The sequence below is a fragment of the Rhinichthys klamathensis genome, unplaced genomic scaffold (genome assembly GCF_029890125.1).
Source record: "Rhinichthys klamathensis goyatoka isolate OS25496 unplaced genomic scaffold, OSU_Roscu_1.1 h1tg000325l_1, whole genome shotgun sequence".
In the NCBI taxonomy this organism is placed as follows: Eukaryota; Metazoa; Chordata; class Actinopteri; order Cypriniformes; family Leuciscidae; genus Rhinichthys; species Rhinichthys klamathensis.
Genome location: NW_026606840.1, coordinates 1939509 through 2011597, shown reverse-complemented (window position 1 = coordinate 2011597; position 72089 = coordinate 1939509). Strand labels below are relative to the sequence as shown.

General features: G+C 38.5%; 3 protein-coding genes across 3 annotated transcripts; 2 read left to right on the top strand and 1 right to left on the bottom strand.

Annotated features, from left to right (window-relative positions):
• Positions 1-44873: 44873 nt before the first annotated feature.
• sparcl1 (SPARC-like 1) lies at positions 44874-55743 on the bottom strand. The gene is made up of 11 exons (XM_056271779.1): positions 55577-55743; positions 54692-54747; positions 53688-53750; positions 52400-53362; positions 51345-51435; positions 50921-51042; positions 50612-50732; positions 47640-47776; positions 47259-47407; positions 45418-45566; positions 44874-45086 (listed from the first exon to the last, which is right to left on the bottom strand). Exons 2-11 carry the CDS (start codon positions 54743-54745, stop codon positions 45058-45060), a joined length of 1878 nt encoding a protein of 625 aa, XP_056127754.1. The 5' UTR covers positions 54746-54747; positions 55577-55743; the 3' UTR covers positions 44874-45057.
• A 3151-nt stretch (positions 55744-58894) lies between these two features.
• Positions 58895-61614, top strand: scpp1 (secretory calcium-binding phosphoprotein 1). Its single transcript, XM_056271781.1, is given in 10 exon segments — positions 58895-59251; positions 59335-59389; positions 59487-59534; positions 59621-59683; positions 59995-60024; positions 60127-60162; positions 60272-60310; positions 60423-60488; positions 60569-60664; positions 60666-61614. Coding segments are annotated over 9 exon segments (777 nt in total). The 5' UTR covers positions 58895-59251; position 59335; the 3' UTR covers positions 61011-61614.
• A 5341-nt stretch (positions 61615-66955) lies between these two features.
• Positions 66956-71426, top strand: tnip2 (TNFAIP3 interacting protein 2). The gene is made up of 6 exons (XM_056271780.1): positions 66956-67639; positions 68051-68344; positions 68446-68535; positions 68681-68959; positions 69096-69212; positions 69996-71426. The coding sequence occupies exons 1-6, from the start codon at positions 67319-67321 to the stop codon at positions 70233-70235; spliced, it is 1341 nt and encodes a 446-aa protein (XP_056127755.1). The 5' UTR covers positions 66956-67318; the 3' UTR covers positions 70236-71426.
• Positions 71427-72089: the final 663 nt, after the last annotated feature.

Sequence of the window (72089 nt, the reverse complement as noted above, 5' to 3'; positions counted from 1 at the left end):
GAATCTATCTGCTGCTGTAGCTCATCTGCTTCAAGGCTCGACGTGTTGTAAGTTCAGAGATGCTCTTCTGCAGACCTCAGTTGTAACGAGTTGTAAAGGTTATTTGAGTTACTGTTGCTGTGCAAAAGGCCATGGTCATGTTGAATTTGACTCGTAGTTGTGGTTGTATAGTGCTCTGTTCAAGTGTTGTGTCTGCTGTGTAGGCAGAGTTTATTTGGAAGTCTCGCGAGTTCAGTGAAGTGAGGCGAGATCATATTTGGAAGTCTCGCGAGTTCGGTAGTGAGGTGAGATCAGATATGAGGCAATAGAAAAGAAAGAAGAAATGTAGTACATGTTATATCATGAGTCAATAAGGTGAGGTGGATGAAGATTATAAAGCGATCGATCGACAATATAGCACGTAGGTGGTGACCAGTTTGCATTTCAGATGTGATGGGCGGTCGAAATTGTGTGATCATTTACAGAGGTCGTTGGTATTATCTGGCGAATATCATCGTGTGCGTCATTGCAGATTGTAAGTGTTTATCCGACATTATTTAATCTAATAATCATTGTTTGATATTCTGTTGAATGCATCGCTAAGATATTTCCTCAGTTATAAGAGAATTGCTGACATATTATGCTATTATTATATATTTGCGATGTCTCTCGTTCAGTCACGTGAAGTGATATAACACAGTTTTGTTGTACAAATTGTCACAGAAAACTAATTGAGCATGTTTGTTTATTGTAGAACCACACATTTACACAACGACATACAAGTTATCCACGATTATCCAGCTGAACCCTATCACACGAACCCATCGTACACTGAGCCTTGCAGCGCGCGAAGCTACGGGCCGGTTGGAGTTTCATCACGTTAACTCTATCCGGACTAGACCGGGATTCTTGCCGACATGTAACTGCCTGTTCGACTTTCACTGGGATTGTACCGAATCGGATGATCGACGTCTGAGGACATCTGTACCCTTTTTTGCCATCGAGTGAACTTCCTTTGAAATACTTGGGACTTCCTAAGACTGAGTACTTTTATTAACATCATTTTTCATTGCCTTTATATATTATTTTGAATCAAGACACATTGTTTTTATTGTTTGGTTATTTTACGTATGCCTACGTTGTTTTATTGTGACATATTTACATTTTGTTGATATTGTGGAAAATAATTCATTCTTTCATTTAACTAACTAATACACGGAGTGAATTGGATCCATGACTCTGGCTTCTTTACTCCTCTCTTAGTTACTGGACATTAATTGGTAAATAATCCTCTAAAGGTGATTTAGAACCGTAATAGCAATCAGTGCATACTACAGCATTCAATACAGTTGCCATTTTCCTCTGACATCAACAAGGCATTTTCACCCACAGAACTGCCACTCACTGAATACTTTTTCAGACCATTATCTGTAAACTCTAGAGATGGTTGTGCATGAAAATAGTGTATTTTTTAATTATTTGTTTTCCTTAAGACCACTCATGTTATTTATTTATTTTTAAATATACTTAATTTATCCTCTTTTTCCAGGAGAGATATGCATGCAATGGTTAATTAGGGTATCTGAAGCAAAATTATGAGCTCTTCATGGAACCACAAGATGGCAATTTTCATATTTTTCTCCTCAAAACAAATGTAACCACAGATCCCTTACCATTACAGCATAAAAGAAACCACCCACGCAAGGTGGGAACAATTGATGATGACAACGTTCTTTAAATGTCTCACGTATGTAGGGCAATAGTTTACTGTTCCTGCCAGAGAGTAAATGTAAGTCAGCAAGCTAAAGGGGTTTTTATTGATCGGGTTGAATTTAAACTGTGTTAATAATGTTAAGACTTTCTGTATGCATCACATGCCCATAGCCTCTGACAAGAAATGGCCTTGATGATGCTTTTTAAACATCACATAATGGTGTGTGAGAGGGCTTGTTAACATAATGTTAACAAAACCCTTTGATTGTGTGATTAAATGTGCATTTTGATGGGTCGTAAAAAGAAACTCTTACCTCACCCCTGCATCTTCATTAATGCATCTCTCACAGTCAATGATTCACACTGGTAATTTACAGTTTAACCACTGAATATATTGAGACACTTTGTTTAGTGTTAATTAAATCAGATATCCATGTGATATTGCTTGGTCACTGGCTGAAATGTAAGGTAATCTACATATATTATATACACAAGTACAGTTAAACACTTCGAAACATTGTATCAGATAATCATACACTGTAATTAAAAAGAGAATTAAAGAGACAGGTCCATTAAAACACTAAAACAAAAAGACAAAGTTCTTAATTCTAATTTTCATAATTCTCGCCAATTTATTTCAACGCCTAGCCTATACGTCTCACATTCACAGCTTTATTCGAATGTATTAAACTCCTCAGACTGAATTAAAGGACAGATTAGAATTCAATATATCTTTAACAGGCACATCATCTGTTCATCAGCCGTATACTACTCACTGCTCTGATGCTGCTCCTTAATTAACAGCAGTTATTAATAAAATAAATATGAATAATCTTTTTGCAGGTAATACAATCACGTTTGACAGTAAGTGGTCAAGAAATTGAACTGAATTGCTTTCCATAATTATGCCTGCACTGCAAAAACTCTTGTCTATAGCAAACTGATTACATGCTCCAAGAACTGTGCTTTAGTACACATGTTTCTTATTGACCTCTCCATGAGTGATTAATACAATGTATTTTCTCTTGTATTCCATCTACATTCTCTGTAATCATTAGTATACCAAGCTGCCTCAAATTTGACTCCAAAAGAAGGAAGTGTGAAGCATTAATACTAAACAATAACATGTGGGCGTTCTGGAAAGATCAAGAATTGTTTTTGAATGCAATTCATGTTCTGCTACAATTTTAAAGGGCTGTTGGTGGCCTGTGTGGGCGTTCCCTCTGAGTAATTATGAACATAGGAAAATGTTGTTTTCTTGTACTATAACCACGAACTGAACATGAACTCTATATAGAGTCTCTATATATCATTGTTACAATACTGTGCATTATGTTAAATAATGTAGATACAGGCTAGATATTTATTACCATTTGTTAAGGCAAACACTCTACTGGAAAAAAAAAACATGTCTGATTAAACTGCAACAGCTTGCACAGTGCAAATAACTGATGCTCTGTGTTTGGTGGAGGTGATATAAAAGCCTTGTGTGTTTGTCTACCTGCTGTTATCAATAAAAAAGACTGCTCACTGTCCCACAGACACATCGCCACGTCACCTTATGAGGGAAGCATAGTAATGGCCGCCAGGTGATGGGCCTGATGTGGGCTGTTTATTTATGTGCTGTGTAAGAGCCTGTAGTTCTCAGCGTGGGATATGTAACACTGCTTACAGGCAGCATATGAATAAATGTCTCAGCATGGTTCGCACCTGCTGCTACTACACTTTTGAAGAATTACCATAGGATTTTTAAAATAATGATGAGGAATAAAAAATCCAGTAGAAGAATTAATAAATATGTCATCAACAGTGGGGATTCTCTACAATGGGGGCCTCTGTGATGCAGAATTCATTGCATGATCATCCATCATTTTTGTTTTAAACAAAGGTGAAGTAGAAGACGGCGACGAAGACAAAAAAGATGAAGACAATGAGGAAAAAGAAGGAAACGAAGAACAATAACAAGACAAAGATGATGAAGATGACAATAAAGAAAAAGATGAAGAAAATGTAGACAAAGAAGACGATGAAGACAAGAAAGAAGAAAATGAAGATGACAACGACAATGAAGAAGAAAATTAAGAGCAAGAAGACTTAGTAAGAGTAAGATGAAGAATAAGATGACGATGATGAAGACGACGACAAAAACAACTAAGACAAAGATGATGAAGACAACAACGAAGAAGACCAGCATAATTAAGATGAAGACGAAGATTACGAGAAAGATGAAGAAGAAGACCACAACAACTAAGAAAATAATGAAGAAGAATAAGAATAAGATCAGGGCTTGACATTAACATGCAGGTGGATTTCAGCAGTGGTGCGTAACGCAGTCACTTCTACTAGCCACTTTGGTGGGTTGAATTTTATATATAATATATACATTTTTCAATTGTAGTCTTTTAAAAAGGCATATGAAATAATAAACTAAGTGCAATGTAGTGTTGATTTTTCGATACATCATTACTGAAATATTTGAAATGTTTCCAATAGTCATTTTTGCACAGAATAGATACACGAAACCAGCTTTTTTTTATCTCTCAGAAAGCGAGTTGACACAAAACCATCTTCCCTCACTCACTCGTTTCATTTGATCCGGATGAATATTGTTGCTGTTACAAGGCTTGAATTTCGGCATTGCATTTCGGAATTGTGCATAATTTTACTAAATCCTGCAGATTTTCTGCTCACAATCCAAGAGCACACACATACATTTCTAAATTCTCATAAACTTAATTCTTTTTCGCTGCATATTGCGCTTAAACAGTCAAATACACTAGCCTGGTAATAGCAGACTCTGCTACTTCACTTTGCTTCATAGACAGAGTCTGGAATGGCATAATAGAGAAGTGTTTTCTCTCTCGCTAGGGGGCGCTTGTCTGAAGTTTAAAATCATTGGTTACCCGTAAGCCAATCAGATAAGTTTATATATGACGTATGTTATGCACCGACACAGCCGCATCGAACCACAGACATCATGCATCGAACTCAAATCTATGATCGAACTTCCACTGTAAACCTGCTGTAAACACTTGATGATGCGAGCGAAATACCGGAGTGAACATGGCTGTAAACGACTTTTGCAGATTATGTGAAGTTAATCTACGCATCCACGGTACAATCAGGGCCTCTAAACTGATATTTGACAGTAGAGAGAAACAAAAAAATATTTGCAGCCAACTGTCAAAGTTAGGATTAGTTCTGTTAAACACAGCTCTTTGTTCATCTCGAGTCTGTCGGAAATGCTGCAACTTAATTGCAAGATTACAGCATGTCATGGCAATATTTGAGACCTGGAAAAGAAAGGAGACACTGACCTGTCAAAAGGCTCCCCAGTTTCTCGCTGACGATCGGTAATTGTTGATAAATTAAACTTTTCCCAAAGGGAGTAGGGCCACAACATCACCTCCATTCAAAATGTTTAATACACACTCTTCTTGTTCGGGCTTCAGTTTGCTAATGCCGGGAATATTCTCCACAACAGAGCGAATTGCAATTCGTTTTCGATTTCCCTAACCTGCGCTTAGCGACTACGTCACGGCTTTCAGCCCGCCCTCTGTTCGTTGATTGGCCCGGCTGTTTTCAGGCCGGAGGAAAACAGATAGATAGGCCGCTGTCTCAGACTGAGTACAGAAGCGAAACGAAATTGAGCGGAAGTACGAAGTATGACGTAGTCAGGCTACAAATACACGCAAAATAATGTCAAAATGCAGGTCTTGGCGAGTATTCACGTAAACAGAGTCAGTTATGTTTTAAGTGAACGTAAACAGTTGAGAAAAAAAAGAATGTGTAACAGCATAATGGATCCATGTGTCCGATCTTAAAGTGACAGCAGCCTAATAGGTATACCTGCTGCCAGATTATGAGATAACATTAAAAATATCTATGGCAGTTTTTCCCCCATGGTATTGATGTAAAACTTGTGGCCAGTGAAAATGCTGAGTGGCTAGTAACTTTGGAAAACCACTAGCCACGGTGGCTGGTGAGCAAAAAAGTTAATGTCAAGCCCTGAATAAGATGAAGAATAAGATGACTGTGACGAATATGAAGAAGAATAAGATGACGAAGACGATGACAAAGAATAAGACCAAGATAAGGAATAAGACCTGACTGTGCAGAGCTCATTAACTACATTCAACAATTTGGAATCACTATAAAAGGTAACGTCGGAAGAAACTGACACTTTGAATCACCTAGAAGGTTTTAAATGAATTCTAGTAGTCAGTTTAAGAAGATATTCAGAAGTTTCATCCCATGCACCTCCCATTGATGTGACTGGCTTGTAGGATGCTTCTCAAGGACCTTCTGTTCCCACAACAGCTCAACACCTGAAACTTACATTCATCCATCCTTTATCCTCTTAATCAACCTAATCGTTTCCAGTCCAATCTTTATGTTCTCTTGTACATCCAATGTCACATGATCCTTCAGAAATTGTTGTAAAATGATGATTTGGTGCTCAATAAACATGTATTATTAGTATTATCAATGTTGAAAGCAGTTACTGCTTAATAGTTTTGTGGGAACCAAGACATTTTTCAGGATTCTTTGATGAATAGAAAATGTTTGAACAATTCATTTTAAAAATACAAATCTCTTTCTAAATTTCTTTACAGTCACTTTTGATCAATTTAGTGCATCCTTGATAATTCTTTAAAAAAATATTAGTGACTCCAGAGCTTTGAATGGTTTAGTGTATTGTTATGTAAAATGTACAATATCCAAATATTCCCATTTTGATTGTCTGCTTGATTAAATACTACATTGGTAAACAGAAGCTTCAAATCCAAAAACAAAGTCTTCCAGACTTTTGAACAGTAGTGTAATCTTTAAAATCTTTAGAAATTCAGCAAATATTAATACAGAATGATGAATCTTTATCTTATAGTTGCCCACGGGCAACAATGACCCTTTGCCCTATTCTATGGCCCATCACATTCCACATTATCACATGACTTGATCTAAAACATGAGCAAAATATATGTAGCTGTTTCATATTCTCATGTATGAGAGGCAAAAAAATCCTCCTCCTCAGTTCAAGCATTTCAAATAGCCTCCAGAAAACCACCCATATACACAATGGCATGGTTCAGTTGGACATATGACATTATCTGGCTATTACTATGCAAATAGTTGCCTCTTCTTCTCCTGAGCTGTATAACATATTGTAGAATTATCTGACAGGGCAGACGGAGCTGCAACCCTGTTTTAAATGCGGGAAGAATTCATTTACACCACCAGTGATTCATGAGCACATCTCTCTGATTCACTTTAAATGTGCATTATCAAACATAGGCTCTATTCACATCTGTTAGTAAATGCCTACAGTACTTCCCAGCAGATGCGAATGTAGTCCATGTGTGATGAACACTATTGCTGTGACTCTCAATTTGCCCTTTTTACAGGTGTGCCTTAAATACATTCCGTATGAACTAATAACCTAAGTCAAGCGCCTTTTGTCCCATTAGCCATGGATATGCATGTAACCATAGCGACAGTGACAAAAGTAAATATCAAAGATGCCGACCTCCAAAATTCCAGTCCAACTGAAGCACAGGTTTATCTGTCTAATTGGATAATTAACTGACAGCGACATCAAATAAGTATTAACGCAACATTTAGATCACACACACATCAGAAAGAAACTGGACTGAAAAGCTTCAGATAACATACAGCTCATATCACCATGTCTTTGAGCAGAACCCTATATGAAAAAAAAAAAAAACATCACATGATACAAGTTAGGACAGGAGGGCAAAAAGTGTTTTGTTACCAGATTTTGTTACCAAGTTCCCTTTCGATACAGTTCACTGGTACTGCGTCGCTAGACGCAATGGGAAAAACTATGGGGGGGGGGGGGGGGGGGGGGAATTATTTTACAACCCATCCGTTTAAATTACATTAAGCCTTAAAGATCTGCATAATTAACACTAACGGCCATGACGGTCATTTTGACCGTTTTGAATTGTATATCTGCAATAACTGTTGAAAAAATAAATAAAATCCTGCTAGTACCTGACTTTTCCTAAAAGTGTCTGTATTTTCATTTTAAATATCTTTTATATAAATTACACATAAGGCAAAAAACCATATGGATATGAATGGATATGGAATATATAGGCTAGCCTATCTGTTGTGAATATGTGATAATTACGGGCTACTAATGATATTATTATTTATAAATGTATAATTAAACTTGTTTAAATGTACAGTTTGGTGTTGTTTTGTTTTTAAAAGATATCCTAATACAATAAATGCATTAATCTCTCAATTGCATTAATCTCTCAATATTTATCATTATAAGATATAGAGTTTGCAATTTAACGGTCAAAATGACCGCTTGTGGCAGTTATGGAAGTTATGGAATTCTTTTAGTGTTAAGGGCGTGGCCACTTGAGTGACAGGTGGATTGCGGCTGCTGTTACTACTAGCCGTTAATCTGCTGTCTGTTAGCGCCACGTCACCGCAGCTAATTCCAGCTGCTGAACTTGCCATCTCTGCCGTGTTTGTGCTTTTTTCGGAATATTTCATACATTTTAATACACACATTATACCTTCGCCCACACCGTTGGATTCCATCGTCGTCGAGTATCGAGAGAACAACCAGAGCTGTTTTCCAGTTGTTTTCCTCTGTGAACATGCACTAATGGATGTCTGACAATTTCGTTGCTTTTTGGAGTTCAGATTTAAAAACTTCTATAAATATATAGACTACACTCACCGTTGCTCTCTCAGAACAGATATACTATATATGCTTATTTAACTTATTTAACTTTTTAGTGTTAAATAAAAAGTACCGTCAGATGAAATCCTTCAGGTGTCAGTGCTTTCTCTCCGTCCATGCAATAGATGCACACCCTTGAATGAGCGTGGATTTCTAGTACATTTACTTGAACTTCTAAGGTAATATCTTTGGTTTAACCCATTTCAGAAATTGAGAGGCGGCCAAAGTCAGAATTTAAAATGGACTGAATAAAGCGCTCAACGAACTTGACGTGCGATGCCGCGCTGACTGACATGTATGCGCATGAATCACTGTCACACGCACAAGCTCAGAGCAATATTGGCTAGGTACTGCCAGTAGCATATAGCATTAGCGTCATTACCCTGAGCAAACTTGATCGCACCTCAGATCCACCCATCGCACCTCTTTGCCCATTTTCTGTTATCCAGGAGTGACGAGCGGTGACGCGCTGCCAAGATGGCGACGGCCGCCCCCGCACACTTTAGTCTTAAAGAACGCTCTTCAGAAACCTACGGCAAGTGGATTGACTCACTGCACGCAGTTTCTTTCAACGTTGAAAGATAGCCCCCCATTACAGACCGTTCTTGAGATTCGCGTTCAAGAGGGTGGCTTAGTAGCCTGGTAATACCAGACTGTGCTACTTCACTTTGCTTCGTACACAGAGTCTGGGATAGCATAATAGAGAAGTGTTTTCTCTCTCGCTAGGGGGCGCGTACTGAAGTTTAAAATCATTGGTTTCCCGTAAGCCAATCAGATAAGTTTGTTTATGACATATGTTATGCGCCGACACAGCCATCGAACCACAGACATCATGCATCGAACTCAAATCTATGATCGAACTTCCACTGTAAACACTTGATGATGCGAGCGAAATACCCGAGTGAACATGGCTGTAAACGACTTTTTTGATCTGTGAGTGATGTAATAGAATGACTGCTGCGCTTGACAGGGCACAAACGAGCAGAGAGAGAGAGAGAGAGAGAGAGAGAGAGAGAGAGAGAGAGAGAGAGAGAGAGAGAGAGAGAGAGAGAGAGAGAGAGAGAGAGAGAGAGAGAGAGAGAGAGAGAGAGAGAGAGAGAGAGAGAGAGAGAGAGAGAGAGAGCCCCGGCCGCGCGCGCGCACTCCCACGTCTACAAACAACACGAGCGCTGTCTTGCTCTCTCTCCCTCGCGCATATTCATAAAAATCAATCGACAAGATAGTAAGAGGTCGGAAGACCGCGGTTTCACGTGGAGCATTTGGAGATTTTTAGAGATTATAGACTCTAGGAACAACATCTCAATGAACAACATCTCAACTATAAAGGCCTGTCTCATATAAGTTAGACGCCTATCTCAAGTACAAGCCGGTGCAGTTCGACGATTTGGGCAAATAAAAGCCCGGGCTATTATTTGAAGTTTTACGGTATTTAAGACCTGGAAAAGAAAAGAGACACTGACCTGTCAAAAGGCTCCCCAGTTTCTCGCTGACGATCGGTAATAGTTGATAAATTAAACTTTTCCCAAAGGGAGTAGGGCCACAACATCACCTCCATTCAAAATGTTTAATACACACTCTTCGTGTTCGGGCTTCAGTTTGCTAATGCCGGGAATATTCTCCACAACAGAGCTAATTGCATCCGCGTCTCCATATCAGCGGTCGTTTTCGATTTCCCTGACCTAATCTTAAACACGGCGCTTACCGACTACGTCACGGCTTTCAGCCCGCCCTCTGTTCGTTGATTGGCCAGGCTGTTTTCAGGCCGGTGGAAAACAGAAAGATAGGCTGCTATCTCAGACTGACTACAGGAGCGAAATGAAATTAGCGGAAGTAGGAAGTCTGACGTAGTCAGGCTAGTGGCTTAGTATAAACGGTCCTTCCATTTGGACTGTCTCTAGCTGTCTGAGACAGAAGGGAGTACGCATCCTGAATTACCTCGATGACTGGCTCATTCTAGCCCTGTTGGAGGCCGAGCTAGACGCTCACAGATCCGTGCTCTTCAGCCATCTGGAAAGCCTGGGACTCAGGATCAATACAGCCAAGAGCTCACTGTCTTCCAACTAGTGAATCTCGTTCCTGGGAGCAGTTCTCGATTCAGCCCAAATGGAGGCCACGCTCATGCCAGAACGAGCCTCGGCTTGCGGCATCTTTCAAGGTTGCGTTCTCACCCCCCACCACCCCCCCCACCCCCCCACCCTCATGAATTTTTAGAGGATGCTGAGCCTCATGGCCTCTGCGTCACCAGTACTTCAGCTGGGCCTGCTTCACATGCGGCCCCTACAGTACTGGCTGAAACCCCAAGTTCCAGGCCACGCTTGGCGTCTCAGACGCCTCCGCATGAGGGTGGATCAAGCCTGCATCATGGCCCTGACCCATTGGAAGGACCCTTGTTGGTTCCAATCGGGTGTGGATCTGGGAATGGTCTCCAGAAGGAAGGTGGTCTCGACAGACGCTTCCAACGCGGGTTGGGGAGCTCTATGCAAAGGCAGGCTGACTTCCGGCTCCAGGTTAAGCGCAGAAAAAAGGCTTCATATCAACTGTCTGGAAATGCTGGCAACCTTCCTGCCAGATCTGAACACCATGTCTTAGTCGTAGGGCTGTCGCAGTGAAGGAATTTCCCTTGCGGTAATTTTGAGTGGCTCAAGTGTTCAGTAATGAAACTGAAACTAAACAGAGCGTTGAAGTGGAGTAAACAGAAGAGAAAGTCAAAATAAGAACATAAATCTGACAATAAGCATGTTAGGCTATTGTTATATGTATAACAGTTCGTTCTAATCCTCAAATCTCACTTTACGAGAGGCTGATATTTCACCAGTATCGGCATTCTAGACAGGCTGTCACTCAGCCCAGTTACACTGTTACACCACTAGGACTGGGACACAAGGGACTGTCTTTGAGTGAGTCATTAAACCGTTCATTCAACGAAATTGTAAAAAAATGCGGCTTCATTCAAAGATAGATGTAATGAAACAAGGTGTTAATTATTTTAATATTTAATTTTAACTGAGCTCCACTTTAACAAGGCTCAGCTGAGCAGCAATGCAGCACATCTTTACAAGGCTCAGTATGGGCAATGCTAAAGCTGATGCGTCACTTCATACATATCAATGGCATTGATTCATTGTATTGACCAGCGCTGATGCCATTCATTGGAAATATCCTTAAATGTTAAAAGGATGATACGACAAAGATTTTGCTTTCCTTGGACACGCTAACCTTTTCATTAATATGACTTGATCTGAAGGACAGCCGCAGGTAATCGCACGCGCTCAGTCGATCTCTCTCTCATTCACTGATTAGGCTTGTTAAGTGCAAATCCACGGAGCATCTGTACAAATGACTATGACACTATGTATCTTATTGTCATTATTAACTTATTTAACATTCTATACACAAAACAAGAAGGGCATAGCCTTATGAAAAATAGAAAACACGCGAATATCGTGGTTGCTGCGGTTGCTTGCATTCCTTTGCAATTGGCTTGTCAGTATAGCGGTACTACAATATTGTGGTTATCACGACAGCCCTACTTAGTTGGTCAGACAACAAGAAAATCCCCCTAAGGAAGGACTTAGGACTTACTCAAGCGAAAGTAACAATGTCACCCCAACCAGAGTTGTGGGCCCTTCAGTAAAGACCACTCTCCTGCTAGCCTTAGCATCGGTCAAGCGAGTGGGTGACTTACAAGCGCTCTCTGTGAGTGCGTCTTGCCTTGAGTTTGGGCCTAACGACTGTAAGGTCGTCCTCAAACCAAGACACAGCTATCGAAGGTGCTCAGCGAAGGTGCTCTCGACCCTGTTCTGGCCTAAAGATTATATTAGGGATGCACAATATATCGACCACATATCGATATCGGCCGATAAATGGTCATTTTTAATGTTATCGTTATCGATCCGATTAGAAAATTAGGCCGATATATTAAAGCCGACAGATAATGAATTATTTACTTCAGCTGAGAAACTTCAGATGCTGTTCAACATGATGGAATCACTTCGAAAAGGAAGATAAAGTTAAGTGCAACATGTGCAGCACAAATCTGTCTGAAGACTAAAATGTTACTTTTTAATGTTCTTTTTTTGTATTATTTTTCTTTATTCATTTTCATAATAATTTCATAATGTATTTTATGAGCCAGAGTATGTTTGTACATGTGTGCTGATGAGAGATATTGGATGAGCTATATTTTGCATACAATTATGTGTGCAATGTAACATGTTCAGTGAGCAGAGTTGTTCCACTGATGATGATACATCAAATGTGTACAGTTGGCATGTTCTTAACAAGGAAAGGAATGTTTTTCAACTGATGCAAATGTACCACGAATGTATACACCAAGGGCTAGTTTCTTAATATGGAAAGTGGATTGTACCATGTGTAAGAATGAGGTATACGTTCCATTTTTAAACATAAGCAACATGTTTTTCTACCTTACAAGGAAGTTGAAAGTCGCTCACTGGTGTATATAAGCTCAATCCTTACTGTACCACTCCAGAGAAACAGAGGCATGACGGGGTGAGAGGAAGGAGAAACTGAGGCATGAGGGGTGAGGGAGGAGAAACCCAGCGAAACCATAACAGCTGGCATGATGGGGAGAGGGGATAGAGAAATGGGGAACAGAGAAATCTGGAATGAAGACCACCTCTCATGTAGCCTTATTCTTCAATGCCTGTTTCTCTCCTATGCTGACACATGTATAAAAATACTAAATAAGAGATATCTTGGTGAAGTAACTGGTGTATCTTCCATGATTCAACAATAATGGGGAAAAGCATGATTTTTAAATCTACACTGTTATATAGGCTAGGCTTAATAACATTATAATGAGAACACGACTGTAAAATAATGCTGTGAATTCTTGTTCACCAGTGTTTTAGCGTGTTGTGGAGAAAGCGCGCGTCTACGGAGTCAAGCCTATGACAAGCACAGTCAAGTTTGCTTGAGCATTTGCAGCATTTTGTGCCATTGTAAGTTGTAATTTTATGTTTATTTTGTATATATATATGATTAATCACATATAGGATGCGTTTGGTTGAGTTAATGCATGAATGATGCAGTAGGCTAAAGCGCTTCACTGTACCGGTGATCAACTTTAGCTCCAGCACACGCAGCTCAAACAGCAATACACATTAATATGATTGGGACTGTCATATACATGCCATTAACATGTTTGTAATAACACTATTGTAATAAAACACATTCTGACCAGCACAGTTAAGTTCGCTTGTGCATTCGCGTCATTTTGTGCAATATAAATATCGGATTAATCTCATATAGGATGCATTTCGTTTAGTTAAATAACCCGCAAGAAAAGTTCTTTAGTTTACCAGTGCTCATTCTCTTCAGCTTCAGCCCGCGCACTCAAACAGCAATGCAAAACATTAAAAGCTATGATTGGGATTGCATATTATAATTATTTTTGTAATAAAATAGCTATAGTTGCATTCTTCAGCAACCGTTGAGTTCATTAACCTTCTAGCAAAGCGGTTCAGTTTACGGGTGTTCATTCTCTTCAGCTTCAGTGTGCACAGCTCAAACAGCAATGATGTCATTTGAAACAGTAGGCCTATAGTATTAAAGATGTTTACTATTATTGTAATATAAAAAATGTTGAAAAAAACAAAAAAACATTGATGCGTTATTAACAACTAGCACTTATTGTTCTCGTATATTTTCATCAACAATATTGTTTGATTAATTTCCTTATTGTCCGTGAATAGGCTATTTCATTTTATTTTATTTTTTTTGCCATTTAATTTGTTGTTAAACTCTTTCTCTGTTAGGTTGTTGTTTTAGGAAGGTTTGGAAGGTTCAAGTGTTGTGTAGTTTTTTTTTTATATTATTTGATTGTTACAAACGTTTTAGTTTGTACATGTGGTTGGTATGCTCTATAGGTGGGGCTTCAGCCTATAAATAGGCTTACTGGCTGAAAGGATTTCAGTTCTGATTGTGGACTCAGAGAAATCTTATACTGAGCAGTGTTGTGAACTTGAGCCATTTGGTTTAGCCAAAATTAGCACATTGTTGCCGTTTTCTTTTCTTTTTACAGTTTTTATTTATTTTTGTTTTCTCCTGCACTGTAAATATGTTAGCACCTTCCAACACAATGTTTGGATTTTGCATCAACTTTTTGTACAACACGTCATTTCCCTTTTCCTCTCCAACTGGTTGGCCTCCCTACAGCCGAAGTGTCCTGTTCATATCTAATTCCCACCTCTTATATCCTTCCCACAGACGGGCTGTGACACACAGAGTACACTTTTTTTTTTTTTCTAGGTTATGCACAATAGAAGATCTAACGGCTGGAGTGTGTCATTAAATGTTTTAGATATTCAAAGACTTTTTTTGTTGAATGCCGAAGGGATATGAAAAAAGTGCCTCAATTATTAGACAGAGCTATTAAAAAAAAAACAGTTTAAGGAAGATGGAGAATGGGCACTCATGTGCATCTGTGCTCAGGCAATAGTCCAGCTTCTTACACTTACACACTAGCTGATGCTGAAAATTTAAAAAATGCCAAATATTAGCTGATATATTGTACATGGTAATATATATCAATCTCGATTCCGAGAGATAAAAAAAAAAAAAAAAAAAGACTAATAAGAGGATCAACATAAAACATGTAACTGTCAATAACTCCAGTTACTAGCCCAGTCACCATAGCACACTACATTTCCCATCATCCCTCACATTCCTCACCTGCCCTCACTCAGCCATTACCGACACATGATCCACATCTTCTCTGCTAATCACCACCTTATAAAAGCACACACCTAAGGCTGCGTTTACACTTGGCATTAACATGCGATCACCGTGATCCGATCAAGCAGATCGGATCATTAGCCAATCAGGACATGGAGCGTTTACATTTGTTCACATTAAGTAGCCTCTGTATCTGGATAACCGATCGGATTTCTGTTTCCTGCATTATATTTAAATTAGGTCTGTGGCACGACACCAGATTAAGAGTAAAGATGATACAAATTAAACAATGTTCCTATGCAATCTCCAGTCTCAGTTTAATTTCTTGTTTAAACTGCATCTGGCCATTGTTTTCTGACAGCCACGCGGGGAGACTGGGAGGGGATTTAGCCTATATGACGTCCACCTGTGAATGCAGACACGATGGCTGGATTGCGTTTACATTACACTGAGATCCGATCACAATGCATCCTCGACTACTTCCGAACCTGGACACGCTGACAAGTGCGTTTACATTTGTCTTTTCAATGTGTATGTGGACAACAACCGGATACAGGTCGCATGTTAATGACAAGTGTAAACGCAGCCCAAGTTCACTCAGCATCTGGCCTTGAACAAGGAATACAGAACCATCTCTTGATTCTCCCGTGCCTTATGATCTACCGCGCACTTACCTGTGATTCTCCCTCTTGTTTCTCCTAATGTGTTATTCTCCTCAGCATTACCAACCTGCTGACCATACTCCATTATACTGAGGTGTGTGCTCCACTGGACTGCTAAACATTACCATCTGTAAGACAAAGACTTTCATTAAGATCATTCTACCCTCTGTCATACAGCCAACTGTCATAACCATACATCTACTCACCTGTTTCTTTCCTGCACCCACTGTGTGTCCAATAAAGTTTGTTTGGATTAACTTTCCCCTTAGTAACCTGTTATGTCACAGCTGACATTTTTGGTAACACTTTATTTTACAGTGTCCTTATTACACGTGTTACATGTAGTTACTATAGTAATAATAACTACAAATTATGCATAATTACATGCAACTAACCCTAAACCAAGCCCTCATCCTAACCCTTACCCTAGAGTAAGTACATATAGTTAATTATTATAACTCAGTACTTAAATGTATAATTACAGTGAATGAAAATGAAAATTCTGTCAGTAATTACTCACCCTCATGTTGTTCAAACCCCGTAAGACTTTCGTTCATCTTCGGAACACAAATTAAGATATTTTTGATTAAATCTGAGAGCTGGATCACTCCTCCATAAGCTCCTAAGGGATCAAAACTGGCCGGCCCAGAAAAGTTAAAGACATCGTTAAAGTAGTCCAAGTGACTACAGTGGGTCAATCTTTAAGTTTATCAAGCGACGAGAATACTTTTTCGTACAACCTAGAAGCGCTCCGCAGTTACACTGTGTGAAATCTCGAGGCCCACAGAGAAGGAAATGAATAATAGTTGAATAAAGTCGTTATTTTTGTTTGTTTTTTGCGCACAGTATTATCGTCGCTTGATAAACTTAAGATTGAGCCACTGTCACTTGGACTATTTTAACGATGTCTTTAACTTTTCTGGGCCGGCAAGTTTCGATCCCTTAGAAGCCTATGGAGGAGTGATCCAGCTCTCAGATTTAAAGGGGTCATATAATGCCATTTTTGTACAAGCTAGTATGATTCTTTAGGGTCTAAATTAAAAGTTTGTAATATAGCCTACTTTAATTAAAAATTCTCATTAGTATTGTAAGAAAACACTTATTTTACTTGGTAAAAAACAGCTCTGTTTTCAGCACGCCGTTTCAGTGCATATGACTTTAAATGATAATGAGCTTTGCTCACCCCGCCTCTCTGTTCTGTGCGTACACCGTTTGTAACACAATAACACAATAACCATAACGCGTTGTTCAGTATAAACGTGGGATTATGAATTATATTGAGAACATCATACATAGAAAACATGTCATTGTGAAGCGTGCAGCTAGCGATTTGCAAAGATTAATATAAATATTAATATAAAGTTTAATAAAACGTTACACTCACTTCAGTTGTTCTAGAGGTTCAGCAGGAACACGAATAGCTGGTACCGATCCTTTTTTCATGAGCAGCTTCTTAGCAAAACCAGCTTTATACTGACCCTCGTTTATAAAGCAGTCTGGTGAGAAATGATTCGCGCAAACATGAAAGCATTGACGTTGCTCGTGGGGAATATTCCCTTCGAAAACAAACTCAGCCACTGCGTCTTCAGCGGCTCGGATTTAGGAACATTAAAATGACTGCTGTGTTCGTTATTACACCCAAGAACAGAACACCACAATCGCTTAGACGCCATTCTGCTCATAGACAGTGCTCCAGCATATCAACAATGAAAGCGCCGGTCCGCGCAGACTATGATTGACAGCTGGCTCACGAGCGAGGGCGGGTCTGTGTTGAAACGCTGCTGTCAATCAACAATTGTGGGAGGGGCTTCCGACCGTGTGACGTCACACGGTCGAACGGCTCGATTTGAGACAGGGGAAAACATATAAGGAGAATACAACAAAAACACTGGATGGATTTTTATCATTTTATGATGGTTGTGTACAGGCACTGCCAACACACATTTCAGTACAATCAACTTGTAAAAGTGCATGTACCATTATATGACCCCTTTAATCAAAAATATCTTAATTTGTGTTCCGAAGATGAACGAAAGTCTTAAGGGGTTGGAACAACATGAGGGTGAGTAATTACTGACAGAATTTTCATTTTGGGGTGAACTAACCCTTTAAAATAAAGTGTAACCCTTTTTTTTCTGATTGTACATATTTGTACATTTTATATGGATTATGCTAGAATCCTGCTTTCAATGTTACAGTTGGACACCCAACAGAATAAGCTTATGTTACAGTGCACAAAAGGATAACCTATTTATTTAGTGAAAAGTTTCTGTAGGTGTCCTGTGGGTAGATCACAAGGCCAAATTTAGCTCCTGTTCGCTGGCTCACAGTCGCTGAATTCAGCTTACGGTTCTCTCTTCCAAATTTCCTTTCAGCCCATTTAGAACAGCAGAGAATGAAAGCCACACTGAAGGTCTGGGGACACAGAGCACTGGGGAGAGGTTACTTTTATCAGCTCTGAGGAAACACACAAAATGTAATTGCATTAATAGTGAATCCGTTGTAAAGGAGTGATGCTTAGAGCATAGACCACCAGAACAGTAGCTGCTTCTCTAATAAATATATTAGGTAACCAAAACATGCACAGACAAACAGGACTGGTTAATGGCCGAGATTGTCCTATTTTTGCCCCCTTCCAAACGTAGTATGATGGTGCGTTCTATTATTTATCCGTCTCGGAGATCCGAATCGGAAGACAGACGTTGCCTAGCAACACGCCCCCTTTCCTCGGATTTCTCCTCTCGGACGTCGGACAACCGTGAGGACACCGAGCAAGAATTCCGTTTCGGAATTCAAGATGGCTGCGCCCTGTGTGAATTGTAAGTGAATTGTTTTCATTGTTTTTGAACCGCTTTGGTATTTTAAATGACGAATATAATCACTCGTATTACTGCGTCCCCTGTAGGTATGGGAATTGGTTGTTGTGAGTGCAATTACTAACGTTGCTAACAGAAGATTAACATGAAAAACATTAAATAAAGTGAACACCTGAACACATTTTCATTATTAAATAAAGTGAACACCTGAACATTGCAGGTGAAGCACATACTTATTTTGGAGCGCCTGGTACTCGGCCAGTGCTCCCATTACAACAGCTTTCCGGGTGGCGTCCATTTTTTTCTCCGACTCGGACACGCAAAACACAATAGAACGCTTGAAGTGTGGACATGACGTCATATCGAGGTCCGAGTCGGTTCGTTGGCTATAATAGAACGCACCATTAGCCTCTGAGAAGACAGTTGGCGGTTACAGTTAGAATACACATTAGCAGCAAAAAATCATTTAACAAGTTCAGCAATGAGCATTTACAACTCTACACCTGCTCAACATGGCAGAAAACATGAGAAAAGGTCATCTGAATTAACCACGGACGGTGGCTGCCAATGCGTCATTATGCTCAACCCTGCAGCGAACCTGTCTCCATAAGGAGCTCCAACCAGTTTGGGAAAAAAAGGCTACAGTGAAAAAGGCTACAAACATCTCTATTTTTCCAAGAACTCACCTTCAAAGTTATATTATATCTAGCCTACAACAGTATTATGGGTTGTTGTGTAGCAATCGAAATTGATATTTGTGGTTTTTGAGGGTACCCAAAAGCTAGTGTACCCTTTCATGTAGGCTATATGCAGTAAATATTGTAATAGTGATATACTATACAGTAGGCCTAGTAAATATCTCCGAAAAATGCACTAGTCAAGCAATTTCATGAGGTCTTTAATCTTGCAGACTACATGTCACGCTATGTCTGCTGTATTCATTCTCAAAGTCCCGTTGTGAGCCATGGCGAGTCAATTTTAATTGAATTAAGTATTGCAATTATTCTAATCTAGAATGGCGTGTAGGCTGCATGACTGCCTCAGTTACAGTAACGCGAGCGAGCGATCAATTGTGTCCTTTGTTTGCAGAGTCATGTTGTCTTCCAGGATTGGTGTATTAGATTATTAACTTTCACCACAGAAATGCATTTAACTGCAAATATTTAATCATATGATCCTGGCTAGTGTCCATACGCAATTGTCACTGGCCTCATTGTATGTTTTTCACCCAGCTATCCAGCCAAACACCTGCACCAAATTTTGCTGAAAAAAAATAAAGCTGTTTACAGTAGCTTAAAGTAAGAATAAGTATTTGTTTATAGCAGAGCTGTCGCTAGAGGGGAGAAAGGTTGTGATGATCCTCGAGGCCGCCGCAATTTCAACTGAGGGGGAAGAACGCAATTTCAACCATGGAGGGCCCACAGCAACACCTGCACCGAAGCCCTTGGTATACAGTATACATCTAATATCAAAGCAAACTAAATCTTATAATAACGAATATTTGCAGTTGATTGCACAGTTGAGTCTCAAACCTCAATTACTTTTAGTTTAAATTGGTTATTGAAAGAAAATGATATATTTAAATAAACTGTCATATCTAGTGAAACTGAAATATCTTCATTACACACATCATTGTGAAAGATGAAAAGAAACCCCCTTAAAATCTGAAGGTCAAAATAGTAGTAAAAGTTAAATGTCCAGCACAATAATATTCTCTGGTCATATGCAATTAATTCTCACTCCCAAAAGACTAATGAAGAATTTAATGCAAAAAATAAAACACCTCAAAGATTCTCTAAAAAATTCAATGTTAGGGTAAGGATATACTGAATAGTACAAAGTTCTGTGATCTTTGCTGTTGAACACACACACACACACACACACACACACAAGGATGCCAGTCCAGATATGAAATAAAGTATCAAATGCTTACAAATGCACAATTTATAGTATTATGTCATGTCACAACAGCATAAAAAACAGCAAATAACAACACAAAATTGACCTACTGTTTCATAATCCCTCAGAAGGAAGCCATTCAGTCACAATAATGACTGTATGAATAGCATGATGATGATAAGTGAGCTCTTGCTGACAGAATATTAAAATTATTCTTTCCCCCGATAAATATCAATTTCTGAGGGTTTTTAAGATATGTTCTCCCAGTTCACCATATCAGTCTTGAAGTGATTAAAAGTCTGTTTTGCTACACTTCCTATTTTAAATTAATCAGGCCCTGTGGGCTTTTGGATTCCTGCGGATATATTTCCAGCTTCAGAGACGAGGCCAATAGCTCCATCTACAGAAACTCAAGACAAGCTAGCAAGGATTTCTGCATCTTTTTTACGTGCATGTTGAGCCCAAGAAATATGCTGTCTTCATGCAACACTTATCAAACCAAACAATGCAACATAAAAGGCTAGAGTCTAAACACGTTCTCAAGTTGTAATTTGTCCACGGCTTCTCCATTTCCTCACATATCAGTCACCATTCGTTACGGCAAGTAGAGATCCTAGCGAACATTGCTATTGTACAAGATAGATAGAAACGAATTTCTTCCGAATTAAAAACACGTTGCTTTGAAACGCACCTATGGTACTGCTTCATGTTGTGCAAAGCATTCAGCTTGTGGTTTGCAGCCAAATCCAGTGGCATCAGAGAGATAGAGAGAGTACATCAGACTCTAGAGACTCAATTAGATTCTGCATGTCAGACAGATTTCTCTGTCTCATCAAAGCACCATTGCTAAATTGTGGCTATTTGTTTCCACGCCTACATACACCAGTCTCCACATAATAAAGGCTACAGAAAGCTGACGGTTTTCTGCTTGGGGTGTTTCAGGGGTTAGAAATAGGATTTAGCTTGGGGAATAAGTTATTGATTTCTCAGACTGGTCCAGCGAGGCTGGGCTGAGCAAAAGCAGTGATAAGGGTGAAAGTTAACAAGCACCCAAAAGTCTGCTGAAAATGCTACAGTGCCTCTCAGCATTCGGGCTAGTTTCATCTAACACACCATTACCGTTATGGATATCAAGATAAATCTCAGTGCTGGGTGTGTTTATAATGTGCAACTGCACTGCAGAGCGTGAAAGAGAGGATGAGCAAATGTGCAGTGGGTTACTGAGTTTGTAATATATTATGACTTGCACATCAGGGCCATGAGGAAAACATAAGACTCATAAGTAAAATGAGTGATTCGTATATAGCTTGAATACAAAAATGGTTTCAAGATCTTAAAGACAATGCAATGAGTCACCGATCAATTACCCACAAACAGTGAATATTTTCTGTCCAAGACAGCATTTTAAATGTGAATCGTATGTGTAACGGGGTTCAGTTGTTATGGGAAAGAGGAGGCGGGAACCGGCGAATGTTCAACAAGTTTAATAATAAATAAACAAATACAAAATTAAAGTATAAGCCAGCAGTTGTCCGTGAGGGGACACACAAAACGCTGTCGTCGCTCCTCCTTTATGCTTCCGCTCCTCCGTGAGAGATGCGAGACCGGTGCGTCTCACAGGTGTCGTTCATTATCACTCACGCCACCGGCTTCACCCCGCTCTCATGTCCCTCTGCCTCGTCCTGCTCGCCACAGCATGAAATCTTTCAGTGTAAAATTGAGGAGTTGCCCTGAAGAGCACGTTGTGACATGATAGCTTTTTAAATACTTGATGCAAGCAGTCTAAACGAAGCTCTTACACAGAGCTTGTGTTGCTGTGTGCATGGATTTGCATTCAAATCATGCATTAGTGTGTCAGACTAATTACCTGAAGGATGATTATTTATATGGAGACAGCTTACAAAAAAAAGGTCAGACTTCCCGGAATTCTGAAGTACACTTAAAAGAAAAGGTAATATAACCTTAGAGGGTTCTGTCAGGTGATTCAGTCCTTTTAAAGGTGTTTGTTTTAATTCATTTTAATTACATTTTATGAATTGAACCCTATTGTCTTTGGGGTCCGTTCGGACCTAAATCTAAAATGAATTGAAAACAATTGACACAGAAATGAAAGGCCTGGTACGTGAAAGGCCTGGTACACACACACACAGGTGTGACTGCAATAGACAGCATTTTTATAGAATTTCGCAAATGAAATCAGGTACAAATTGAGAACACTCATATGAAGGGGTGAGACCTAACACACATACAGTACATGAACTCTCACACACACACGCATGCACAGGTGTGAACGCAACAGACAGCATTTTTATAAAATTTGGTGAATAAAGTCAACAATTAAAGCAGAATACAGATTTTACGGGGTGAGACGTAGCACTGACACACATGCATACATATATAGCCTATTCTCAAAAAATACCAACTGTAAAATGAATACGCTATCTATTCAATAAAATTGTGGCAACAGATTACAAGCAATATTATTAATTAAATTGAACAAATTAGAATTGAGTAATAATTAATCAAATTAATTCCTTAAAAGTTAACCATTTAAAATGAGTAAAATTTACAAAAAAAAATTTAAACAAAAATATCTTAATAACAGACAGACGTCAAAGATGATTTAAGAAGTCTTTATTTTTTATTGCCAACATTGACCAACAGTGTTTGTTTTAGTTGGGCTCTTGACCCTTAAATGTTTAACTTTAGATTTTGTTTGACTGCTATTCCTGAGTTATAACAGCCAGATGAACAAATAGAAAAGGTGATCTGATGGTGTTGGTTATGTTTTAACAATCTAGGGATGTCAACGATTAATCGATGATCGATTAATTGTCGATAACACGTTTAATCGATAAACCTTATCGATCATCGATTAAGCAGGTTCATGCGCGTGTGTGCTGCTCAACCGCGAAACATGTAAGCGAGCGCACCGGAGTTATGTTTGGGACTATTTTACACCTTCATCATGACTATAAGTTTGCGTGTGCATTCGCTGCCTTTTGTTTTGTGCAAATGTAAGTTGTAATAGTTTATTTTTTGTGCGCCTATCTATATCTGATTTATCTTATTGGATGCATTTGGTTAAGAATTGACGCAGCGTGATCTTTAGCGCGCGCAGCTCAAATGGCAATGCACGACTAATAACGACTATTGGGACTGTCATATTATATAACATTATAAAGAGAACAATATTGTAATAAAACATTGTGAATTATTTCGGTTTAGTTGCCGTGTCGCGTTGTTCCAGGAAGAGCGCGTCCACAACAGGAGTCATTCTGAATGGCACGTAACTTAGGGTGTACTCACACTAGGCACGGTTGCCATGAACCGGGCCCGAGTACGATTGTCCCCCCTCCCCACTCCCCCCTCTGGCCTGCACTCACATAGGGTTTCAGCATTCGTGCCGGAGCACGCTTACGTCATTATGGTGCGTGCGACGGTTTCCGGATAAACAAGAAGAGCGGCGCTCTCTGAACACAATGGAGTCCATCGCTCTGTTTTCTTTGTGGATAATTTTGTGTCGTTTGGTCCACGGTGGTCCACAGCCTGTTGTTAAACAGATGCGTCGCCTTAGTGGCGCGAAAATTTTCACGTAATCGTGCTGCTCGTATGAGGAGGTTTGCAAGGTACCAGCTGAAGTGCAGCAAGGACTTTGCAGCTTTGATTACGGACTGTGTTGGTTTTGGAGCGTCGCAAAACCATGACGCCACGCGTCCTGTTCCGTGCTCCAGCACGGTTAGCGCTCACACTGCATGCGAACCGCGCCCGAGTCCAACCGAACCGTGCTCTGGCCCACCTCTTCCAAGCGGGCCAGGGCCGGCTAATCGAGCCGCGGCCGGGCACGGTTCGCAGCACTCACACTAGTCAAACGAACCGCGCTTTGGTGGTCAAACGCACTCGGGCACGGTTCAAACTGGCTAGTGTGAGTACACCCTTACGTTAGTTCAAGTTCACTTGTGCATTCACGTCATTTTGTGCAGATATAATTTGTAATATTATGTTTATTTTGTATATATCTGATTAATCTCATAGGATGCGTTTCTTTGAGTTAAATAACGTGCTAGCAAAGTGCTCAACGGTTAAGTTATTCATTCAGCGCGAGCCGCTCAAGCAGAATGCACGACTAATAACGAGGATTAATTTGGGACTGTCATATTACATAACATGAGAACACTATTTTATTAAATCGGTGTGAATTCATTGGGTTTAGTTGCCGTTTTAAGTGCGTTGTTCCAGGAAGAGCACGCGTCCACAAGTCACACATTCTGACAAGAGCATCTGAGGCGGCGTTGGTGACACGTTGTATTAGTCGTTATATTTGATTATTAAATATTTTATTTTATTCAGGGCCTGAATTTCGTTTTGGAAAATGGGGGGGAAATCCCCCCTTAGATGATTTTTTTTGAAGGGGGAGAAGGGCGGGGGGGGCATTTTTTCCAAAACAAAAATTACATTTATCTTGCCTAAATGTTTGCGCTCATTGCATTTTTACAATGGGGTAATATTGTTGTTAAGAGTTTACACAACACAAGGAAGCTTGATTTAAATTGTTTAATTAAATTGAAAAAAGTAGCACAAATAAATACAATAGACTAAAGATACAAATAAAGACAAATAAAGAGAAAAGTTTTTCAATGGGTCTAACTTCATATAGGCCTACAGAAACTCAATAAAGTAATCAAATGGAAAATAACACTGGGTAGTATTTTAGTTTATTTTCCTGAATAAATTAAATATATATAGGCTATTAATCCTGATTCCTTTAACTTAAAGCTATATTTTGTTGTTTTGACAACTAAATTAATGAGCTAGTGCACGGATCCTGTGTTCATTATACTGGCATGCGTTTTATGCTTATTAAAAGACAAAACCGACTATGTTTAGAGTATACTCACGAAGACCGAAATTGACACAATTTTGCGTGTTAAAGCAATATAATCCGCGAAAAATAATTTTTGTTACTGGCCAGCTGTTTTTGAGGCGGATTCTCTATGAATGTGCGCATAGAAAATCATCTCAGAGAGCGCACGAGCACTGATTAGTTTAAAATCGCTTGAATGTTTAAACTGGTAAGACTTAAAGGATAATTCCGGTATTTAACACTTTGAGTCTATTTTTTAGTTTGTTTTGGATGAACTAGAGTGGTGGACTTAGAAATTTTGACGATGGGTCCTGTCTCGACTTTTTTAATATTTTAGAATCGCCTCTGAGCGCTTCAGAGTGGATGTCTATGGGCATGCTCAAACATGTCCTTAAAACAACCCTTAACGTTCGTTTTCAAAACTGTGCAACTCACCGAGTGATTAGTGGTGTTCGTTGATGATTAAAAACAAATATATCAGCGCAATGTATGCTTTCAATCCGTGTTATTTGCTATAGTGGAACTATTTTTTCAGATACCTCACAACCGCGTATAAACTTCCGCTCGATATTTGAGTCTGAAGCATTAGCACACTCCCGGCCACTTGATGGCGACAACCACTTTGCCGCAGTTGCTTAGCTCACGCTAGCCTTCTGAGAGACGGAGAACCGAGTGAAAAGACTACAACCAAATGTAAACAGACCCCTTTCCTTTCCGGTAGCGCAGTAATATCAACGAGCACTGAGTCCTCCAGCAGACATCAATGCGATTTTAAAAAATGGCAAATAAAACACGACAGAAACTGTATTTCGCTACGCTACTTGTTTTGGAACATCAACGAACACCACTAACCACTCGGTGAGTTGCACAGTTTTGAAAACGAACGTTAAGGGTTGTTTTAAGGACATGTTTGAGCATGCCCATAGACATCCACTCTGAAGCGCTCAGAGGCGATTCTAAAATATTAAAAAAGTCGAGACAGGACCCATCGTCAACATTTCTGTGTCCACCACTCTAGTTCATCCAAAACAAACTAGAAAATAGACTCAAGGTGTTAAATACCGGAATTATCCTTTAAAAAGACGTGCAAATGGTAAACTTCAGTCACGATGCACTGCTGGCCCGATTGTGCGAGTGAATATTCCGTCATGTCCCGACTCCAAAACGCGAGAGTGTCGCCGCAGCGCTTGATGCTTGCCTTGCACAACACATTTTGAGAGAAGAGAGAGAAGACGCGGCACCGCTGAACACCCACGCTGTTTGTGAAATTGCGTCTGGCAGAGAGTTGTTAAAAGAATGATTTGATTTTATAATCTGTGTGGATTACGATTGCGGGGATTTCCTGCTTTATAAAAAATGGGAGACCTGTGGGAATTATTAGAATTATGCGGAAACCCCGCGCCGAAATTCGAGCCCTGTAATTTAATTATCAATCACATCGAAACATTTTACAATCCTACTAGCCCTTTATTTAGATTAAAACCATTCTCATTAATTTGGTGAGGAACATAGCGGTTTGAGCAGCATTTGCAGACGCTGTCATGCTGTTGGCCATATGCACTGCAGCAGACGCATATTGCAGTATTAAGGCTAACGATTAATCGATTAATTGATCGTTAATTTAAACGACGATCGATCATGGGAATTTGTGAAAATTTAATTTAGTTATCCCTATAACATACTCATCATTTTATAATCATTTGACCTGAATCACTGAACTCATATAGAGCCCAATTTCAGAGTTAGGTTTACTTTATTAATTATAGCAGCACTGTCCTTATATACAGCATAATATTTGTAACTTTTACAATGTAATCCAAATAATTTCTAAAAAGTTTCTAATACAAAAAAAAGTCTCTTTTTTTTTTAAATACACAGACATCAAGATTCAGCCTGTGAATCTCAACAATGGTGACAATTATAAAGCATGTTGCTGTGCATTCTGGGTGCCACCAATAAAAAATCATTCATGGCTCCCATCATGCATTGCTGCATGAATAAATAATGAGCTTATGATCAGAGGTGATCTGTTTGTCACCATTGCTGAGATTCATACGCTAAATCTTGATGTCTGTGTGTGCCTATATAATATACACTCACCGGCCACTTTATTAGGTACACCTGTCCAACTGCTCGTTAACACTTAATTTCTAAGCAGCCAATCACATGGCGGCAACTCAGTGCATTTAGGCATGTAGACATGGTCAAGACAATCTCCTGCAGTTCAAACCGAGCATCAGTATGGGGAAGAAAGGTGATTTGAGTGACTTTGAACGTGGCATGATTGTTGGTGCCAGAAGGGCTGGTCTGAGTATTTCAGAAACTGCTAATCTACTGGGATTTTCACGCACAACCATCTCTAGGGTTTACAGAGAATGGTCCGAAAAAGAAAAAACATCCAGTGAGCGGCAGTTCTGTGGGCGGAAATGCCTTGTTGATGCCGGAGGTCAGAGGAGAATGGCCAGACTGGTTCGAGCTGATAGAAGGGCAACAGTGACTGAAATAACCACTCGTTACAACCGAGGTATGCAGCAATGCATTTGTGAAGCCACAACACGCACAACCTTGAGGCGGATGGGCTACAACAGCAGAAGACTCCACCGGGTACCACTCATCTCCACTACAAATAGGAAAAAGAGGCTACAATTTGCAAGAGCTCACCAAAATTGAACAGTTGAAGACTGGAAAAATGTTGCCTGGTCTGATGAGTCTCGATTTCTGTTGAGACATTCAGATGTTAGAGTCAGAATTTGGCGTAAACAGAATGAGAACATGGAACCATCATGCCTTGTTACCACTGTGCAGGCTGGTGGTGGTGGTGTAATGGTGTGGGGGATGTTTTCCTGGCACACTTTAGGCCCCTTAGTGCCAATTGGGCATCGTTTAAATGCCACGGCCTACCTGAGCATTGTTTCTGACCATGTCCATCCCTTTATGGCCACCATGTAACCATCCTCTGATGGCTACTTCCACCATGTCACAAAGCTCTAATCATTTCAAATTGGTTTCTTGAACATGACAATGAGTTCACTGTACTAAAATGGCCTCCACAGTCACCAGATCTCAACCCAATAGAGCATCTTTGGGATGTGGTGGAACGGGAGATTCGCATCATGGATGTGCAGCCGACAAATCTGCGGCAACTGTGTGATGCCATCATGTCAATATGGACCAAACTCCCTGAGGAATGCTTCCAGCACCTTGTTGAATCTATGCCACGAAGAATTGAGGCAGTTCTGAAGGCAAAAGGGGGTCCGACCCGTTACTAGCATGGGGTACCTAATAAAGTGGCCGGTGAGTGTATATATATATATATATGTATATGTATATGTGTGTATGTATGTATATATGTATGTATGTATATGTGTATGTATATGTATATTAGGGGTGTAACGGTACATGTATTCGTATTGAACCGTTTCGGTTCGAGGCTTCCGGTTTGGTACGCATGCAAACCGAACGATTCCTTGGACCATTTTTCCTGCCGACAAAATTCGCGCTGGCGCGATCACCACAACGTTGCGCAACATCAAATGGCAAGCGTAATGAAACCGGAACGAAACTGCGCTATTGTGCTTCACAGATCGTTTATCAGTTCGGAGCAGAGCAGCAACATCTGTGCAGCGGGAGCCGATCTCGATCAAGCGACACTGTTACAACCGTTACAACACAGCGCTAAGAGATCCAGTAAAGAAAACATTTGAGTTCGCCACTGAAGTAATAACATCGCTGCGAGATCTAGTGAGAAGCATTCAAATTTCTCCGTTATTAACCGTAGATCTCTATTAGATCAAACAGCGCTGACGTGGACACCAGGAGAAATATTGTGCCGTGAATGAACTAGTAATACTTTACGTCCACAGACCAGCAACATTCACCATGGATTTAATATAGTAACACTAACTGTAACCAGTTTGGCTGGAATAGTGAAATGCTTTCAAGTACTTCACACATCTTTTTCCAGCACTTCAAAACTCAAATATTATATAAATAAATAGCCTATATGAAGAGTTCAGATGCAAAAGCCTCTATAAGTGCCATTTGAAATTTTCTTCTAGAAATTAGAATGATCATTTTTATGAAGCTTGTACATTTAAGTTCAGTAATTTCACTCAAATGACAATTAATAGGCAATCTTCATTGCCATTTAAGTGAAATTACTAAACTTAAATATACAAGCTTGATAAAAATGATCATTCTAAGTAAATTTCAAATGGCTTTTGCATCTAAACTCTTCATATATTTAAATGTTATTTTTAATGTGATGACCAAAACATTATTTGTTCATCCTTCAAAGATGACCCCCATTTATAAACCTGAAAGTTTCAAGATGTAGGAAAACTCACTTATTTAAAAAAATATTTTTTCTTTTAACAAATAGGAAATTTCTCTGGCATTTCTTACTTTTTGCTGTATCGAAAACGTACCGAACCGTGACTTTAAAACCGAGGTACGTACCGAACCGTGATTTTTGTGTACCGTTACACCCCTAATGTATATGTATATGTATCTATGTATGTATGTTTTATTGATTTGATCATTTGGATTTCATTGAAAAGGCTAAAAATATTATGCTGTACAAGACCAGTGCTGCTATAATTAACCCTTTCACGCGTACGATCACACCGGTGTGATCAGTCTTGGCTGGTCCCTGGAGCGTACGATCACACCGATGTGATTAGAACGGTCAGTGCATCACGTGATCAACTGCCACATTCAAACGTGCTTTCGCGCGTTGGCTGGCGCTGATCCAGAGACAGACGCACTCAGTGCTGTCATATATCACAACTATTGAGTATTTTAAACCACATAATGTTTATTTTAGGTTTCAGACATAATACACATAAGTACTAGCAAAACAATGATTTTGAGTTTGTAAAATACACACTGATGTCTATGGAAGCGGCAATAATAATCCTTTCCATTATAATAAGACGACACGTTTTATTCATATCAGATACACATTGTGTAAGTAGCTTTACATTTGACCCTATTCTTCTCCCAGTTCACCGGCCACTTACTTTCATGTATTTCGTGAGAAGTTGAGGAATTGACGTGTTGTAAATCCAACAGATCCGATCAGGGTTCGAAATTACTTATGACTCTTGGGGGGTCCCCTAAAATGTATGCAATTATAAAATTATAAAAAATTCTGAAGACTATACCTTGCTACACTATGTAGCCTACTGTATGCAAAATTATATGGACCAATGTCAGGGTTTTTCCTGTCTCAAAATGAGGCAGAGGTGGCAAAATCGTAACATTAGGGGGGTCAGGGGGCATGACCCCCCGGGAGATTTTTTTTACATTTTTAAGATAAATTCATTAATCTGGTGCACTTTGAGTCACTCGAATCTGTTGTTAAAACTAAATAATAATCCACCCGCCAACCACCCATATTCTTTGATTTAGATATCTGCAACTGATCATCACATTACAATTATTCAATTAAGCATGATAATATGGTAAGATATCACACTGAAGTAGGCTGATTTAAAATTAACATTTGTTTAAATCAAAAGTTCTTCTTTGGGCAAAATTACATTTCCTTTATAGCCTAAACAGAGGCTTTACTCCCTTTAAACTTAAATTGTCAATGTTTCATTTTTGAAAACACTCTTATCTGAATAATTTTTTGTACCTTTATAAAGGGCACTTTTCCCCTAATTTTATTTCATGTATGCTCTAAATTTCATTTCAAATTCTTACATTTTATTAATAGGCTACATTCAATTAAAATAATAAGACAGCCTAGCCTAGTGGCTGCTACCAATCAAATTAAATAATTTACATTGAAAAATTATAACTGTATTAAATGAGATTATGAGATTGTTTTAAATATTTTTTGAATATACAAATAAGGAATGTTGAAAAGAATGATACTTTGAAACTAAACCGCCAGTAGGAGGCGGCAGGCGGCCGTCTTAATGAGCGAGTCAATGAGTCGTTCATTTAAACGATTCGTTCAAACGGCTGATTTATTCAGAATGAGGCGGTTTAGTAATGGGTAATTGAATCTTTGACTCGAACGATTAGTTCAAAACGCTGAATTATTCAGTAATGAATCATGTATGAGTGTTGCTCTGAGATGCGCTGTGGTTCTGTTGTTTGAAACTATTTTCGCTGCTGAAACAGAACAAAAACAGTCATTGCGTCTAAAAATGTAAGTAACTCAATTTTAACTGTTTTAACTATTTGTTTATTGAACTGTTATGAAATCAATATCTGGGTTTCAATCGTGATGGCATTCAGGAAACCAGCACTCTGGTCGTGTGTAGCCTATATATTGTTTCTTAACTATAAATGAATATGTTATAAATAACTGCGCAAGCCTCAACAACGCAACTTTGTTACAGTCCGTAGCCTACATTAGCAGGAGCCACACAAGGGGGTAATCCATCGACCGGAAGTTGAAGCCGGCCGGGTGCCGCCATGTTGTAGCAGAACTTCACTTGCGTTAGCATTTCCATTGACTCCCATTCATTTTGGAGTCACTTTGACAGTGAATAACTTTACATCTGAGGCGTTTAAAGACTCCATTTGTCCATTATTTATTTCTAAAGAAACACGACAATGTATAAAGGGCTCCATTACCTTCTATGTTACATTATGGCCCCGTAGAAACAGATTTAGTAAAAATAGGCTAACGATTGCGCCATAACCACTCGACTCTCTGTCGCGCTGTACAGAAATTACCGTACAGACAGGAGGAGAAGCTCGCAGGCAATCGGGGGGACGTCCCGTCAAGAGAGAAGCCAATAGATAATGAGTCCATAAAAGCAACGGAATACTTACTCCTGCTCACTCACGCCAAAGAACTCTTTGCTCAAGTTCCCCGTCTCTGCAAGATTAACGTTGGCAATTTTCACGCACAGCTACTAGAAGATTAACGTCTGTCAGACAGGTCATCAAGCTTAGTTTGAGTCGGTTTGAGTCTGCGCGTCAGGAACGGAAGTGCTCAAAAATCGCTAAAAATGGGCTTCAACTGTCTCAACTGAGTTCCAATGAGATGGCTCTGTCCATTTCTTATACTGTCTATGGAGCCACAACAACAACTCACTCGGCTAATAGCTGCCCTGATTGCCGCCTCGCGCTAGGAAATAAATAAAGTACTGTTATAAATATAAAACGCCACTAAAGAAAGACCTATAATTTTCACAATCATTTTTAATGTTAAAATATATTTGTCGGGGACCCCCCAAAATCCAAAAATAAATTCTGGGGGGTCCCTATTGACTTGTGGAGGGTCCGGGACCCCCCCAGACCCCCCTCATTTCGAACCCTGGATCCGATTCTCTGACCTGTAAAACAAACTAAAATGGCGCCGCCCATTGTGCATACAGCTTAACTAACGCGATCGTTATAAAGATGTTAAAACAACAAAACCCATCCACTTGCACATATTTGACAATCGGAATATCAGTGTTTCATGCTATTGCTAATACATTTGTGAATATTTTTAATAAAAAAGGAAAAATTACATAAAAGCAGACCATCATTCATTCAGCGCTGTGTCAAGTGACAAGCAATGACGCGTCACCATGGAAACATTAAAGTGACAGGTTCTAAATAGCGGTCGCCTTGAAAAACTCACGCTGGGGGGTCAGTTAGAATATTTTAAACTTACGTGTGAAAGGGTTAATAAAGTAAACCTAACTCTGAAATTGGGCTCTATATGAGTTCAGTGATTCAGGTCAAATGATTGTGAAATAATGATTATGTTAAAACATAACCAACACCATCAGATCACCTTTTCTATTTGTTCATCTGGCTGTTATAACTCAGGAACAGCTGTCAAACAAAACTTAAAGTTAATGACTTAAGGGTCAAGAGCCCAACTAAAACAAACACTGATCACCATTATGGTGACATTATGGTAAAATTACGTTTTTCTCCTTCAGTGATTCTGCTTGTTACCATCAGGTGTCTTCAATGTTGGCAATATAAAATACAGAGTTCTTAATTCATCTTTGACGTCTGTCTGTTATTCAGATATTTTTGTTTAATTTATTTTTGTGTAAATTGTACTCATTTTAAATGGTTAACTTTTAAGGAATTAGTTAGATTAATTATTACTCAATTCTAATTTGTTAAATTTAATTAATAATATTGCTTTTAATCTGTTGCCACAATTTTATTGAGTAGATATAGCGTATTCATTTTTACAGTGTAGGCACAGAACATTTGGCCGCTTCCAGAAACATCAATGGATGTCTATGGGTCTCTGCTAGAGATGGTCATTAAGTTTTTTTTTTTTTCTATAGCTACAATTCCTAAAAATAAATATCTAACCAGCACATGGCAGGATTCTGTTCCTAACACCAAGATCAATATACATAAACAACTTATATTTAGTTTAGATCATTGTTGAAGTTTTTTTTTTTTCATAAAAATGTATAATTTAATATGCAAGGTAATGGTGTAGTTGAGTAATTATGTGGTAAATATGTAAAGAAAATGTACCACACATTCCCCAAAACACAGCATAACCGTACAGTTGTGAAGGAAACAAAAATAAATTATATATAATTTGTATTTTTAAAAATGTATATTTTTTAATAGTTCTGTAAAAATCAGAACGGACCCCAAAGACAAAGAGTATAAACTGAAAATGATGAGAATATGATCTCATGAATATATAAAAAAAAAAAATTACCATTTAAGACCAAAACCAAACCAGTATCGCCTCTGATACGATAAGCTGCATATTTTAGCACTGCTTTCATGCAGCATTGAGTCATATAACAAATAAACTACCACAAAAAACTCAAAACGCATCTTCTAGGCTATATCAGGGGTGGCCAATCCTGCTCCTGCCGATCGACTGTCCTCCTGCACAGTTCATCTCCAACCCTAATCAAACACACCTGCCTTTAATTTAATTTTCAAGTGATCCTGAAGACCTTAATTGGTTGCTTCATGTATGATTAGGGTTGGAGATGAACTGTGCAGGACAGTCGATCGGCAGGAGCAGGATTGGGCACCCCTGCTCTATATCTAAGGACTAGCATAACAGCCACAGTCCAGACTGTTTAGAATGGGAAGGGGCAGTTATAAAAAAAAAAAAATAATTATAGGCACAATATATTGTGTGCGGGAAGGAGCGGACAGCGGTGATGTCATATTGACTATTGTAATAATTAAAGCTGCAGTCCATAGCTTTTTTGGGGTTAAAAATGATCCAAAATACATTTTTGAGAAAATACATAACCAGCCAGTGTTCAAAACTATCTGCTTGCCTTAGCTCGATTCAAAGCGGTAAGCTTGTAATAATGTTTTTAATTCCAGTGGTACTGGTGGATTTCTGCGGGAGATTCAAGCATGTCTTTGCGTCATTACGTCACATCTGTACACATAAAGGAGTCTCGGCTAGTAGGCTATGAGTGTGAGGATGTTGGAGGTGGAGATTTATAGCCTTTTCTCACAGCACTTGATATAATTAACTTATCAATTTGATGGCGGATCCAGAAAGGTTCAAACGACAATCACCAGTGACAACTGGACATTCACCTGTTGTAAATGCCAAAGACTTTCGTTCGGACTTCGGAGTGGCTACAGAAAATAAGAGACTGCAACCGGACCCATGCGAAAACAAGGATACATATCGGAAGGACATTACATGTAGTCACGCAATGCTGATGTTGTTAACATTAACAGTTTGAGAACAAAGTATAATTTGCACGGTTGTACGTGATATGATAAACGATTGTTAGATTTAATCAGCGCGATTTACTGCAATGTCAGAACCAGAACAAAAGTGGATGTTACTTGTTCAGATGACATTATCCGGTGAAAATTATTATGTTGGTCATACTTCCAAAAAGAATAATCTGTCATTCTGAATGACAGTATTCACACCGGCGCGGTGACTGACAACTTCATGGGAACAATAACATGACAAACATGGTTCCCTTATATAATACTATATATTACAAATCAGCCCAATCTTGTTTGCCGATAATAGAAAACAGGATCTATTATTTGGCAAAGTCCACCCAGGTTTTCCTCCACCACACACAACCAGTGTCACACCAGCCGACTCTTCTGTTAGAGGTCTGTCCCAGTCACCTATTAAGAATTTATTAAACGACTGCCTCTGACGTGCATGAGAGAATAAGAGTGAAATGTCAATGCGCAAATCAATTCGAAGCCTGCCAGAATAAGAACAGGAGTACCTCATGAACAAACTATATTAAACTGAATTTAGATGCTGTTTTTGGAGTAACTTTACCCTGTGATTGTGTCTTTGTCCCTTCAGGCCCTGCTGTAAAAAGAATGTCCAAGTGCAGCTTTAGGAAGGAAACGAATGGAACTCGAGCACAGACTGTTCTGTCGACTAAACCTAACACCATAAAAATGCTAACTCGCAATCTCCATGGATAGCAATCACCATTTTGCGATATGTCAATTTGCATTTGCTGAAGAAAAAACAGATTCAAGCAAGACAATTGCTGGTCAGTGAGATACAGTCTGTAGGTTGGTTGCAAGACCTTTCAGAACAAAAGACCTAAAGAAAAGAGAGGATGTACCTCAGCAACACATTGTGTGTCCTCATTATCCACAAGGTCAACACTACAAATCACAATATAATCTAGAGACAAACTGTTCTCCACATTTGTTGTAGCTCTGTTAACCATGCATCAAATAAACTAAACACCAAAACACTCTAAAAGCATGTGAAGGAAATAAGTCAATCTTTTCAAGACGCAACCTTAACGACACACTGTGCTTCTGTCTATGCGTTTAGTATTGATTTTGCCACTGTGACATGGATCATTCATCGATCTCACCAAGCTGGCAAGAGGGATGGAAAGGAGTCCGTGTTAATAGAGACGCTGATGTGGCTCTCCTCTGAAAATAAATTTAGAGTAAACTAGTGGTTTCCACCCCAGTGGATCTGCATTGGACTTCTTACAACAGCTATGAATTAGAGTTATGTCACACAATCTCAAACACAGATGATTGAAAAGTGGTTTGATGTTCTCTCTGAAGGAGAAACAGGGTTCCATTTACAGTTCACATACTGAATTGTGATTATAAACATCAGAATTTATAAAACTGTTTCACTGACTATATTTTTTATTTATTAAGTTGCTTTGTAACTGCAAAAAATGGCAGCATGCAGTATAATGAACTTGAGTTGTTTGTTGTTGTTGAAATTGATGGATGTCTTTTATTGTCAGAGAGCACGGATTCCCAGTTATTGACCTTGAAACTCTATAACATATATTAACATATACTAAAACAACATATAACATACTAAAACATATATTATTTTACATTATATCAGTGTTATTTCTAATTTCATATTTATTATATTAACATTTTTCAATTTAACTGTATTAATTGTATTTATTAATCTCTGCATTTATTGATTCTTTTTTCAAATCAACTTTACATTCATTGATTTTTGATTTACCAGTAGCTTGACTATGTAATCACAAAGGGCTTCATACTAAGTCTAACTGAAACTGTGACTGTGGAGTATCACAGGACACAAGCTCATTACTGTGACAAAACAGAAAACAAACACAAAGGTAAAAGTGCATACTTTGCAAGCATGGCAATGAATTGTGATGCAAACTATATCCAATACTGTGTTAACATCCCACAGAGTAATTGAATGTTTTTTGTTTTTTTTAAACGAATTGCCTCATTAGGATTATGAACAAGCTTTCCACGATCCACAGAAATCATTTAGGCTATAAGTTATCCTCCTACTAAATGAAATCCAATTAACATCTGTTTATCTGGCTGAATCAACAGCCATAAGTTTAGCTGCAATGACTGAGACAAACAATTATCTCTAATTGCAATATATGCAGCAGGGAAGTACAGTTTGTGTGAGCATTCTGAAAGACAACAATGATAACTCCATTACACTGATCCTCACCCTATGTGGCCTAAAGATGAGCCCCAGAAACTTTTCATTACACCTCTTAGTGACCTGGAATAAACTACAATAAAGGTTTTCAATATGTTCTTGTTTCTTAGGGGAACCATGTAAACATTGTTTGGGTGAAGAGAGCCAGAAACTCATTAGTAAACTTCCAGTATGTTACCAGAGATGCCCTTCTCACTATTACTTCCACATAGAGTGAATTCTGAGGCAGATGACGGATTTGATATGAGCATTGTAGTTCCTCATTTTTTTTTTACTTCATTATGGTTTGTCTAGTTCAACAATCAAAACTTATGAATGTCCACTGATTAAAAAAGCAGGCAGAACTTTGTTTGCCAAACTTGGATGTGACCATTGTTATCCTTTATATACTAATCTTGTTTTTATTAGTATTTTAGCTTTTAGTAAATTAGTAAAATAGCTTTTATATTATAATATTTTTTTAGTCTTAAAATGTTTCTAAATAATTATATGTTTTAGTTTTATTTCAGTTAGTAATTTAGGCCTAGTACTTCAACTTCAAGGTGCAGTAAGTGATTTCTGAGAAACGCTGTTGAAAGTGAATCAGACCGAGCACCACAACACACTTGTAGCCAATCAGCAGTAGGGGGCGTGTTCACTCGTGATGTGGGAGGAGAGAGAGTGAGCAAGAGAGAGATTTGAAGAAAGACTGTAGAAAGAGATGGCTGAGAGACATTACAAAAGAGAAAAGGATTATCATTGGAAAAAGAAGGGTTATGATAAGGCACACGCTTTAGAACCTGCGTTAATAGACTATTAGAAAAGCTTTCCAGCGCTGGAGAGACCTAAGCGGGAAGGCCTGAAAATGGACGCCAAGGTTGATTTGTTTCTGCTCCATAAAGGAGTAACATTGGTTTTGCTAAGTTTCACAGAACTAGGGCTGCAACAAACGATTATTTTGATAATCGATTAATCTAACGATTATTAGAACGATTAATCGACTAATCGTCGATTATTTCGCAGACTAATCAGTAAGTTTGGAACGATTATTCAGCTTTTCCAATTAGTTAAAACATTGAGTTATACATATTCTAACTATAATATAAAAAAAGAAAATCACTTCAGCTTTTGAAATAGTTGTTTTAATGAACTTTGAGCCAACTAAACAGGTCATTCTCTTTAAGTTTTCAGATTTCGGTCCAACTCAAATCACACACAAATGCTCTCTAAGCATAGGCCCACTGCTTTTCTTAGAACTGAAACAGAAAAAGGGACATTTACTTCAGGACACAAAGAATGGTAAAATATTAATCTGCAAACAATTATTATAATTATAAAATTACAATCTTTTTTTACATGACAGTTGAGCTGACAGAGACGTTCTCATTCCCTTTTAATTTATAGTATGATAAAGTGACTGCCGTGATATTCTTCCTATATCATAGGAAGGATATAACATCTCGTTTTGTAAGTCTTCATGATTATTGAACAAAATACAGGCAAGTGATAAGACTATAATAATACCTAATATACTAATAGTGTTACAATAATAAAAACAGCCCTGACTCCTAAGCTCGATCAAGCTTTATTCTATACAAAATAAGTCATCACATTACTGTAATTATATTACTATTGATAATATTATTACTATTATTAGTAGTATTGCATTCTCTAATAAAGAGAGATTTGCCGCTGGTGGTTAGTTAGCTCCAGCTGGAGAACACTCACTTCTCACCGGCTCCTCTTTTGCCGGGATGTTTCCTCTTGCACCCCAACATTGCACACGACAGCATTCTTGATTTGAAGTTTTGTGAAACTTTCCCAAACCTAAACCTTGCTAGTTCGGATTCGTTTGCACTGTCATAATTCGCGCTGTTTTCTCTTCTACCGCAATAGCATTTGTAAGGGCTGCACTACACTCTAGCGCTACAGCGCCGTAGCGTTCAAATCGCGGGATTGCAGGCCCTTACATTAGGTCACGTGAGATCAAACGACTACTCGACAACAAAGATATTTGTCGACAAATTTTTATTGTCGACGTTGTCGACAACGTCGACTAATCGTTGCAGCCCTACACAGAACCAATATATGCTGCTGTTGTAATGTTAGCTCTAGTAACAGGTCAGTTTTGAGTGTCATTGTTTGTCTGGAGCTGGTGTGCAGCTGACGACCAACAACAAACGCTTGCTTGTATACTCTTGTGTGCTGTGTTATTTTTTTTGTTCTTCCTAGGGCTGTCGCGATAACCGCAATACCGCGCTACTGACAGGCCAACCGCAGAGGAATGCAAGTAACCGCAGCAACCGCAAACCGCGTTTTCTTTTTTCATAAGGCCACCCTTCGTAGTTCGTACCATGTATTGAATGTTAAATAAGTTAATATGATAACAAGACTGTTTATCATGATGATTTGTACAGAGGCTTCGTAGATTTGGACTTAAGCCTAACAGACAGTGAATGTGTACGACTGAGCGCGTGCGATTACCTGCGTCTGTCTTTGAAGTCAAATCATGTATATTTGTGAAAAGGTTGCCATTTCCAAGTAAAGCTAAATATTTGTCATATCATCCTTTTAAGGGTATTTACCATGAATGGCGTCAGCGCTGGTCAGCATTACACAGCACGAGGAAGCCGTGTGGGGGGAAAGCAGCGAGTCTCGCATTGAATCAATGCCATTAGTCTCTATTAAGTGAAGCATTGCTTCAGCTTTGCCCAAAAGTGAAGCATTGCTGGCCAGCTGAGCCTTGAAAAGTGGAGCTCAAAGTTAAAAAATAATTAACACCTTGTTTCATTACATCTATAATTTAAGGCATCAGCTTTTTTGAACGTTTTCGTTGAATGAACGGTTTAATGACTCACTCAAAGAGAGTCCGTTGGCGTAACAATTTAACTGTGCGCTGAGTGACAGTCTTTCAATGCGCAGAGAACCTGTTTAGTTTCGGTTACATTGGTTACATTGTTTTTGTGTATGCTGACCACATCATAACACGTATTTATATAGCAACAAATGAATATAAATAAATAAATAAATAAATAAATGGCGGTAATACCGCATATCGCGCTATTGAGCCACTCAAAATACCGCAAGGGAAATTCCTTCACCGCGACAGCCCTAGTTCTTCCTTGTCATTTGTTCGCTATCTTCGCTTTATTATATAAAAAGACATTCACTCTTGCATTGTCTGTTTGTGCATTTTGGGGGTGGAGCAATTAGCTATATACTTGCTATAGAGTTACGGTTAGGGTTAGTAACTTGTAATTATGCATAATTTATAGATATATAGAAAGTACACGTAGCGTGTAACTATATCAATTAATGTGTTACCTGTGTTTGTTTGGGTTAATTTCAAATATCAACAGTGTTTCTCAGAAATTGCTTATTTTTTCATCTTATATTTATATTGCACTTTTTTCAGCTCTATTTCCACGAGTAAATATGGTTTTAAATAGTTTTAGTTAATGATAACACTCACTGTGATGACATACGGAATGTGAAAAAAACTGAATAGGTTCAGATATTACTCAAATATAACAGTCAAATACTACTTCTACATATTAACACTATAGTAACAGATGTTAAATTTCATAACATTTAGCCTATTTATAGACTCAGCATATCGGCAATGCTAACCACACAACTTTTTAAAAAATACAATAAAATAAAATACTAGAATAAAACTACAGCCTCATTTAAAACAGAGGTGTCCAAAAACAAGCTAGAGGGGTGAGGGTAAATTGGATGAACAGCTTTTAGTACAACTGCATTTGATTGAATTGAATTTTAATTCCATTAGAAGGACATTTCATCCCAACCTTGAACCTTGTGCGACTCAAAAAAAATCAATTTACAAGCTGCATGTAAGCCAGTTACATGGACCAACTGCAGCAGCCTGGCTTAGATGTGCAGGAACACTCATTATCCTTTTCCTTGGTCAAATTAAACAATGTTTCAAAAGGGTAGTCAGAACTGAGATGGTTTTGTAGAATGGTATTTTAGCGAACAAGTAAATACGCTCGTTGATTGCGCTGATAAAGTGGCATGAATATTTAATGAGGTCTTCTTTGCGGAGTAAAATTCATCTGAATATTCAGAGCTAGAAAGGGCAGGAAGGTTGTGAGCTTAATGTGAAATCAATAAACTGACAATCTCTGGCAAAACAACTAGGTATGACCTGAGGAGACTGGGCTTCTAATATTGAGGCTTTTCATCTATCTATAGGCTATAAATAATTCATTAATCAAAGTTAAAAGGAAAAAGAAAAAAGAAATGTACCAGATTTAAGCTCAGACCAACACACACACACACACACACAAAAACCCATGCATACCTTTATGATCTTACACAAAATAGCTAACTATGATAATGCACCATAATGACACACAATTTTCCAAATGTATGGCATGGTTTCACATGACCTCTTTCCTCTGTAATTTACAGCAGTGATCGCTAAATGGACAGGATGATACCAGGAGGAAACTCTCACAAAGAGCTGGATGGGGGATCAAAGGGGGATGTTTAAGTCAGATGCTACTCCAGTCACACAAACACACAATTTCTAACTGCATTCCCAAACAGCACATCTCACATGCACCCTCTTCGTACTCCATTAAAGTGCCAGAGAGCCTTGAAGTTTCACCTGCTGTACACCATTAGCTGTTTCATCTAATTCATACAATGCTCTGGGGCCACGGCCAAACAAATATGCCACTGCTAACATTGGTTTTCAGAAGTCGGCGAAGATCATGTTTGAACATCCTCTCCTAAGAGAGTAATTTTAGCATTCAGACGCCTAACATGTTTTCAAGAACCAGAGCAAGACCTGATGAAACCTCAGAGGGCTTCAAAACAGACTTGCAAATCCATGTTCAGACATATTGGATAAAAACACACAACAAAAAAGAACACTTTAAATTATTAAAGAATGTTGAAATATAAGAGTTGTGATTAATAAACGCTAACTTGTTAACTAGCCTCAAAGTATTTTAATGCAGTCACGAACCAACATTGCGCTGATGTTATGCTGCCCTCTATTGGAAAAGTAATTGCAATGATCATTCTTGTGGGCACTGGGAAGGTGTTTCCATTTCATTTTAGTGTTTAAATCAGTGTTTCTAATTGTTCATATACTCGAGCTGTCAGTTTACAGTAGCCTAGCACATCCAAGTAATGAGTAGGCCGCGCCATAAACGTCAAATCTCTTGATTACACTGTTCGCAAATGACATTCCATTTTGTGCAAAAACTCGAATAGGCTACTCAATGTACTACCATGAATATGAAACATTTGCATTACAGCATTGTTGAGAGGCTGTTTTGTACTGGACTGTCAAAAGCGGGCGTGTTCAAAGTAAGTGAATGTGTGTTAAACTATTTTATTAAATATATTTATTTGTGTAAATGTGTTTATGTAGGCTATAGCCTATAGAAACAGGAAATAAACTAAATGGAAAAAAGACAGGCCTACTGTTAAACGGGCCTAAATGAATTGTGTGAGAGCAAAAACATTTGTGAGAGTGCGCGTGTGGATTTACCTCAGATGAAGACATGCAACTCATTCAACAATGTCTGTCTGGGACTGCGATAAGTAGTTTACACTCATTAATTTATATTCGGTTTCTTCCTCGCCGCAAAATCGCTCATAGAAGTAAAACAACCGGCCCCATTTTAAACCAAGCGTGACGTTGCCGCAAGCGTGCGCACATTCAACTGACGCAGACACGTGAACTGACGCATTAAATCAGACCTCTGCGCCTGTTTTTGTTTGCGACTAATATATTTGTAAGAAACAAAATTGTAGCTACCGCTTTATATTGTATTACACCCACTCCCAGGCCTTTACTATTTATGTAGGCTATTAATGAGGACCGACCAAGAAATTTGACTTTAGAGACAATCGTTTAATCAAGAAGCATAGAAGATAATGATATCACAAAACATTGCTCTCATTAAGAATGTTTAATTAAGAGTTTTAATATTTGTTTTTCCCTCATTTATAAAAACAAACCTACAGAACAAGATATAGGCTACATTCCTCAGAAACTCCTACATCTAAATAATGGGAAATGCTGAAATGCATAGGCTATGCCAGACAACTATCTTACATTAGGGTTAGACAATCAGTTTTTCTAATTGGAAGAGAAGCTTTAAAGATTGATGAACTGATTTAATCTATTTGAAGACTAAATGAAATATTGATCACTTTATGTCTTCAATTTGAAGATGAATTAGTAAAATGCATTGTTCTTTTTTGGGTCGTGTCATACAGTAGCTTCCCTTTTTCCCTTAGCGTGAAGGCCTATAAATGATCAGCACAGTAAAACACATGCAGATGTTTCAGTGATTTCGAGTATTTCTATAGTCAACAGTAGGCTTATCGTTGGCTTGTCTTTAGCATTATCTTTGTTGTTCCACCACTGACCTCGATCTTTTTACTTTTCTCCAGAATCCTTCCTGCAGTTTTTTATTTAGACTATCTTCCTCTGAAATCTGAAATCTTAGCACCAGGTGATCTTATCAAACCTGACAGAGAGAATGTGCAGAAATGTGCATGCAAAATCCATAATCAAACTAAAATTATTCAATTCTTTTACTCTGCCTCAAAAAAAAAAAAAAAACTAACTTCTTGTGGAAATTCTGTTTTTGGGAGATACTGACACCAATACTCAAGAAAGACTGCGGTAAGGAGGAAATCAAATAGTTCAAAAGTGATTCCTTTTAAGTAGCCTATGAACTTCTTTTTTGTGCGTATTCCTTTTTCTTTTTTTTTTTTTTGGTCAAGTAGGCCTATTCATTCATCTTACAGAAAAGAAAAGAAAAGAAGAAAAACACAGAGCATTTGTCCATGCATCCACCAACAACTTAAGGGTCGCAGGAGCTTACAAGTGTCTCATACAGCTTTAGGTGACAGCTTTAATGATTTCCTAATCATTTTAGTACAAATTTCTGATTTTATGGAGTGCTATAAAAACTGATTAAATACAAGGTTATTCGAGATCATTGTTCTCAAATGATGAAGTACTCCATTGCATTGAGGCAGAGAAAACGTCCATGCATCAACTGCTCACACAGAAGTCATTGAATCGTGCTGCACACTTAGGCACACAGTTCTGACCGAAGTAATTTAATGACTTCCTAAGGGTTTGTTCCAGACACAGTTTTTTATTTGTTTTAATTACAGTGGTCATAACCCACACATTTCTTTTCCAAATACAGTAACCGTTGTAAGTGTGCATAACAAAGCTTCCAAGGCTTGTGACAGAGGACATAAAACTTGCTATGCAAATTGAACCGGAACTTTAATGATTTTAATGATTATCAGTTATCAATTTAAGGAAGTCATGGTTAAGATTTATTTTACATGAGCATAAAAAATGCTTGATGGATTAAAAAAATAATTCTTGATTCATTTCATTTAATAATTAATATAATTTGGAATAAATATGCTAACTGTTCAACAACAAGCACATAGAGTGGCATTTTTCTTCATTATCTGAAAAAAATTGGAAACATTTTTATAAAATCACTTTTATTTTGTTCTTTTATTCACTATGTAAACTTTTCCCTCACTGGAATGCATACAAAAACACTCAAACTAAAACTACACTTTTTTTATTTTATTTTTTTGGCTAAATCATTAACTATAGTTAATTTTATTAACCAACATGCTACACAATATAATGCATACAAAATAAAAGAGTTTTAGATATTCTTGTCCATCATGATCATTACACATTAAAAAAACTGTACCATTTCACTGAACAAACAGACCTCCAGGATTATCTATATCTTTCTTCAAAGAAAACACAACCTTCAGTTGCTCCTTTTGCAGCTCAGAGATGCTCAGAACAGCAGATTAGAATCCATATCCTCTGTAGGAAAGAAAATATAGAGAAAGTTGAAAAACCAACCTGGGTTGTTTATAAAGTTTTGGATTCATTTAAAAAGTGTGCATAAATACTGCATTTAAAAAGAATGAATAAATGGTAAAAATGGTAAATGGACTGCATTTATATAGCGCTTTCACAGACCCAATGGCCACCAAAGCGCTTTACATATAGCCTCACTTTCACCCATTCACTCACTCATTCATACACCGACGGCGGGAATAATACATTTATTATTGTATGTAGATACATACATTTAATAATACATTTATAACTCCTTGAGCTGTTTAAGGCAAGGCCTTTAAAATCATCCTACCTTCTTTAATGCCAAAGCAGCTGCACCACTCTTTGAAGGAGACTAGTTTGTCCTTGTCAGCATCACACTTTTGGAAAAAGACAGAGGTGCAATGCTCCATGGGAACCAGGGGAACGCGCAGAGGAGCCAGCTCAGAGTGAGAAAGAATCCTGCAACAGTATTATAAATATCCACTGGTGAAACAATCATGAATTAGGTATTTGTCATGAGGACAAAAATGAATTAACAGAAGACAGACGAAAAAACTTGTAATTAACATACATACTTCATGTCCACACTGTTCAATGGGCTTCTATATATAACCACATGGGTTCTTGACTTTATGCTATATGGCAAAAAGGTTCTATATAAGGAGAAATGTCTTAAATGATTACATAAATACTTTTGTGTTTGACAGGTTTTTTTGTTTTTTTATTCTAGAGACAAAGTATGTTTACGACCTGTTTAATTCATGAAATTGAATTACAATTAAAATGTATACAATAACAAAATTAATAAAAACTAAATCCATAAAAAGATCCCATGATGGGTGCCTGACAAAACCCTTCAGGTTCTGTATAGAACCTTTTCTTTGAAATCACAAACCAACACAAGATTCTTAAAACTGCAGAGTGTAATTTTCTTATATCCAAGCAGGGCTTGACTAACACCCGCCAAATGCGGCTGGATTTCAGCGGTGGTGTGTAACGCAGTCACTCCTACTAGCAACTTTGGCAACTGATTTTATATAATATACATTTTTTTCAATTGTAGTCTTTTAAAAAGGCATCTGAAATAATAAACTAAGTGCAATCTAGTGTTGTCAAAAATATAGTTTTTTCGCTACATATCGATGCTGAAATATCTGAAACTCTTCTGCAGAATATATAAACAATATACCAGCTGCGCGTTCTCGCTCTCTAATCTCTCTGACAGCGAGTGACACACAAAGCCTTGTCCCTGTACTCACTGGTTTAATTTGCTCCAGATGAATATTGTTGGTGTTACTTACAGGGCTTGAATTTTGGCATGGGATTGCGCGTATTGAGCATAATTTTACTCATTCCTGCAGATTTTGTGCTCACACACAAAGTGTGTGCAGTGCACATAAAGACACATATTGGCTATATAAAACAGTTTAATGGGTACATTCGTCACATCTTAAAGTGACAGCAGCCTAATATACCTGCTGCAAAATGAGATCATTTTTTAAATATCTCTATGGCAGATTTTTCCTGGTATCGATGTCAAAATTGTGGCCAGTGAAAATGCTAAGTGGCTAGAAACTTTGGAAAACCACTAGCCACAGTGGGGGGTGAGAAAAAAAGTTGATGTCATGCCCTGTAGTGTAATACATCTATAAGTAATTGATTCACAGGCAGATTTTCCCCAAAAGCACACACTGCAGCTTTAAGGCCTCTGTCTCAAAGGCTGACCACTGACGTTGTGGAGGATACTGGCGCTGAGTGTTTCTTTTTCTATAAATGTCCCTCAACCACATCCTCACACCAGCTAAAAATATTACTGAACCTCCTGTATGAGTAAGTTCAAATTAGAATAGTCTCAGCCTCAGACGTCTTGCCCACGAACTGCTCATGAACCATTCACAAATGCACTCCAAAATGGCAAGCATTTCCCAAAATCGCACTGATCTGATTGGATAGCTTTCAGGAGTCAGGGTGCAGATATTTTTATCAGTCTTTTAGCACAGCGTCTGGCTCTGCAAGACTGGCATTTAACAGCCAATATAAATGTCAAGTGAATTTGTCAACTTCGTTTACAGAGATAATTGGGCTTTCCTCTTTATGATAAACAAAACAATATTGCAAGACGAAATTTGTACAGAACCTCAGCCACCCCACCTGTCTGAAGGATGTTGGTCCATTTGTGCAAACTGCCAGTGCACTGGATAGATGTACATGTTGTAGTTCTTCTCAAAGTCCTGCTGTAGAAGCTCGACGGGGTGATCGCCTGCATGAAGACGCCTCTCGCTCTCATAGATCTTCTGAACCTGTTGAGCAGAGCATTCATCATCTGTCATTCGTTCACATTTGATGGTTTAGATACAGTCAAGAGCTATTTTCCAAAGTAGTACATCTACGTTTATTTTTTTACTGTCAGAAGTTGGGGAGCTTAGTGAAATTTGTCTCCAGTTCCTTGTCTTAAAACTACTATTTGTCTCTTTAGGAGACATGCGATATCTAAATAAATAACCGTCTGTCCAGTATCCCTTATAGACATACCCTGATTCTTTGTTTAGCTGTGAGAAAGCCAGGAGACATGGAGTCGTGCTCGTATAACTGCAGAAGCACGTTCTTCAGCCAATCCCGCATACGCAGCGGGAACTGCACCAGCTCTGACTCTAGACATGGAGCAATAACTGCCAGGAGAAATAAAAATAGACAAAAATGAAACAAAAGAAGATATATAAAGTGCAGAGGTGGTCAAACTTAAATTGGTTACATTTGGTTGCGGGGCCAAAAGTGGCCTTGTATCCAACTATATTAACCCTTAAACGCATACCTCAGGTCTTTAGTTACCCAGGACGTCATCACTACCCCCCTCCGCATTTATTTTTTAAAGTTAGACATCAACCTTCTTTATTGATCCGGGAAGTTCGAATCTGTGATGGCTATAACTCCAGTTAAAGCAACACCAAGTAACTTTTCCTCAGCGGTCACCCTACAGGTTGGAAACAGAATTGTCCATTACTGCTGTCGTAAATAATTTAGCCTACCGCAGCCTACTGTCGCACGCGCACGCTCGCTGTTTATCCAGCACCGGCTTTGGAATCAACAATGGCAGACATCCCAACCTGCAAGAAGTAATTTCAGGGAGGTCTATCTTGGTGACTGGATTGTTGACGGGGGGTGGCGGCACACTCGCAAGGTCTCTCGCTCTCTCCCTCTCTGCCGTGCTCGCGCTATGTATGTTATGCGCGCAGTATGTTCTGTCTCACATGCGCGCTCTAGATTCCGAGAGATTTGAACTAATTTGCGGGCATCAGGGAGACGCTATCAATATGCGGGAGACTCCCAGGCCACAGACAATTTGAGGAAGTGGTAGGGGAAGTGACGTATGCCGTAAAGCAGTCGAATTTTGTAGTTCTTTTTGTGCTCGGGTTACTACCCGAAACCCGAAGTTACATAGTGCAAGTAAAAGCGATACAGACCACGTCAGGCTATGGCAGACGTGTCATTTAACCTATTGTAAGTCGATGTACCATCACAAGGGTCTTGGAAATATATTATGAAGGTTGAAAAACTACATAGTGTTACTTTAAAGGTGCTCTAAGCGATGGCACGCGTTTTTTAGGCCAAAGCATTTTTTGTCACATACAGCAAACAACTCCTCACTATCTGCTAGCTGCCTGTCCCCTGAACACACTGTAAAAAAAAATGCGGTCTCTGTAGACACCCCAGGCTCCATAAAAGGCAACAAAAACAAACTGGGCCAACCCACACCACAAAAAAAATAAACAGTGTTCCAGCCAATAACCGACAAGAAGGGTTTGGGGGGTTAGTGCGCGTACACATGAAGGGGGTGTGGAGGAGAGAGAAGCATGAAGAGGGAAGTTAGAATTATATTCTCTTTAAGTTTGATATGGCCGACACACGACCAAAGAGACGACGTTCCGATGAACAAATTGCAAAGAAGAGGGAAAAGGATAAGGAACGCGCGGAGTCCCGAATTTACATTGGAAAAGCCTTCGAAAGGTGGCGAGAACTCCGCCGGCAGAAGGGCTTCCAATCCGACATTCAGGTAACGGTCTCTGTTTTTGCTGGGCAGGTAAATCCATTTTTTGTTTTTCTAAATGGACGTTCATGTTCGCCTAACAAACATAAGGGAGGGGGAGGGGACGGGATGAGGAGGAGGGAGGGTCTAGCTAGCCTCCGTTTTGTTTTTTTACAATACTTCGAACGTCAACAAGAAGTGACGACACCCAACATCGCTTAGAGCACCTTTAAGCACGGACCGCATTTCTTTATATTTGAGTCCAAGTTCAAACACTATGAAACGCTCCATTAACGGAGCTCTGAAACACTGGCAGCGGGACATTAAACAGGAGGATTTCTGCCCGAGCTCACATCAGGTTTTGCGTGGGAACGCAAATATCTTTGCGAGGGAACGCAAAAGATTTGGGGAAAAAAAATTCTCCCATACCAAATTCTTTTTCACCAGAGATCCACCCGTGTTATAGAATTGGGTCGCTAAAGACCCGAATGTGTAATAATTATTTGAGAAACATTTATGCAATTATACATTTAAGGGTTAAAATGTACATTAAAAAAAAAATTAGATATACATAAGTGTATAGAACTTATGATATTAAATTAAATGGAAATATTAAATAGTAATACTAATATGGATAGCTCAGAAAAATTTTCTAGATTTTTATTGCAGACTTTGGTGTCTTGCTAAACCAAAATGTAATTTTGTTGACATTGTCGAGATCTCTTTGGAAACTACATCTAAAACACAAATGCGTACATCTCTTCAGACACAATATTACTAGGGGCTTTTTCTAATGAAAAACATGGGTTGCTAAAATTATTAAAGCTGCAGTCGGCAAGTCTGGCAGATTGAGTGGATTTAGGAACATTTTTAATGTTTACAACTCTCATGCCCCTCCCCCACTATCAACGGATACCCTCCCACCGAGTTTGTGCTCGTCAGTGCGTGTGCACCAGGTTATCTGTGAACGCGCCCGTCTCATCAGCATCCATCAACACCATGGAGTATTTGGAGGTATGCTGTCCTGGCTAATCTACCGATAGATTGCAATTGCTGACGTCATTTATACTCTAAATGAGCTTACTTGATTTTCCGCCATCACTCTTCGTTACTGCGCGAACTTCCGCGAACTTCAGGCGTGTGCATGCCATGTGATTGTAACGTGCGCGAGGGGTGGCGTGTGCCCGATCTGTGATTGACAGTCAGATCTCACACCCCCCTGCGCTGATTGGACCCGATGATCCGGGAGCGGTGGATTTTTGCAAAACAAATAACACGCTCCAGGTGGAGTTAGAAGCTCGGGTTTTTTTCTAAAACCACTTTATTTATGTTGTTCTGTCAGATTATAGTGTCGATTTCACTGAATATGATCAAAAAAATGTTGCCGACGGCAGCTTTAATCACATTAGCATCCCTGCCAACCACATTTTACATCGCATGTGCTAACAATTCAAATAAGCATGTCAGAAGTGTTTCTTACATTTGCAGGACCCAGAGTAGTCCAGGTGAAGTCTGTGGCCTATTTTGGTCCCGTCAAGGCTACACTTGGTGGCAAAGAGCTGACAGGATGTGTCATATGTCTTATTGTCAGTTCCGCAAACCTAAAGTGAAGATGTCCCGATGCCAACAGCTTATTATTAGCAAATGTTATTATGCTTTTTTATTTAATCAATATATGTTACTTAAAGGTTTAATCAGTAATGAAATAAATATTTGGAAATAAAGCCCTTTTATTGTAATCAGTTGAATTAAAATTAACAGATTAATTTGCAAGATAACACATACTTACATTGTCAAAATCATTTACACTGGGAGGACATTCTGACGGCTCCTGACACACACAGACGGGCTTGTTCTCATCGTTCATTTTGCATGTCTTTCCTCTTTTACACCGAAAGTTCTCACAGGGGTCTGGATAAAACAATGAAAGAATGTGCAAATATTCTATAAAATACTGTGTATCCTCAATTCAGGCATCACTGCTGCGTTAAAAAGGGTCTCAAAGAGACATCTAATAAAGGTTATATATAACCACCCTGTAAAAAAGTGCCAACATTCCTTTGCATCTGTTGGTTTGGATAGAGCATAAACCAGGGGCTAAGGCTCTCATTGACTTCTTAAGCCAGGTCGGTTTAACAGGCTGTTAAAGAAAAACTCTGCTCAGCAGATTCCTAATAAGAATTCGGCGCTATGGAGACAGAAACAACACTCACCAGCTGGCTCCCCCTGTCTGCTGGGCCGAATGTCAGGGTAAAGCTCCATAGTGGCCCTAATCTGTACAGGATTCATCCCCACCAAACGAGTCTGTAAAGAGGCACAACCAATTTTTATTTGCAAGAGCAATATATCAAACACATTTGAACTAGTACACCTGCTTTTCCATAGAAGCTGTTTTCCTGTGAATGTGTGAGACTTCCGATTCATTGCCGCTATATGGTAAACTAGTAGAATAAGAAAGTGCAGTAAAAGGTAAAACTATTTCCACACACAAACCAGATAATTATGATGTCGATAATGAATTAAAACAATAAGACAACAAATTCAAGTTTAAAACTGGAAGCGGTTGACAGTGTTAACAAAAGCAAATGTGACATGAAAACGCGAACTTTAACTTGTTTTTGGACTCTTTGAGCTCTTTTATCTTGACTCATCTTTTGGCACATTCGGGCGGGACTAAAATCATTGAGAAGGTCTGGTAATAATTACTTTACCCCACCACTCTAATCCCGTCCGAATAGGGCTTTTCACGGGATTCGTACCCGAGCGTACCTTAGTAGCCTACGTCAGACAACAGAACATATGGAGCTGGTTAAGTGATGCAAACTCCAAAATATATTCGTTTACAAATCATGCACTATGGAAAAAAGTGTTTTGAGGTCATAACTTAATTGTGCAAGGAGCCATGTGAAAACAAGTCTTTATTATAACTAATCAGTGGACATTTCACAACAGAACTGCCGACTATTGTGTTTGAGGTCAAATCAGCAAGAATATTGTTTTCACTGAATAACAATGACGTAAATAATGTAAATGCTTATGGCGTGAATAGCATGTTAAACCGTTTGCAGTGTTTGGTGAATTTATATTTAAAACTACTTAAGTGGGCAAATAATAATTCATTTGAAATGAATTTCAAATCTACAAAAAGCACATATAAATATATAAGCTACCAGGGGCTTGTCAAAGCTTACAGTCTGGTTGTATTAATCTAGAAAATCACACGTTTTATATTTTTATAATAACAATGTATGTGTTATGCATTTGGTACCCATTTCCTATTCTTCTTTTTGGATTTAGGCTCTGTGTTTTCAGTGGGCTCCGCCACTTTTTCTGGGTCTTGCCTCTGTGCACGTTCCTCATTGGCTTCCATTGCACTGGCTTGGTCACTCTGCATCTTCTCCAGCTGCTGGTTGTTTCGCTGCTTCTTGGCTTTGGCCTTTCCATGTGTATTGCTTTCATTCTTCTGCTTCTTCTTCTCTTTCTTTGCCTTCTTGCCACTAGAAAGAATAGTGGTCTCAGGTTCGATGCTGCCCTTCTCATCCTGTTGATCACTCTTCTTTTTTTCATTGTCATTCTCGGAGTCTTGAAAAGGCTCTTTCAGCTCATCTTGTGTTTGCTCTGCTGGCACTTCCCGTTCCTCTGCAATGTTCCCTGGGTCGTTGATGGATTGCAGGGAATCATAGTCCATTGTGGCTGTGGGGATCACATCTTCGATTGTTTCCGCCACATCTTTTTCCATAGTGTTGATGGTTGAAGCTTTGGTCTCCTCTAGCTTGATGGATAGTGGCTGTGACGCATCACGGTCAGCTGCATAGTCCAAATCCATTGGTATTTCTGACTCAGTACTGCTGTCGGTCTCATTTGCATCCTCACCTTCACTCTTCTCAGTTACATCTTCATTCTCCATTGTAGATTCTCCCTTTTCCTTTCCCTCCTCCTCAGTCTCCTTAACTTCTTTGTCTTTTTCTGGACTGTCATCATCACCTTCATCCTCCTCCATGGTTTCCTCCGCCTCCTCTGAGACCTGCAGGAGTTGAGTCAGTGCCTCCTCACTTAGGAGCAAAGGTGTATTCTTCTCACCACCCTCTGAACCTTCAAGCTCTTCTGCCCCCGCTTGCTTCATCTCCACATGGCTTTCCTTCTCTTCACTCATGTCCTCATCCTGAGAGCTGGACTCAAAAGGCAGAAATGTGGGCAGAACTCCATCCTTACTGTCAAGAAGCTTCACTGACTTAAAAAACAAAATCAAATGTTTTTTAAGTACATATACCAGATTGAAAACATTTAAGACAGTAAATTATATTTACAAAATATACAAAAAAAATTAAACGATTCCTGATTGAATTCGGTTGAGTGAATAATTCAATGACTCGTTTATAAAGAAAGTCAGTTGTTTTATTCCTTAATGCATTATTTTTTAAACGGATTTACAAATGATTAAAGAGTCACTGAAAAAAAAAACATGCAAACAAATATAAAATTACACAAAGAGTAAAAAGTCCTCAAATTCGAGAATTAACTGTTTATATATAAAATTCTAACTTTTTAAGGATCACCTGCTCTTGTGGAGTTGGGTTGTTTTTGACATGCTGATTTTTTCCATGAGGCTTACTTTGTACCTAAAAAAAAAGAGGGGGAAAAAAGCAACTTAGCCTTTTTGTTTTGGTTTATGAAAGTTAAGGCTAAGCTGTCAAAGAGCTTTCATCTCACCATGTCCAGGTGGCAAAAAGTGGTCACATTTTTTTTTTTTTTTTTTTTTTTATAGTTTGCAATAGATGTGCCACACATGCACACATTACCGCACGTGATGTTCGCTGCTATCTTTACAGAACCAACTGTATTTACCCAGACAACAATCTTGTTTCAGCTGCACGACTCATACAATTATACATATTGCTTTTCATGTAATCTCCTTCCAACTTAATTGTTTGAGATTATCTTTTCCAAACCGCTCTCTTCATGTTCTAATTTCCTGGAGGAATGCAGATATTATTTCAGAGAAGTATTTTCTTTCATACCCTGATAAGCAACTAATGTCGAGAGTCCACTTACATTACATTCTCCTAGCTGAATTGCAAAACATGCCTCAGTCTTATGATTTAAGCGAGGCATTTTGTCATTTTAAAGCTACACAATTATCCTATCACCAACCTTGGGACTGTGGGATTGATTTACTGCCCAGCAGAACTCCATTTAAGAGTTAGTCCACTCCCTTTCCAATCCCAAGAGTAAGGCAATAGAAAAATATATAGCTATGTTTGTGATTAGCTGTGTCAAACCCTCTCGGTTGACCCTGGTCATATATAACAACAGATTTCATTACTGCTCACAATGTTCCCTATCTATACACTTGATATCATTTGATTGGCTTTCTAAAAGCTCCTTTTCTCAAATTCCCAGTACACATACTTGCTTTTTGAACTATGTTCTTGGAAACGTCTTTTGTTGGTGTTTGATTCCATTTGGTTCTTTGACCTTTGGACATGATGCTGTAGATTCTGATGAAGAGAATTATTATATAAATGAATGTTTGTGCTGAATGTTTGGATATTTTACTTACATAAGCAGCCAGTGCAGAGACCAAAAAGCAGAATAGAAACAGGTCTTTCTTCATTTCTAGAAAATAAATAAATAAATCAAACAAACATAATTTGTATGGATGTCACCACAGTCCTGTGTCCTATCTTAAAACTTCCTGAAAAACTTGAAGTGACATGATCTTCCCATTCCCTATTCTTTTTATCTAAGAATTCTTCTTTACTGCCCTCTGGGCCGTTCTCACACAGGGTTCAGAGTTCTCCATCTGTATGCTGGACGTACCCCTGCCATGACACCCCGGCATAAATCAGCCACCTCAGTTGCCGTGGCAACAGGGCCCAAGAGATGAGCCCCGCTCAAAAGTCACATTCAAAGTCCGGAGGGGCAAAGCAAACATCGGAAGCTACTAGACTGGAAAAAGAGTTGACTAAGTACACAAGCTTTTTGCCTCCTGCACAGAGACAATATGCCCATTATAGGCCATGTTGATGTGGACAATGGCTTGGGTGCAATGGTATGAACTGAAGATACTGCTCTCCTGAAGATGATAAATAACTTTTCGTTATTTAATAAAATGTCTTTTTTTTAATAAACCTGTAATATTCAAGTTTAAGAAGAAATGCAAAGAAAACTTCTCAACAATGACTTAAATTATTTGTATGTGCATATTTTAATTCCCGAATATTTAGCATATAAAATACTTAGAAAACGTACAAAAATAAATAGATTCAAGTTGTACTCTCTCTATAGCAATTAAAAAATGCAAATAAATGGCAATATGTATATTCTTAATGATGACACCAACATGATTTGCTTGTTTTTTTTTTTTACACTACCTTATTATTTCAGAAGTGATCCTTCAGTTAATTCAATTACAGTAACAAGAAATTGGAAATTTGACACTTACCTGAGCTGTGAGGTTGCCGGTAGAAATGGGAGGAATCTTTAAATTCCACGTTGCAGAAAGTTACCGAGAGGCAGTCAGTCAAAGTACCTCTGACTCCCTTATGCCTCCCCCTCAGCACTGTACATCAGATTCCATTCATCTGCACTGGGCCACAAAGAGAGACAACCAACTGAAGCTTCACAGGGGGTGGGGTGGGGTGAAGAACAGAGAGATGGAGAGTGACACCAAAAAACACCGTAATACTTTGAACTAACTTTCCATTTTATTACCAGTTTTGGATTACATTTTTTTAACATTTTCTTTTAAAGGAGTCATAATGTGCAATTTTCACTTTTCCATGAGAATCAATGTATGTTATGATTGACTAACGATTATACATTGGCCGGGATGCCGATATTCAAAAGTGAAGCGTTTGTTTACCCCAGGGTTCTTAAACTAGCCAACGTGCACGCGCACTCAAATACGAGATTTCAATTTCTCCCCCGACTTGACGTCAAGACGGGGCCGGATATACCATATATGGACACCGCAGAGGAGGCCCGCCCTGCCCCTCTCCCCATCATATTCAGTCAAGAAAGATGCAGAAACGTAGTGCACACGTGAGTTGCTCTGTGGTTGACTGTCATAATCCACATTCTAATGTTTTTTCTTTACCCAAAACTGACCAAACTACCAGGGACCAGTGGATGAAATTTATTTTTAATGACGCTGTTCCAACAACCATCTCAACTTGGTCAACGTTAGGTGTCTGCGCTAAACATTTCACAAAAGAATCTTTTACAAATTTGGGGCAATATCAGGCGAAGTTGGCATCGAAGCTACGTTTGGAAAAAAGGTGCCATTCCAACAATCAGGGACTTGCCTGAATTTGAAACTGTAAGACTGTGTTTTTATTACTATATTTTGTGTAACAAACAGCAGCTAACTACTAATGCGGTTAATGTATGTGATGTAAACACGGGGAATGGACTCTACGAATGCTAGTCACATCTTTCCACTTTGTTTTACACTACAGTAACGTTAGCTATTATTTAATATAATCGTATATAATATAACAATGACAACATATCATTGTATTGATTTTTTTTTTATATATATATAATAGATAAGGATAGATAAATTTAAAAAACAGTCAAGAATTAATAAACATAAAGAAAAACATAACGTTACATGTCTGCAGATGAAAATGATTAAATATCTAAAAAACCACAACGTCAAAAAAGGCAAAAACAACACATTATAGCAAACGTTAATCTCTATAACCACTGTAAGCTAAAAATAAAGTAGACTACATCTCCGTTAATGTAATCTACATTAAATTAAAGCTAAACTTATGTGGGAGAAAATAGCAAAAAACGTTTTAGCTCGTTACTGATGTTAATGTATGTCTCAGTCAAAAAAATTGTCTTTACCATTCAGAGACATGTTGATGTAGACGTCCTTCAATTGACTGTTGTTCCTCTTCCGTTTCCAGCTCTGGTTCAGAGTCTGGCTCAAACATATACGGTTGAATCCCGTAGGTCGCGGCCAGGTCGGGTTCATTCACAACTTGTGCCATGATCTCATTTTGGAATGATATGCTGAAGTTACCTGCGGTGTCAAGCCCCCTCCTTCCTGCCACCAATCAACGCGCCCCTCATTTGCATTATTAAAATGACCGTCCACGACAGCCAAAACCTCGCATCAGATCTCGCGAGACAATAATGCATTCAGAAATAAGGGTCAAACGAGCTCTGTGTTTATTTTTTTCCAATTTTTCTTTTTTAGAAGGGCATGAAATGACTATAATAGAGCGTGGGTATCAAAGTTAATACTACATTATGACTCCTTTAACAGTCTAGTTGTGCTCTTCCAAAATAGTTAATAAATCTATGGGGGAAACAAAGAAGAAACCCTGCTGGTACTTGACAGATTGTCACATCCATTTGAGCAGCCCAGGGACAAGGAATTTTGACATTCAAAGCTACAAGCAGATATTAAAAGCCATCTGTAGATGGCGCCAAGTGCTTTTGCAGACCTTGAAAAGTTGCCAACTGGTTGTGATCAGCGTGTTTTATTAACCGTGCACCCATTTTGATTACAGAGCATCAGTTTATTTAGGTTTATTTAAATAAAAATTACACACACGTGTTGGGTTTTCATGTTTTATGGGGACTTAGATATGTTTTTGTACTGTACAAACTGTATATTATATCCCCAAACCAACACATCTTTTTTTTTTTTTTTTTTTTTTTACATTTTCAAAAAACATCACGTAGTATGATTTATAACCCGTTTTCCTCATGGGAATACAACAAAAAAAAGAATTTCTGATATTGGCATCTTTGTGGGGACACTTCCCCATAATGTGGGGTTTACCTGAACCACACACACACACGTCTGGTTCGCTATCTTTGTGGGGACTCTCCATCGACGTAATGATTTTATACTGTACATACTGTATATTCTATCCCACACACACACAATTTAAAGAACTTTATTGATCAAAGAAAACTGCAATGTATCATCCCGGTTTATGTTATAATTATATATTTTATATATACATATATCTTGATTTTGTGTTTGTGATCAAATAAAAATGTGAAGTAATTTAAAAGATTGCATTCTACACTACAAAACAGCTTGACAGTTTTAACAATAACAATCAACCTTAACTATTCTGGAAATCTAATAATAATAATTCTCTCATGATAATAAATCTCTTTTTAAGTTAGATCTCTTAAAATATTAGAGTAGACCCTTTCTCTCACTTATCTTTGTCCCATCTACCCTTTCCACATTCACCTTTCTCAGGAAATCTAATTATAACTGCAAGCAAATTCCACTTAAATTGCAAGAGCTGCATATTCATTAGTGAACCACTGTGCACTGTTTTATATTTCCTCTGCTCCGTTATCAGCAAACATCTCGGAGCACAGCTCTATGTGGGTTTTTGGGTACACTGCAATGATTAAATGAGTAAAATTGTGAGGAATGTTCGTAAAATGGAAATATTCCACTCTCCACCAAGACAGGAAAAAAACCCCCAAAAAAACAGCAGCACTCCAAATATGGAGCTCCAGGAAGTGGTGATGTAATTAATTTAGCCAAAGAAATTAAAAAAAAAGTATGGGATGTCAATATAGGATTATTTTATACAAGCATAAACTATTACAAACAAATTGCACCATTTCTTGTTTTCAATAATTTATCCATAAGGTGCATAATAAACAGAATTTATATTAGGTATACACAGTTACTGCTTGTCTATGAAGAAATAGGAGGTTGGAATGCTCTCATTATGGACTTCCGGTCCCAGTGTGGGACCAGACTGTACTCTTACTTAGTATTTAGAGGCCACACACCCTATAGTTTAGCATCCTAAAATAGACAAGTACAGGAGAGGAAGTTTGGGTGAGCGCACACTGTAGTGTGTCATCGCATTATGTAAACATTCTTGCTGTGGCACTCTCATTTTCTTGTATCCCAGCTTGAGTTAATGTGCGCCCACAGTAATCTGAGTGTTGGCGAGCAGGAAGTGATGCTGTTACCTTAATGAAGAGTCAACCTGTTAAATAGCGCTTTCTCTAGACATTCCATTAAATTCAGTCTATAGCTTCAGCTGTAAACACTTGTTCATTTAGTCGATCTCCTCTGCTTTCTTGGACTTTGCATTTGGACTAAAAGAAGAGCAAGGTAAGGTCCTCAAACCCTATTTATTATTTTTACGCAAAAAGGTTTCAAGAACTCTTAAAACATAACAGATTTTTGTATTTCAGAATGAAACCTGCCATACTGATTCTATGTCTGCTGGGAGCAGCCTATGCTAATCCAGTGAGTATGCAGAGAATAACCTAAAAAAGCATTTAAATGGTCTTTCCGTACATTTCAAGGAGTAAAGATTTTTCCTTCTTTGAATTACATCACACAGATCTTGCATAAAATGGCTATGGAGATGATTCAACATGCATCCAACTCTGTAAGTGATGCTGGGTTTCATTTCAAGAAACTGTGTGTTAACTTTAAGAGTGCTTTAAGTAAATCTGTTCTTATAATCTTTTCCAGTCGGAAAGCTCTTCAATATCTGAATCCTCCGACCAGAGTAATACCTCAGAACCTTCAGAAGAGGTACGCTTCCAGTCAAATTCCATGCCATGTGCAAAAATAAACTTAAATTTGTATCTGGACGGAGAGACAGCTGTGTACGTCTTCACAGTATGACAAAAGAGTTCTCTCACCTGATATCATATAGGAGAATATTTGTATTTGCTCATACCAAAAATATCCAACTGTATAGGCTACTAATGCATGCATGTAATGCAAAAGTTCTGCTGTGAAAAACCAGAGAAAAAAAAACTTGGATTTAGACTTTTAATAGTATTTGCCTTTATGAGGTCAAACAATATTAATTTATATAAAATTACATTTTTATTTTACAGAAGTCTAAGGAAAATGCCTCCGACAGCAATGTAAGTGCAAAGACTATTAGGCATGTCAACAAATTTAATGGCTATACTAAATATATTTCAGTTAAGGATACAGACTCACTTCAATTTCTGTTTTCTTGACAGAGCTCAGAATCGCTTGAATCTGACTCGGATGAAACGGTATAAATAATAATTACTGTTCATATCTTTTCACAAATTTTCAAAACCACTAAACAGATGAATATGACTGAAAATTTCAACCTTTTTTATATATAATTTTTGTTTCAAGATCTCTAAAGAGAGCGAAAGCCATTCCGTGGAAAGCCTGGTAAGTTATGTTGCTCTAATCTAACAACAAAGAAAAAGCTCTAAAGCCTATACATTGCATAGAAATGGATTCTCTGTTTATACGGTCCTATGTTTTATCTATGCTTATTTAGATTGGAAAAAGCGAGACTGCACTGACATCGGATAACACTCAAAGCAGTAAAGAGAATGTCCGTAGGGTAAGGAACATCGAATTGTATGCATCAAACAAAATGTGTGGTTACACTAGATTAATGACCATCATGATGCATTCATACAGGGCTGGATCTACACCCTCAAATGGGTCCATACAAACAACAGCAACAAAGTGGAAGCGACCAGCCAGCCAGACATCAAATCCACTAGTGATGTGTCAAAAAAAAAGCGAAAGCAGTGAATCAAGTGAAAGCCAGGAAACAGTTGTTCTGAGCACAAAGGAAGAGAATAACGGTGCCGACACAAGTGAAAGCACTGAGCACAGTCATAGTGTTGAAGGTGCTGAGTATAGTACAAGCAACAGCAGCAGCAGCAGCAGCAGCAGCAGCGAAAGCACTGAGTCCAACAGCAGTGCAGTGGAGAGCGAAAGCCGCTCAACTGAGTGCCCTCCCGGGGCTGACAGCCAAGAATGTGACAGCGAGGAAGACTTTCCTCAGGATATCGGTGATGATGGTGCAACCGACCCTTTCAATGGCTTCCTAATGCCTGATTTCACTGAGCCCTAGCAGCAGTTTAAGACATGATCGTCTGACTCAATGCTCTGATATCTGCAAGTGGAAATCCCAGGAATATTAAAATGGGAATGTTCTAAGGAAAATATTTTAAGGACGGTATGTAAGGAAATTGATGTAATAGTAATATAAACCGTTAAATAAATGTTAATAATAACATTTTTTTAAGGTACCTCAGTCTAGATCATTCTTAACTTAAAATTAAAAATATATTATAGGCATACGTTGATATTTAGTTTTTATACTTTACCATATTGTTAACACTTTACAGTCTCATTTGTTAACATTAGTTAATGCATTAACAAACATGAACTATAAATGAGCAAATATATTCTTACGGCATTTATTTACCCTTATTAATGTTTATTGACAGTGCATTAACTAGTGTTCATCTTAAAAATGTATTAAAATTGTAAAATTCTTGTATTGTTCATTGTTAGTTCATGTTAACTAATGCAGTTAACTAATGTTTAACAAACGAAAAGTTATTGCAAAGTGTCACCGAATTGTGTGCAGAATGTTTTTTTTATTATTATTTATAGATTTTATAGTCATTTATTTTTACTGTTGGTATTAACCATTTTCAAATAAAGTAAAGAAAAAGTATGCCGTTGTTTGCACGAGTGCTGTTTTCCCCCAGTTTTAATACATTTTTAAGATAAACATGCTCTTCATGCTAAAAAATTACAAACGCAAGCACCTCCACATTCATAAAATGAAAGAGTTTCCCTAATGCAATCCAAGAGTAATTACCAACTTCATTGCCTAAAATTTCACAGATTTAGCTCATACCTTTGCAAAAGCATGCCTAAACATTAAACAATAAAAATGTGTATAGAGAGCTGAAATGACTTGTGTAAAATTAAGCAATGAAAGAGCTCTTTCAGCTGTAAGGAATATTGTAACAATTATGTGTGTGATTGACTTCTATTTACAAGTAATATATCATGTCTGTCAAACACATGTCATTACTGTTTTGATACCACAAGATGGTGGCAAACTTTAAAGAACAGAGGTGGGGTTTCCCTAGGAAGAACATCATGAACTCACACAAACATTACACACTGAGCGGGACTTTCTGCTGTTTCATGTGTGCTGCTTTTGGCAGAGGGATAAAGATTCCAGAATGAGGGTTTAGACATTGTACGTTTGTTAATTACTGTATAATTAAAATTACTGTTTTATGGTTCAATCTTCAGATAACAGACTAAGCACCATTGGCTTTCATTGTCTAGACAATTGGCATTATGTGATCCAAGATAATGGTAGGCATTATCCATTATGACAAGGAGGGATGGTCTATGATGAAACCTTTAAATACAGGTTTTTTTGTTTTGTTTTTTACAGACAACAGTGTATTATGTATTAAAAAAATTCCAAAAATTTGGAGTAAAGAATTTTAAAAGAAAGCCTAAGGCATTATAAATTAGTCAGATGTGCTTTTTCTCAAAGTTTACTGTTAAAATACAGTTAAAAATAATACTGACATAAAGAAGGAAATCTAAATATCTGATTGTTTCAACAAATACAGCTGAATTACTTATATAGAATATATATAACACATTGGACGTTTTGTTATTTAGATATTTTATTTTAAGTTATGCAATAGATTTATGAGAATGTGGGTCAGTTATAACACTGTCAGTTTGTCCAATCAGCACATTGGGGTCCTATTAAGAGCATGCAAAATGAGTGACATTGTAAATTTTAGCACATTTAGTACACATTTATCGTGTAATGTATCGTGTTTTACGTAACGTGCATTGTGTACATTTAAAATCTGATATATATAGATATATGCACACACACACACACCATTGTAATCAGAATTATCCAACCCCCATTGCAAATCAGGTTTATTGGCAAAATTTACAGACTTTCAGCTGTTTGCAATGAACAAATAAAACAAAAGTAATTGAAATAACTCAAAACAACAAATGTTTCAAGTGGTTTCCCCAAATTCAACTGAAAATGCAACTTTTAATGACTTCTGCAGTCTTAATATTATTCAACCCCTTCATGGCAAGCATCTTTAGTACTAGAACACCCTTTTGCTGTTATGACCTGCTGCAAACAAGATGTATAACCAGACAACTTTCTAGCAGCGTTTCTGAGGAATCTTGGCCCATTCCTCATGAGCAATGGCCTCCGGATCAGTAATATTCTGGGGTTTGCACACTGCAACTGCCGCCTTCAAATATCACCAGAGATTCCTTATGGAGTTCAAGTTAGGTGACTGTGATGGCCACTGTAGTATCTTCTAGGACTTCTTCTGCAACTAAGCCCTGGTGGGATTTGAGGTATGCTTGGGATCTTTGTCCTGTTGGAAGGTCCAATGACGGCCTTCTAGGATTTCCTGATACTTCAATGAATCCACATTGACTTCCACACGCAGGTTACCTATGCCAGATGACGCAAAACAGCCCCAGATCATCACCGAGCCACCACTATGCTTAACTGTAAACAGTGTTCTTTTCAGCATATGCTTAATTATTCTTCCTCCAGACATACCGCTGATCCATAGGGCCGAAAAGTTCCAGTTTTGTTTCATTGCTCCACAGAACAGAATGCCAAAACTTCTGTGGCTTATTTATATGATTTTGAGCAAATTGGAGCCGACTTTTCTTGTGCTTATGGGTCAGTAGTGGAGTTCTGGCATGGAAACCACATGCGTTTATTACGCGCCTTTCTGTGCAAGCTGAAACCTCAGTGCCTGCTGCCACCAAGTCTTGCTGCAGGTTTTTTGCAGCCACTAGAGGGTTTTTCTGAACTTGCCTTCTCAGAAATCTGGCTGCAGCCATTGATAAATTCATTTTTCTGCCCCATCCAAGTAGAGTTACGGTACCACTGTTCCATTAACTTTGAAATTGCGAACCATGCTTCCAACAGTGTCTCCAGTGCCTTCGCTATGTATTATTGAATCCTGTTACTTGGTTGTGAATGGCGATGATATATTCTCTTAACTTTTTGACCGTTCTTTTGACTTAAGCCCCGTTTACACGAAGGGAAGACGCAGATATTTCCCTGCGGTTTGGCCTCTCATTTACACGAAAACCCAGTTTTTATCACAGAAAATGATTATTTCCAAAAAAATTCGGCCAAAGTGGAGATTTCTGATAACGCTGGTTATGTGTTGCCGTGTCAACTGGGAGAAACGTTTTAGGTTCTCAAACGTCACATTCTGAGGATTCTGATTGGCTTGCATGGCTTTATCCTTCTCCCTACACTGCCGCCCATAGGTTTGGCATAGTTATGATGGCGCTCGACTGCATATTTATGCGGGTTGATGTAAATGACAACTTTTTAAAAACGATGCTGTGTGCACGATGTTATTATTGAAAACGGGGGGGGGGGGGGGGGGGGGGGGGGGGGGGGGGGGAGATATTTGTTTCTCTAAATACCGGGCTATGTGTAAATGTGGCCTTAGCCATATTTCTTACATGCATTAAAATGTGACACACTCAAACCCAGTTCAGATTTTTCATGTGTTCTAGCTCAAGCTCACCTGGTGCAATTAATGAGGCCCTTGATTAGTTGCATCAGGTGTGCTTGAGACAACACCTGTTTTGTAGACTGTTGTGAGAGATTCTATTCAGGGTGTTGAATAATTTTGAGGCTGTAGAAGTCGTTAAAAGTTGCATTTTTAGTTGAATTTGGGGAAACCATTTGATTTGTTGTGTTGAGCTATTTCAATCAGCTTTTTGCAATGAACAAATCAAACAAAAGTAAAAGTCTGATTTGTAATGGGGGTTGAATATTTTTTATTACAACACCATATATATATATATACACTCACCGGCCACTTTATTAGGTACACCTGTCCAACTGCTCGTTAACACTTAATTTCTAAGCAGCCAATCACATGGCGGCAACTCAGTGCATTTAGGCATGTAGACATGGTCAAGACAATCTCCTGCAGTTCAAACCGAGCATCAGTATGGGGAAGAAAGGTGATTTGAGTGACTTTGAACATGGCATGATTGTTGGTGCCAGAAGGGCTGGTCTGAGTATTTCAGAAACTGCTAATCTACTGGGATTTTCACGCACAACCATCTCTAGGGTTTACAGAGAATGGTCCGAAAAAGAAAAAACATCCAGTGAGCGGCAGTTCTGTGGGCGGAAATGCCTTGTTGATGCCAGAGGTCAGAGGAGAATGGCCAGACTGGTTCGAGCTGATAGAAGGGCAACAGTGACTGAAATAACCACTCGTTACAACCGAGGTATGCAGCAAAGCATTTGTGAAGCCACAACACGCACAACCTTGAGGCGGATGGGCTACAACAGCAGAAGACTCCACCGGGTACCACTCATCTCCACTACAAATAGGAAAAAGAGGCTACAATTTGCAAGAGCTCACCAAAATTGAACAGTTGAAGACTGGAAAAATGTTGCCTGGTCTGATGAGTCTCGATTTCTGTTGAGACATTCAGGTGTTAGAGTCAGAATTTGGTGTAAACAGAATGAGAACATGGAACCATCATGCCTTGTTACCACTGTGCAGGCTGGTGGTGGTGGTGTAATGGTGTGGGGGATGTTTTCCTGGCACACTTTAGGCCCCTTAGTGCCAATTGGGCATCGTTTAAATGCCACGGCCTACCTGAGCATTGTTTCTGACCATGTCCATCCCTTTATGGCCACCATGTACCCATCCTCTGATGGCTACTTCCACCATGTCACAAAGCTCTAATCATTTCAAATTGGTTTCTTGAACATGACAATGAGTTCACTGTACTAAAATGGCCTCCACAGTCACCAGATCTCAACCCAATAGAGCATCTTTGGGATGTGGTGGAACGGGAGATTCGCATCATGGATGTGCAGCCGACAAATCTGCGGCAACTGTGTGATGCCATCATGTCAATATGGACCAAACTCCCTGAGGAATGCTTCCAGCACCTTGTTGAATCTATGCCACGAAGAATTGAGGCAGTTCTGAAGGCAAAAGGGGGTCCAACCCGTTACTAGCATGGGGTACCTAATAAAGTGGCCGGTGAGTGTATATATATATCTATAAACAGTATGTATATATATGTTGTAATAAAAAAATTATATAAAAAATAATTACATACATAACATTATTTTTTATATATATATATAAAAATATAAAAAATAATTTTATGTATGTAATTATTTTTTATATTTTTTTAATTACAACATATATATATATATATATACACACACACATACATATATATACACACACATACATAAAATATATATATATATATATATATATATATATATAAAAATATATATATATATATATATATATATATATCTACACACACATACATGCATATACACACTTAAAGGCATATTATGGGGGGGCCAACATTTAATTATTTCCTGTTTGGCCCCCATATATATATATATATATACACACACTTCCACTGTTTTAAAAAAAAATATATATATATATATATATATATATATAAATATACAAAAAACAGAGGGAGTTAATAGGAACCAGCTGTCTGGTTATTCTTCAGAATATATTCCTTTGTGTTCTGCAGAAGACATACTAAAGGTTTGGATTGGAACGACATGAGTCTTCATTTTTGGGTGGACTATCACTTTATAAATGTGAAAACTGTTTTCCTTTCCCCTACTTTCATTCATGCCTTAGATTCTTCGACATAGCTTCACTAGTCATCTGAAAGCCTTGCCACCTTGCCAAGTTCAACATGCAGCTAGCTTCACACGCTATGCGCGTGGACGCCACATAGGGACTTTATGACTAAAGCGTGACGTATACACCCCGTTTTTATGCTGTCAAACTAAAACGTCCCTATTATAATCAGGAAGATGTCTACACTAGTTTTTTTTTTTTTTTTGACGCGTCGCGTCACACTGGCAGAGTATAGGAAGGGTAGCGCGCATTCTTCGTGCACGCGCACCAGGCGGCGTCAAACTGAACTGTGATCTCCCCAAACCTGATATGACACCAAAGAGAGACAACTGCCTTTAAAAAGTCTAAAACCACAATTAAATCACATGCGACTCCACAGTTAACCTCTTTTAATGCCAAAATAGGGACTGTTACCTAACTATTTTTCGTTGTTTTATGTGAAGTAGGCCTACAAGAAAAAATATACCCAATTTGAGATGGGGGAAGTCCCCGCAAGGAAATCCCCTCTTCATAAAATAATTTCGAAATTGAGTGAGGCTCTCACAGGCTGAAGCTTTCTGCTTTTGGTCTACAGCAGACGTCTGTTGCCTATGACACTCAAACCTGTAACTTACAATCTATGGGAAATTCGTACTTTATGTACTCGTTTTAACGCGCGAGCGGATTGTTCAGCATGGATGAAATGAAGAGGGAGAACGAGGCGCTGAGGGCGAAGTTGCGCAGCTGCTCTACACTCAACACATTTAACCACGAGACACAACAAGAAATTGCTCGTTTAAATCATTTGGTTACATCCAAAGACGGAATTATCGCCGATTTAAAGGCAAGACTGGGGAAGTATGAGAAAACCGTGGTCATTGAAGGAGATGACCCTTATATTGTAGGGCCGTCGAAATCTCTAATCGAGAGTTTGTGTAAGGAAATTTGCAAATTAAAGCAAAAACTCATGGAATCAGAGGTGGACACCGCCCAGAGATTGAAAACCAGTAAAACAGTAAGTTACAACACATTTCTCACTTGTGTTCCTACTTCTATGCATACAACAATTTTTTTGCCAACAACCCCACTGTAGAGAAACTTCTTTGTAAAGTATTTGAACTCCTTACTCAAGAAAACATAATAGTGATTATATATATATATATATATATATATATATTTATATTAATGGTTTAAGGTGGTCTCCCAGAGTGATAATTTGAAAAGTGCCCAAAATCCAAGCAGATAAGCCTGACCAGCAAATCAGTTTATCATGGTTTAAGATGTTTTTCAGCAGATTTGTACTGTTTGTTTGCCTTTGAGAGTATTTGGATACTTGTATGCTTGAGCTGTGGCGAAACAAGTGCATTTGTTGTTAACATTCACCTGAACTGCATGAGAGAGTCTCCTGACCGCTTGCTTGTTCCAGGAGATTCAGCGATTGCAAGAAAAGTTGAAGGAGAAGGATCAAGAGCTGAAGACTATCAGGGAAAGGCCCGAGCAGGAGAAAGAGAGGGAGATCCAGCAACTACGCTCCACCTTGGCCGAAAGGGATCGGACACAGGCCACCAGGGCCGTCCTGTGCAACTCTCTTGCTGAAGAAGCAGAGCAGTTGAGGGCCCAACTGGGGGCCACTGTGCAGGTGTGCCAGGAGCTTTTGGGGCACATGGAGAAAGAGAAAAGTATGACAGCCATGACTGATAAGAGAGCTCACGTTAATGAGGTGTGTTGGAAACTATCAGCATTCTACAAAATCTGGACCATCTTTTAAAAAATTGCTGTTTAACAATTATATTTGACCTTGCATTTTTGTATCTTCATAAGACAAAAGATTCCCCTGAAATACCCCATCTAAATGTCATCATCAGCAAGTTAGAAGAGGAGAATGACCAGCTTAAAAAGAGAGTTGCCTATGTAAGTATCACATGATCACTGACATTTGTCAGAAAATGTCACTCAGTACATTTTACGGAAATAACAATGTAAAAATATTCCTGGAAAATGTCATGTAATTTTTTTTCTGTTCACTTCATAAATATATGTTTTTGTTCCATCTCAGGTGGAAAGTTTAAACTCAAAGTGGCAGAAGTATGACTCCAGTAGAGAGGAGTACGTGAGGGGTTTGTGTCAAAAGTTGAAAGAGTCAAACGGTCTGGCATCTGCAGGTCCGACCCTGACCCAAACTCAGGCTGCGGGCAGCATGGCTTTGTTCCAGCAGGAGATCGCACGGCTCAACGGCCTCCTGCAGGACAGGATGATGGAGTGCGAGAGACTCGGCAGAGAGAGGGATGACAATACAAGAAGAGACCAGGAGCGCATTCAGATGCTTGAGCAGCAGGTCTGTATCAGTTCATCTAGCAGAGTTTGAATTCCTCTTAAAGAGGAAGTCAGTGTATTTTTGTAACAGCAAAGATGAGATGTAATTTGTTTGGTTTGCTGCCCATAAACCAAGTTCTTTCCTTGTTCTCTCATAGGTTCTGGCCTATATTGAGGACTTCAAATCTGAGAGGGCAGACCGAGAGAGGGCTCAGGGTAAAATCCTGGACCTTCAAGACGAAGTTGGGCGACTTCAACTGCAAATACGCACACAGGTATCATTTAAAAAAGCCTTCATGGAAATTTAAATGATGAAATAAGAATCTTTTAAATCTTAAATTTTAAATCTTTGTGACAAGATTAGTTTGGGATGTAAGATGTCATGTGGTGCAACTCCCCGAAATACGAATGATATTTACGGATGAATAATTCAGGACAAAAAATGTCTTATTTAAAACATTATTTTAAATAATTCTTCAAAGCAATTTTTTCCTTTCTTTTCTGTATTGTTCATTACTACTAAACCCAGAGCATAATATTTTGAATTAATAATTCATGATATTTGGAAAAAAAGCATCTCAAAAATAGTTAAAAAACCCCACTAATTTAAAAACCATTTAAGTCACAATGAAATTGGTGTAGCAACAGATCCTTTCTTTCTTTCTTTTTTTTTTTGTTTAATATACATCCAAGTGCAATGGATTATCGAAAAAAAAAAAATGTAGGGTGGGCACTGTCCATTGTTTGATGATTTGATTTTGAGATGTGGACTTTGCACTCAATAATTAAAGCAGACTAAATTATTGGTGAAGTCCAGTCCAGCATACGTCATATGACATTTTGATTAAACATTCAAAAAATGTAATATACATGGATGATTAATTTACAATAAGATCTGTAAAACATTTACAATAGAGATAGGTTAATTTTCATTTAACGCCATCATCCCCCCCACAATTATTGGTCGTACTACTAAATAACCCAACCAACATGTTTTTTTTTAATCCAAAGGCCATTTCCTTCTATCTAATAACATGCCTTGTTTCCTCATCATGCAGAGCGTCCAAGACACCTCATCCTCACGCCGACTTCACATGGGCCTTAAAAAAGTTCCCAGACAAACGGACACTGCCGAACCACTAAGGAACAGTCCCCCAGAAGCAAGCTCAAAAAGGACTATCAGTAACACTGCACCACAGGGAGCCGCTGAACTGCAGTGCCCTCGGTGTCTCACCACATATGACGATGAGCACGCGGCCGAATACCTAAACCACTGGGACGAGTGTGCCAAGCTGTGAGTCTTTTACCTCACTGACTTTTCACAGGGCACAGAAAGCACTGAGGACATAATCACTACAAGCTCGCAGACTGTGGGATGTGCGACAGGGTGTTGATGAAGGCAGGGGCACGTTTAAACAGGATGGAGTCGAAGGAAGAGCTTTTTTTTTCTTTCTTTCTTTTCGATTGTGGACTCGGTTTATGTTAAGAAGATTGCTTGTGGCATAGGACTCAGAATATGACTTTAGGTTGGTCATTTCCAGTTCAAAGGCCTACTCACATGGCTGTCATAGAATGCAGATGGTTTGGTTATGAAAGGTTATTCAATCTCAAGCAATTGCGGTTTATAAGTCACTGGGTTTTGCCGTTTGTTTGGTGTCATGGTTTTAGGCATGGTAAGAGTTTCAGTCAATTTTTGCTTAATGCTGTATTGCAGATGTGTGTATAGTTCAGATGGATCATAAAATGGGTATCATATACCTCACTGATATGTATTCTCTTTATCAGCTGGTTTGCACTTTTTGCTATATTATAATTATTTCCAAATACAGATGATAAAAGTACATATTCTGTTTTATTTAATACACAAGCTTCTTTGTTATTAGACTATTGAATATAATTCATACTTTTGTCATGGTGCTATTTGTAAAGTATATTGTAATGTTTATATATTTCATTTGTAGGCATGTTGTTATTACTTGCCTTCATGTTAAATGTATCACATTAAATAATTATCAGATAATTATTTGTACCAAGAAATACAGAGCAGCACAGTACACACTATTAACAATCTTTTGATATTTTACTATTTGATTCATAAAGGCTACCGTATCAAACTTCAGTTTCCGATTATAAACGTTATATGGTTCCGACGTATAACATGTCATTACTTTCTCAGACTTCTAGGCACCTTTTGACTGTGAGGTACTTGCCATTTGATCCCCCTGTGCAGTTAAAAACATTCTAGTTTTAAGTAAGAGAGGAAGTTCCCTACATCCCGGTAAATTGAGGCGTGACGTCTCAGTTGTTGCGTCTGACAAAATGGCCTCCTATTGCAGCACACTTTTACAGGGTTTAAAGGCACCAACAACAAAAATCAATTGACAATATTGACAAAGATGTCAAAATAAAACAGAAATGTGATAACTATAAGATGATTTATTTTTATAATAAAATATTTGCTTAAAGATCATTTTCTAAACCATTTGTAACCTTGTTTGTGTTTGTGAGTGTATTTGCATAGTCGATGGTAATTATTAGTAAGATATGGGAACCAGACAATGAGATGGTCGTGATAATGCTAGTAAGATCATGAGGCATAGTGTATCAAAGCATTAAACTCCAGTCCCACGGGATTTTGAGTGTGATGTGCACAAGTGGTGGAAAGCCCCTTCCCAAGCACAAATGAAGGGAGAGGCTATAACTGCAGCAAATTCTCAGCTGTCCTGAGGCCTGGAAGTGAAAAGCAGAAGAGAAGTAGGTGACTGTCGGGTAGAGAGATATAGTGGGACTGGCTATTTAAAGGGGAGGAGGCTATGGGACCAAACAAGGTCTGTACCTAGTACTGTAGCTGAACTCCTGCCGTTGCTTTGAGAGGCCAGTAACACATCCATTATGAAGTGATTCAGACTGACTAAAATGCAACAAAAACATGTCGATATGTGATTTGTTATGATATCTTACGGCATTAGTGTCTTTTGTTGTCCAAAACTCATAAACATTCAGAATAATTTTAGCATTACCGGTTCTATCGTCCTGAAATCTCAAGATATTTTCACATTTTATTCTAAAACATAAAATACCTTGTCTTGAAAAAAGGTGGTTGCTAACAAGTGGCTAAATGGGACCTCAGATGTTTTCAGGGACATTAAACA

Bases quoted from the DNA above. Each gene is read 5' to 3' on its own strand.
- tnip2 (XM_056271780.1), top strand. From the start codon at position 67,319: ATGGATGAAATGAAGAGGGAGAACGAGGCGCTGAGGGCGAAGTTGCGC. The intron at 68,536-68,680 runs GTAAGTATCACA...GTTCCATCTCAG, and splicing joins TTAAAAAGAGAGTTGCCTAT to GTGGAAAGTTTAAACTCAAA. The intron at 68,960-69,095 runs GTCTGTATCAGT...GTTCTCTCATAG, and splicing joins TTCAGATGCTTGAGCAGCAG to GTTCTGGCCTATATTGAGGA.
- sparcl1 (XM_056271779.1), bottom strand. From the start codon at position 54,745: ATGAAGAAAGACCTGTTTCTATTCTGCTTTTTGGTCTCTGCACTGGCT. The intron at 51,436-52,399 runs GTACCAAATGCA...GCCTCTTTACAG, and splicing joins AAAAGAAGAATAGGAAATGG to ACTCGTTTGGTGGGGATGAA. The intron at 51,043-51,344 runs GTGAGTGTTGTT...TGTTTTATCCAG, and splicing joins CAGACAGGGGGAGCCAGCTG to ACCCCTGTGAGAACTTTCGG.